This window comes from Mchenga conophoros, linkage group LG3 (assembly GCF_057382185.1).
Source record: "Mchenga conophoros isolate Kocher_MC1m ecotype Shallow Benthic linkage group LG3, M_conophoros_male_GT1.1, whole genome shotgun sequence".
Lineage (NCBI taxonomy): Eukaryota > Metazoa > Chordata > Actinopteri > Cichliformes > Cichlidae > Mchenga > Mchenga conophoros.
The window spans coordinates 35,756,620-35,827,709 of record NC_140528.1 but is presented as its reverse complement, the minus strand read 5'-3'; the positions used below and the strand labels follow the sequence as shown (position 1 = coordinate 35,827,709).

Below are 71,090 nucleotides of genomic sequence, written 5' to 3'. Positions count from 1 at the left end.
TGTGTTTTCAACCCCTGTGTTAAGTCTTCCTTGTCCATTTCATAATGTTTCCTGTTTTATTTTGAAAGAGGTCCTGTGTTTATTGTGTTTAGCTTTACGTTTCCCTTGTGACGTTGTTGTATTCATTTGTTTCAGCTTTTCCCCATGTGTTGCCACTTCTCCTGATCATCTCATGTGTGTATTTCCTGTGTTCAGTTTCGCGTCCTCCCTGATAGCTGTGTGATTCTCCCTGTGTTTTTAATCTATGATTTATTATTAGTTTTCCCACTTTGGTTTTGCACCGTTTTGCCTTGTTTTTAGCAAATAAAGCTGCATTTTTGAGTTCACATTCCGTCTTGGTGACTTTTACATTTGGGTCCTCTCCTGCCTACACACAGCCGTTTTGTGACAGAATGGTTCTTTGTCTCTACGTGTTAGCCCTACGACAGACTGGTGACCTGTCCAGGTTGCACCCTACCTCTTGCCCTAAGAAGGCTGGAATAGGCTCCAAACCTCACAAGGATAAGCGAAAGAGAATAGATTGAATGTCTAAATAAGTAAAACAATCAAAAATAAAATTGTAAGTGAATTTACTGATGCATACTTTATTGCACAATTCATTATTAAAGCACAAAATGATTTATTTGGTGCATGTGAAAATTCTGGTCCTCTATAATGAATGATGATTAAGCTGTTTAGGCTTATGTTTTGTAGGTATTTTAAGGGTTACAAATATCAGAAAAGGTATGTATAACAATCACTATAAATAGCTGACTATAATATGAGCCACACCATATACAGGGTGGGACCATTTCCATGGTTAGTAAATACATTTGTTGCCTTTAAAATTCTCACTTTGATTTTGATCAAGGCCATGCAACAACTGCCTATATGGCAATCTTCATGCATGCGCAATCAACCATGTAAGCAGATCCCAAAAGGTTGATTCAGTTCATCTGGACGCAGCAGGTCAGCTGAGACTGAAGAAGTCACTTGTATGAGTGACGAAATTTTTCTCCCACTGAAAATGCCACATCCAGATCTTTCAATGTTCATGATGAATAAATACACAAAATTATCATTAATCATATTGGATCAATCAGTACATACTCGATAAGATCTCTTATAACAGTGTATAGTAATTACAATTGATTAACATTTTCTGAATATTTAAAATAAGTAAAATCAATTAAATTACTGTTGGAAAGACCATGATAATAGTTTACTCATTGTTAATTAGCAGATGTACTAAGTCTCCTCAGGCTGGTTGTGCTCAGAAATTCCATAAACAAAGACTAAAACTGTCAAAATTTATGACAAACCGCAGGAGGACAGCTGCAGTTTAACAGCTTCAATTCACTGACAGGAAACAACATTAGAAACATCATCATCCTCAACTCACCTGCTGCACGGACACTGACACCTTCAACGGACACACCTTCACTTCATTCCTTGTATTAATGTATGGAAACATCTTCTCAGTGAAAGTGTGTGTGAAGGTGTGTATGTGTGTGTTAGTATCAGGATCAGAGAACGACAGCTTTCCTCTGTTCCAGTCCAGATTCACTCTGATCCTCTGGAGCTTCTTCTGGACTGAGAGAGCAGTTTCTGGACCTGATAGAGAGCGTGCTGAATATTTTCCATTATAAAATCCTATTCTCCATGAACCAGACCGTATGGGACCCTTCCTGTGGTCAGACTCTGCTAACACACCGAGTCCCCACCGTTTACTGTCTCCAACATCAACATCCCAGCTGTGAGTCCCTGAGTTAAAGCCCTCAGAGCCCAGGACAGAGCAGTAGTAATCAAACCGGTCTGGATTATCAGGAAGCTGCTGCCTCTCTCCTCCTAGTCTCACACTGGTCAGATCTTCAGACAGGATGAGCTCTGGACTTGCAGTATTTGGGTCCAGAATGAGAGGAGTGTAGGCGACCATGTCCTTCTTATTATTCCAGATGTTGAAGGTCAGGTTGCCCAGGTGTTTGGCCTGGTCTATCAGAGCTCCTGAGGGCAGCTGTGGATCATCCAGCAGGGGGCAGCGCTGGACTCTTTCCACTGCAGCCTTGTAGTTGTGCAGGAATGAGACGTCTTCAGCTCTCAGCTCGTCCTCTGTGGCTCTGACTGTGTCTGAAAGAGCTGCTATCTCTCTGCTCAGAGCCTCCATCTTCTCCTTCATCATCCCACTCTTCTGCTCCTCTTCCTCCTTCAGTGCAGCCAGCCTGGCCTCCTCTTCCTCTGCTAGAAACTGGTGAAGCTTCTTAAACTGCTGCTTAATCTGCCTCTCTGTGTGTCGGGCCTGGACCTTAATGTGTTCTGCTGTTTGATCAAACTTCACTTGAACTTCTTCACAAACCTTTAACTTCTTCTTTAAGGGCTCCAGAGTTTCCTGAAGTTCCTTCTTGTGTTGTTGTGCAGCTTCATCGATGGGTCTGAATCTGTGATTGGTGTGTTTTTCTGAGTCTCTGCAGACGAGACACACTGGCTGCTGATGGTCCAGACAGAAGAGTTTGAGTTTCTCAGAGTGCAGACTGCAGAGAGCCTCTGAAGCTCTCTGATCTCTCTCCTGTAAGAACGACTCACACAGGTTCTTTAAAGCCCAGTTTAAAGGTGGTGCATCCATTGAAGATCTTCTCTTACAAACTGGACACTGGTGTGTTGGTCTCTCTCTCCACCATCTCTTCAGACAGTCTTTACAGAAGCTGTGGCTACATGACAGAATAACAGGATCTCTGAAGACCTCCTGACAGACCGGACAGCAGAGATCCTCCTCTGATCTGGAAGCCATTGAGTCTGTGAGTGAAGCTGAAAACAGCAGACAGGAAGTACAGTCAGTCCTGGCTCCCCTCCGACCTCTACTACCTTCACTGAAGCATTATCTCAGTTCTCAAGTGTGCGAGTCTGTATTCACATTCTCGCTTAGTCTGGACGTTGTAAGTCCACACGGGAGTCCAGACTTGGCGAGAATGCGAGTACGGAGTCGCGATTTGTACAATTGGAACACCAGCGTACTTGATGATGTCACAGCTCCGGAGTTTTTACTGCCATCCTCTTAATCTAACTGCGATTAATATGGTATGAAGCTTAACTTTAATCTCAGCCAAACTGATTTACTCAGGAACAAATAAAAGACTGAAATAAACCAAACAGATTTAGAAGATATTTAGGAGACTTACATATCATGTTTAACCTGAGCCTCAACCTCCCGGTCTGCTCCTCTCCGAAAACGTCAGAGCACTCTTGCAAATATGTGATATCTTGATAAATCGAGCAGATATTTGAAGCTTACACAGCTACAGTCTCACCTGAAAATATCTTCAAAGTTTATTTTGTGACCCAGAAAGAGTCTATTTAAAAGTCTTTAGCCACGCTCCTCTGCCATTGCCCATTTCAGTTTTGGACAAAATACATTCTGGGATATTTAGCTGTACCAAGTGCACACAAATCACCACCAACGCATGCTCGATAAAACGAGCAGAACGAGAAAGCATCTGGGAATTTTTCGCGTTCTCGGCTTGACGCGTACTTTAAATTGCAACAGAATGGCACGCCATTTCAGCCAAATATCGCGAGTTTTGTAACACGTCTGGTTATGAAATGGTGTAAAAAAAAGAATGCCGTTTAATAATTCAGGACGCTGTAAAAAACAACAACAAAAAAAACAAAAATAAAACGGCCTTATGCCGTATTTTATGCCAGAGAGTGGCGCCTTGAACACCCCTTCTGAGCAGCTGAAGAGAACGCAGTTTTTACCTGTCTTTGAAAGCCGCTTTTTACGTCACTCAGCAGAAAACAGTGTTCAAAGATGAAAGATAAAAATGGCATTTTTTCCAGTGTTCAGCGTCAATCAAAGAAGCGCAGACCACAATAATTCATCACAGATTGTTGCTGTTAAGTGACTGTTTATTCGGTACCAATGCGTGTCACAGTTTTTACTTGTATTATAATCCCACTGTGCATTTTGATGTGTTTAAAGCACGATCAAACAAGCAAACGACAGAATGCTTTTTCTGAAACAAGTGGAGGCCTTAACGGTGTCTTTTACAGCAGCTCTGCTCATTTCTGATCTTCTTTCTTATTTTCCCCTTCACTTCTCTTAACCTTTAACTTAAGTCTTAGTACATGATGGCAGAATCTAATTGCTGTGGTTTCATGTTAGTTCTGGTCATTCAAGTGGAGTGTCGTCGCCCAAGAAGGAGACGTTACAGACCATCTCCTCCTTCTGTAATCATTGGAAATGTGAGATCGCTCCTGTTGAGGATAATAGATTGCTTAATATACATAAGAGTTACAGGGGCTATAGTTTGTGATTGCTTGCCATATTATAATATGGCGGTTGCTAGGGGATAAGAAAACATATAGAATAATAGCTTTGGAATGTAAACAAAGAACTAGGGTGCAGGACAGGTAGCAACAGTTACTTAGGGTGATAGACAAATGGCAAATGGATATTACCTTAAAAGGAGATGGGGGTTAGTGGGTCACTGCGCATGTGTTTTTCCATTGTGGGGGTGTTTACTGTACAGGGAGGAGACCAGGACTGTTGTGTGGAATTCTTTAGATCAGCCATTAGAATAAGACTGGGCTCATCTCCAGATGCATCGCTGGACTCCACACTGCCGACCTTCACCCAGTATGTGACCTGCCCCGCCATAGGCATTAAAACATGATACTTACTGTACGCCAATGCAAAAGAGGCATACAGTCCATCACCTCTCCCTCCCCTGGGAAGATCCGATCACAACTGGTGCACCTTGTCCCTGTGTACGAGACCGTCATACGCAGGGAGCCACCAATCACCCACACAGTGCAGAGATGGTCGAAGGAGAGCATGATCAAGCAAATAAATGACAGAAACTTTTATCAAACCACTGTTTTGCTTAGTTTAAAGTAATACCACTGGATAATAACCTTCGATTTTAAAAATATTAACAGCATCTCAGGAATATTTTTGCCCTTTCAACATGCATTAAAAAAACGGATATGCAGTTTTAAAACAGACCTGTATGCACGTTTTCTGAACTGTGGTGTAAATAAGTAATCTCAAGAAGAAAAAAAATTGTTTTCCATGTAAACTGGAAATGTCCTTCTCAATGTCATCTGAGTACTCTGGAAGTCTTACACGAATTTTAAACTTAACACCAGAGAGTGGGACATCACACGTACTTCTCTAAAAGAGTGACTCAGGTGTGTAGCTCCAAAGGATACAGGAAATGCACTGATTTCCATGACAGAATCATGTTTGTTTAATGCAGTTTCCTCTGAGCGCTTGAAGATCACTGACATCATGACCCTTAGCCTCATTTTTTCTCCAGAGTCACTGAATCTTTTGATAAAATATATTTTGATGCTTCCAGAGGATGAAATATTTCAAGTCTTCACAACTTTACAGTGAGGAAAATTATTCTGAAATTGTTGCACAATTTGTTAATGGAGTTTTTTGCAGATTGATCAACCTCCCCCCATATTTCTTTCAGATCATCTCTGCTTCTCTAAGATGTTCTTTTAATATTCAATCATGTTACTGACCTGTTGCCAAGTAACCTAATTACTTTTAAAATGTCCCTCCAGCCTTTCCTTTTTAGAACCACTTATTTTTCCAGCCTTGCCCCATACCAACTGTTTTGAAACATCATATTGAAAAGGAGTTATTTTAACGACATAGTCTAGGTTTAAACATTTGACATGTTTTCCATGTTCCACTGTGAATAAATTACGGCTTTGAGATTTGCAAATCACTGCTTCCTTTTTTTAAATTTATATTTTTACACAGGAGTCCTGTCAGACAGATGTATCTGCCTGGGAAAAAGTAATCTGCTCTCTAATGTTAACACTTTTTTTGACCTGTGCACTGCCACAACACCGAACACTAAACCCCTCTATGTCCACTACACTACACTGAAACCTACTATACAGTTTTTTCTTCATTTAATAATTTGCTGTAAATGCTTTATAGCTGTGTTTATCAATATCCACTGCTGTAACGTTTAGATAAATTAAGTTACTTTATGTCAGATATATATATAGATATCTATATAATGTCCTCCATTTCTATGTGCAATATTTTAAATTAAGTATTCAGCTCATTCACCTAAATGACTCATAAACCAAAACAGGGCAGATTTAATAATAACATCGGAGGTATTTGTTCTTTATTTTTATTATTTAAAGGTTAGGAGAAGTAAAGAGGAAAATAAGAAAGAAGATCAGAAATGAGCGGAGCTGCTGTAACAGACACAGTTAAGGCCTCCACTTGTTTCAGAAAAAGCATTCTGTCGTTTGCTTGTTTGAGTGGGATTATAATACAAGTACAAACTGTGACACGCATTGGTACCGAATAGGCAGTGGTCTGCACTTCTTTGATTGAGTGAAAGGAGTTGAAAGTAATTGGATGAGAGAACCATGGGGAAGGCCGTGCATGATTTCAAGAAAAGGGCGTTTTAAACACCGCCACAGCTGACACGGAACACCAGAAAAAACACCGTTTTTATATTTGAACGCAGTTTTCTGCTGTGCGACGTAAAAAGCGGCGTTCAAAGACCGGTAAAAACTTTTTGCTCAAACTCACATTCAGTGTGTGGAGCGTCAGCAGCTTGAAGCAGTAGTGTTGGAGTTTTCCACTTTTCTCTCCTGTAGCTGGACTCACTCAGAGGAAGCTGCTAGTTTGGTCTGAGCTCAGTCTGATCGTCTGTGCGTCTCTCTGCACTGAGGAAGAGGAACAGCCTGTTTCCTGGTTTGTCGCGTTTGAATCACGTGAGGGGCGGAGCTTAATTCAACTGCCTTTTAGGTTTTGTTTCACCCAAAAACGAGAGTGTGTTTCATTGCAGAGTTCAGTCGTTTACCTCCCAGCAGCTGTGAAACCGCATGTTCAGGTAATAAATTGTGACTCAGTGGTGCAGCTGTTTGGTAGCTTTTCTTTTAGACTTTGTTCTGGTTATTTGTGGAATAAAATGATTAAATAAAGCTGTTTTATGATTTTTATATACACATTGCTATGTGTTCATTAAAGAGTTGGCACTACATTAAAGCACGGTCAAAAACTTCAGTGAGTGCTATTACTGAATTGAATTATCGTGATTAACATTTAGAAGTGCAGAGGGTTTTGCAAAACATGCTTACACATTATAAATGGTAAATAGCCTGCATTTTTAAAGCGCTTTACACATTCAGTCCTCCACCCATTCACACACACATTCACACACTGGTGATGGCAAGCTACATTGCCATCATAACTGGTTAAAGTCAGGGGGATATTTTCTGGGCCAAGGGAGTCTGAACATAATGTCCTGAACTTAGATAATAAATAGAACCAGTTAGTTAGTTTGGTTATCTGTTGAAGCTGGGTCTGTTTGTTGGTGTGAAGCCAAACGTACTTAAATTTTTTAGGATAAACCAAGCAGAAGCTTCACCAAACGTCTGGCCTGTGAAATGTGGTGAGGACACAGACTCAACCATGCTGTGCTGAAGTTTTGGTCTGTAAATGATGCAGCAGATAAGAGATCAGAGAGTTTTACCTGAGACTTACATCACTTGTGTCTCCATGCATTGAAAACCTGATATGATTCATACAGAAACTAAAGAGAAGTGAGTCTCGCCCCTCTGTTGTACAGGCACTGCTGATGTTCCTGGGCCTGGAGCAAATTTTCCCATAACAACCTCCCATCGTGTGTAGCTTTGCTCTCAGGTCCAGGACGTAAAAAGCAATGTTTTTCCTGGTCATTAAACGCCACTTTGTACATCTCGCCGCGCCGTTTATGAGCACCATAAAAAACAGCTTATCCTGTCTCCCTCGTACTATCAAGATTTAACGTGTTTATCATCATGCGTACCAAGAAAATAAAGCATTTCTCTGTACAATGAAATTCTTTCTCTGCTGTCCACATACAGATGTCAGGTAATATGTACAATAGATACAATAAAATAGTACTACAATTTTAAAGTTTGAATGTATTTAATAAAGTAGATCCGTTGTCTCTTTGGAACTACTTCCATGTCTATAAAAAGACTGGTTTGTATTAGCATTAAATCTTGTGAACTCACTGCATTCCTGCGGCTCGTTTCCTATTTAAACAGCGTCTTCCACAGGTCACATTTACATTAACAGTATTTCTCATGTGCTTCTTTCTTCTTCTTCTTCTTCTTATAGTGTGGACGCGGAGCGTTTTCAGACGAAAAGGCTGTTTCCAAATCTATCTGGGCTAGTGTGGACATAGCCTTAGTGACCAGCCAAAAATTATACTTTTTACAGCGCTCATTAAACAGAAACACTAGTCAAAGTTATATTGCCCTACAAAGGAAGTTCATTACATTGCATTAAGTCCTTATCTCTCTTTCAGTCTTACCCAGTAGATATTGGAGGGTTCTGGAGCTGATGTGGGTGAGGGGGCTTGTCCAGCCTGACTGCCTTGACAACCAGGTGTCTTCCCTGCGTCCCCTGATATAAAGAAACCCGAGAAGCCTTGCAGGTCAAATCTTATCATTCCCACCTATTATGGCAGCTCCCCTCTAAATTGTGGCAGTTGTTGATATGGGATGGTTAGAGCTAAAGACTAGACCAACGTATTAGAGCTATTTGGACTAACATAGATTTATACTTTTATTGTTTTACATGGGTTTAAAAGGGAATGTCCATAGTTTAGACTGTAATTGCAGAAGATTTTATTAAAACAAATTGGCAGGAGCCAAGCAAAATAAAATAAATAAAAGCAATAATAAATAATAATCAAATCACCTCAAAACTACCGATTGAAATTACCCACTCTGAGATAATTCTATGTTCTTATCTTTGGGGGTTGAGAAGTTGGTGTTCCATCCCAGTGCTCTGTGTTCATGGAAGTAATCAGGAAAGCAGGATCCCACTTCTCTCAGAGTTATAATAAGCAGTGAAAACCTTGGAAATCTTGGAAATCTTTAATCCACCTGGAAAATAATGGAGGTCCAAATCCTTCTCAAAATAACAGCACATTGCAAGCAAGTGCTGTTCAGAAAATAAGATAAACATAAAACTAAACAGCAAATAAATAAATAAAATAAAATGCATGATAAATTAATATTAAAAAACAGCCCTATATAAAAAAAAACAAAAAAAAAACATAAAACAACATACAATCCACTAAAAAAAGAACTGAAATAAAAATAAACTAAAAACCAACATCTCACAGGGTGTCAAAGGCCAGGGTGCAGAAATGGGTTTTCAGAAGTGATTTAAAAACAGGCAGAGAAGAGGTCTGTCTAATCTCTAAAGGCAGATCGTTCCACAGTTATGGAGCTGCTACAGCAAAAGTATGATCTCCTCTAAGTTTACGCTCACTCCTGGGCACACTTAGGAACAGCTGACCCAAGCAAGCGGGTGGGCAGGTGTATAAGGCCGTAGACGCTCAGAAAGATAATTAGTAATGTATGAAGCCCTGACCTGTATATAAAGTGCATTACAATAATCCAGCCATGTGCTAACAAAGGTGTGAATAACTGTCTCAAAGTGCTGCTGTGAACCAATTGGCTTTATTTTAGCCAGCTGCCTCAGCTGAAAGAAGCTTGATTTTATGACTACCTTAATCTGACTGTCAAGCTTCACTTCTGAGTCCACTTTGACCCCAGGTTTGTGACAGTTGGCTTATTATATTGGGCCAAGGTATCTAAATACACATGGGGTCTAAGTGGTAAAAAACCTAAAAACTTTTAAAAGGGCTGATTCAGTGCTGATTTTAAGGATTTAAAACCAGATTGAAAAACCTCTAAAACATTTTCCTTTCCAGAAAGGTCAGTAAATATAGCTGTGAACTATGTTTTCAAGAACAATACCTACGAAGCCTTAAAGCGAGACCCCACAAGCAGCAACAAAAAGAAAGTTATAGCTTGCCTTCAGGACCATGAAAATGACAAAATCATTGACCGCCTTACATATCATCGCCTTTATCCAGGGGATGCCATACCCTGCATTTACGGACTTCCTAAAATCCACAAGGAAGCTGTCCCACTCAGACACATAGTCAGTAGCATAAACTCAGCCACTTATAACACTGCAAAACACCTTGTTACCATCCTTGCTCCTCTCATGGGGAACACCCCACACCACATCAAAAACTCCACCGACTTCACCGAAAAGGTCCAGAAACTTACCCTGGATCCAGATGAAACCATGGTGTCCTTTGATGAGTCTCTCTCTTCACTTGCATACTGTGGAGACTGTCAGAAAACGACTACAAGAAGACAGCTCCTTGGAGGACAGGACCAACTTCACACCCGATCAGATTTGCACCCTGTTAGACCTCTGCCTCACCACTACATATTTCAAATACAACGAAGGCTTCTACAGACAAAAACATGGCTGTGCCATGGGCTCCCCCATGTCACCTATTGTAGCCAACCTTTACATGGAGGAAGTGGAAAGGAAGGCTCTTGGCTCTTTCAAAGGAAGAGTACCCAGCCACTGGTACAGATATGTAGACGACACCTGGGTCGAAATCGAGACACAAGAAGTGGAATCCTTCACTGCGCACATTAACGCTGTGGATAAAAACATCAAGTTCACCAGGGAAGACAAAGGACAACTGTTTGTCTTTCCTGGACTGCGCTGTGCACATTGAAGAGAATGGCAACCTCAACATCGAAGTTTACCGGAAGCCTACACACACGGACCAGTACCTCCTCATTGACTCCCATCACCCTCTGGAACACAAACTTGGAGTAATTAGGACCATACACCACTGGGCAGAACATGTTCCCTCTAAGCCTGAAGGAAAAAAGAAGGAACACACACATGTAAAGGAAGCACTCAAAACATGTGGTTATCCCAATTGGGTGTTCATAAAGTCAGCAAAGAGGCACAGAAAAGAAGATCTGACACCAGCGAGGGAGGATAAGAAGGACAGACGCAACAACATTGGCATCCCCTATGTAGCCGGTGTATCAGAAAAACTCAGGAGAGTTTTCTCCAAGCATGACATCCCGGTGCATTTCAGACCCAGCAATACGCTCAGACAAAAACTGGTTCACCCGAAAGACAAACTTAACAATGTGGTGTATGCTGTACAGTGTAGCGAGGAATGCCCAGACCTCTACATTGGAGAGACCAAACAGCCACTTCACAAGCGCATGGCACAACATAGAAGAGCCACCTCCACAGGACAAGACTCAGCAGTCCATCTGCATCTAAAGGTCAAAGGTCACTCTTTCGAGGATGCCAATGTTCACATTTTGGACAGAGAGGACAGATGGTTTGAAAGAGGAGTGAAAGAAGCCATCTATGTCCACTGTGAGCGACCATCTTTGAACAGAGGCGGGGGTTTACGACACCAACTCTCTGCCATCTATAATCCAGTTTTGAGATCCCTTCCCAGACGCCTTAACGCCCACTCACATCCTGGGCCATCTGACCTCAGAAATTCGCATGATAAGGTGGGGCCAGGTTTCACAATGAGCTCACCCGAAACCCTGGCTGATTGGGACCCACACCCATTTTCACACCTTGCCTCAGGGGATTGGAGGATTATCAGGGGGTCCTTTTGTCCCTCTTTGGGGGGATACTCCCACTGGGTTTAAATCTGGGACTCCCAACCATTTGACCTTAGAACTGAAGAAGCTTCTCGGATGAGAGGTGAAACGTCTTTAAGCAACTTAAAGAAGTCCAGACGCTGGATGACTGAGAACCTTCACAGACATCTTTTCAAGAAGTTTTGAAGGAAAATGTACTTTGGAGGAAGGGATTTATTTTGCAAGAAATGTGGGATCTTTACCAAACCTTTGGTGGCCCAGATCTGGTTTGCCAGAGGTGGCCCACACATGGGCCAGCACAAGGCCAGTTGCAGACACACTGCTGGCCCTGTGCTGGGCCAGATCAGTTTCAGCTCTGGCCCCAGATGTCAGCCTTATGTGTACCTTAATCAAGCCATGTAATAAGTAACATGACAAAACTCTGTTCAGACAGTGAATGTACTAATTCTTATATAATACTTTGCTACTCTCGCAGATTACTCAAAGTGCTCAATACAACATGCCACACTTTCTCTAAACTGAGTGCTTCCCAACTTCATTCATACACATTCACACTCTTGACATACGGACTGGTGGAGCCAGGGACCGAGCCAGGGACCGAGCCACTAACCTTCCAATCAATAGGTGACCTGCTCTACCGCTGAGCTACAGCCACCTGTGGTAAACATGAGTAAATCCTCACTAGGTTTTGGATAAAGTGTACACTCATAAACCTGTCAAACCTGCATTTGAAACATTGGTTACCATAGCAGTATAGTATTGCAACATGGCATTTGGGTCTTCTAACTAAAATAGGAAAATAGAAACATAAATAGTGCCATAATTGCCAGGCCTGGCCCACATCTTGTTGACATATACCCTGCCATGACACCAGTCAGTCAGAAGTGCCAGCTTGATGCCGGATCTGGGCCAGACCTGTTTTCTATGAGCCTGAGCCACATACACTAAACCACAATTGGGCCAGATGTGACATGCCATCACATAAACAGTGCTCTCTTTGCCAGGCCTGGCCAAATCTGGATGACATACCACTTATCATACCAGCAGTCAGCCAGCAGTGCCGACTTGACACCAGATCCAGGCCAGACCTGTCTGCTATGTGGGGCAGTGAATGAGTTAAAAAAAAAAAACCCGACAGTGCCGAGCAGCAGCACAAGGTTTAACTAAGGTACAGGCAAGAGAAACCTCAAACATCACAGGACTATGGTCAGAAAACAGCATCACAAATCTCAACGTTAAACAGAAAAAACATGAGATAAAAAAGATCAAGTGTGTCCACGTTCATGTGTGGGACTGGGCACACATTGCACCAGATGAAAAGAATCAATATGGTTTAAAAAGCCCTTTGCCATGGGCATATCAGGACAACACAATGAATATTACGATCCCCAACAATAAATTTTGTCACATTTTGACATGTATTCTGCCAAGAAGTCAGCGAAGTTATTCACAAAGTCCTTGTTGTATTTTAGAGGCCGTTAAGCCACCTCACGCAACACTGAGTGAGAGCAGCCCAGCTCAGATATCAGTCTGTAGTGTCCAGTTTCTGCTTACAGGATTCTGTACATTGGACAAAAAGAACAGCAGATAAAATCTTAAAAAAATGGTTGGATCAAATAAACTTGGACAGATCCCATACATGATTACCTCAATACCTTTCGATAGATTACATAATTTAACATCTGTGGAACAGGATGCCTTGAAAAATCTTATACAAGAAAAGCACATTGTTATAAAAAATGCAGATAAGGTTGGTCAAATCTGTATTCTGGATAAAAAGGATTATTTACAGGAAGTCTACTGACAATTACAAGACATAAAATATTAAAATGTTTACAAGCTCCATTAAAACCAGAGACTCAGAATCTTGTCAAAAGTATTGTGAGGGAGCTAAGAAAAGAGGGTTATATTTCAGGAAAAATATATGTCTGCTCCAATTTTTCCTCGTCCTCGCTTATTTTTTCTTTGACCAAAGATTCATAAATCTCCAGAGACTTCTCCAGGTCTGTTGCATTTAAAATCCCTGTAGGATGACCAATTGTTACTGACTGTGACTCTAAATCACAGAATCACAGCATATATAGGCTCTTTTCTAAATGCCAGTTATGTGAAAGATACTTAGAGACTTAGACTTACAGCTTTTTATTGTCATTGTGCAGTTTCTTGCACAGCGAAATTGGGTAGCTGGACCACAAAGGTGCTAAATTAAGAAGAAGAGAAACCAATATACAACGAAGGTGGAAAAATAAATAAATAAATAATTAATTAAATAAATAGAATAAAATAAAAAGCAGTGTATATGTATACATAGGTAATTGGAATTATATACATGGTGTATGTGTTGAAAACATTGAAGCAGACTGAGACCAAAATAATTGCACATGAGCCAAAAATATTGCACAGAACATGAAAACATATGACTTTATTGCCAAACTGAAAGATGTGAATGATCCATATGATGCCTTACTTTTTTCAATAAATGTGGAGTCCGTCTGTACCAACATAGACACAGGGATGGGCTTACTGGCAGTGGATAAAATCTTTAACCCTTTAAGACCTACCATAGAACCAAGTCCGCCAGAGCTTACTTTATATTTTTACATGCTGTAGTGCCATTTTTGGGAGCATTTCAAGTTGCTATACATCAAAACACCGTTATAGCCCATATTTTAATAATATGTATGCATTAAGTCCATAGTAACTATATTAATTGCAAAAAGTGCAATAAACTACAAAAGAATTGAAAATCGTTTTTGTTTGTTTCTTTTACAAATATTTCTAGTTAGAGGAATTTCAGAGGTTTATCCCTCAAAACTTTAAATACAAAAAAGTTGCAAAAAATAGTTTACAACAACAGGAAATTTATTTTGAGTGTCTTCGTAGTTTTATTTTTGAGATACAGCAATTTTTATATACTATAGGAAAAATGAAAAACAACCCCATCATGCAAATTTGCAAAGAAAACAGCATGTGCATCAAAATAAACTATTTCCAGCAGTGCAATTCGACTTCTAAGCATCCCAGAAACTATTCAGAAAAGCATAAAGTCAAACATGACTTATAAAAACACCAGTGTAGCCTGGTCTCAAATATCTATTTTAGACACTACAGGTTAAAAGGATATAAATATTGTCATGTAAAAACTTTATTGTAAATATTTCATATGTGTTTAAAAAAACAAAACAAGAGTTCAAATGCATTAAAAACGTGTTTAAAATCACAATAAATAGAAGTCAATTATAATTTAAGTGTTCATGGAGTTAAAGTTACAAGAAACCCAAAGGTTTGTTATCTAATGTAAAACAAGGAAAACTTTGTATTTGCTTCAAGTTGTTTTACAAGCTCATTTTGGGTTGTCAATCTTGTATTTGTTTTATCCCATTGGTTGATGTAAACCTATTGTCCAATCAGACGTAAGGAAGGCGGGATCTAAGTGAGGCGAAGAAAAGAAAAACTAAGCAAGTGAGGGTCGGCAGCAGCACGTTACCGGAGGAGGTTGTGTACCAGAGCTAACGGGAGAATAGTCAAAACAATAGCCGTGGATGCAGAGTCTATGTTCCTGTTATGGACTGTTTTGCCCTGTGATGATGGACCGAGAGGAATTCTCTGGACCCTTCTGCTGTGGATAGGATTTCCGTGGGTTTGTCCCAGTGTGCTCAGCAGCCCATGTATGCCGCTAATTCCGACCACGTTGCCGAGTGGAGGCCGCATGGTCACAAACCGAGCCTGCCCCTCAGCTTGTCCTCGCACTTAGCCCGAAGGATTTGTGAGTAGCCACGAGCACGTGCGTTTTGTTTTCTGCTTGTTTATCAAGCGAAGCGGCCATTTGTGTTTTTCTGGCCCAACGAGCCCGAGCAACGATCAGGCCTGCAACGGTTTCAGTAAATGAGCTCTAAAAGGTTACAAATTTGAACTGAACTAAAAAGGGGAATATCTTGGATAAATGTGTTGTTTCTAAAACATTGACTGTGAATAGAGGAAAAAACCATCCAATTGAATTGTAAGGAAACACTGCAGAACTTGGAATATTGTATTTTTTATTTTTATTTAAATCATACTTTGTTTTGACTAAATCTTACATGTTGAATTTAAAGTTTTGTGTTGTGTCATATTTATGATTTACAGAGTTTATAAGTGATAAGGGTTACTAAAGGTAAAAGAGAGGTTTAACATGTTAGATAAATTCATTATTCTTAGTGAAGATTAGACAGAACTCCTTATTTTCACTAAGTGGAGGCACCGCCAACATTAAGATTTCTAAGTACAAAGGTTAAAACTGGTTAGCTATCGTTTCTCCTGTTTACCAAGAAAATAAGTAACGTACCCAGGGCCCCGCTCAGAGTACTATCACCATCTTAACCGAGGGTTATTCCAGAGCTACTTGAGTTGGGTGCTACACATTGGAGGCACCGCTGGGATTTTTTTTGTTGTATTATATAAATTTTAAGTTACCACTAAATCTGCTGTAACCTTAAAGTAACTAAGAGTCACACTGGTCCTAAAAAGTAATTTCAATTCATTTCTTGTCTTCCCCCTACAAAGTAACTTGTTAAAACTATGGCCACTAAAAGTAATGTTTCACAACCAAATCTTGCAAATTGGTGCAGAGGTGAAGGGCTTGATCAGGCACATGCCATTCTAGTTCTTGGAGTGTCTGAAGAGGAGGAAATATCCACAGTAGAAGAAACCCTCGAACAAGTAAAAACCTTGGGCAAGGTAAGAGTGAGAGGAAAAATGTTTGATGCCAATAATCAAACCCTGACCATGTTATGTGAATGCCGTCAAGAAGTCGATCCTACCAAAGTTCCACCAGAGGTGATTTCAGTTAAAGAAGGAAGTAAATGGAAAATAGTTGTTGCAGAACAAGAAACAAACTCTGACCTATTCACAGAGAAGTTGGACAGATTTCTACATGATGAAGGGAAAACATTGGAGGATGTTAAAAGACTATGTGATCCTAGCACCTCATGGAACAGCAACCCCGAGTCAATCATTCGGGCGGTAGGTGATGTTTTGCAGTCCAAGCCAAATGAAAGAAATCCATACCGTCGTTTTAGAATCTTCTCTGGAGTCCACCCTACTCCACCTGGTGAAGACAATTTAGACAGCTGGTTAGAACAAGTAAAGTTCATGTCTGATGAGTATGAGTGCTCAGATAAGGAGAAACGCAGAAGGATTATTGAGAGTCTCAAAGGGCCAGCGCTGGAGATCATTCAAGCAGTGCGCATGTCTAATCCCATGGCAAACCATATGGATTACTTACAGGCATTGGAAAGTACCTTTGGAACCTCAGAATCCGGTGAGGAATTGTATCTCACATTCAGAACTATGCATCAAAGACAAGGTGAGTGCTTGTCTAACTTCTTGCTGAGACTGGAAAGATTACTGAACAAAGTAGTGCAAAAGGGAGGCCTACAAGTAGATGAAGCCAACAAAGCAAGACTTGAGCAACTCATTAAAGGTGCCACTGAATCAGACTTCATGCTGCTTCAGCTAGGTCTAAGAGATAAGCGGAATGATCCCCCGACATTTTTTATCCTACTCAAAGAAATTCGAGAAGAAGAGGAGCGTGAAGCTGCAAGACAAAAACTCAAAAACCCAGCACAGAGACCGCATGTGCATGCAGTGCAAGTAGCAAGTGAAACAGACTCTAAAGGCTGTCAGCAACATGATTTTCAGTCCGAAATTCAAGAGCTAAAAGAAAAGCTGAAAGAGCTCAACAAGCAGTCTCATTCTACGGAGTCAAGCCACAAAAAGATGTCCAGAGAAAAGAAAAAAGAGAAATCAGACACAAGCAGCGAAGTGCAACAGTTAAGAAAAGAAGTCAAAGAGCTGAAAACACAGTTAAGTTCTGTTGGTCTTCCATGGTCTCTTGTGTTCTGGGGGCCTCTGGATGTCTGGAGTTTTGATCTCCTCCATACCCGCTTCACACCCTGGAGGACGGGGCTGTGGCCCCCCCACACTCCCTAGCAGATCATTACATGGAGAAACCTTTGGAATGCAAGCATGCTGATCCACACAGGTATGCACACATGGGTATTCACAGACACGGACTAAAGCTTTCTTGGCTGCTGCCTCAAAGCACACTGTGCGCTGTCTATCTTGCGTGCTGCACAATATCGTTTATTATTTAGTAAATATTGATATCTATGACTAGCTAGTTTATTGTGATGGTGCTTTGTTTTCTCTATTATTATGTTGCTCTTTGTTGTTTGCTGTCTCCTCTGTTTGTTTGGTTTTTTTTTTGTTTGTTTTTTTTTTTTCTCCATACAGGTGACCCAGGAGTTCTTTTTTTTTTTTCTCTCTCTTCCCCCCCCTTCTCACCGTCTCTTCTCCTCTTTGGTTTTCTTTCTTTCTCTCCCCCTCTCTCTCTCATTCATTCCCCCTGTCCTATTTATTTAAAAAAAGGGAGAAAAAAAATGACAAAGGATGAACTGAAGCTCTGCCATCACGTAATGTCGCATACTGCTGTTTCTGATGTCATTTAAAAAAAAAAAAGAAAGAAAAAAAAAAAAAAAAGAAAACACAGTTAAGTGTAATGTCAGTAAAGCCACAACATTATGCAAAAGAGAGAGGCCATTATTCTAAGTCCAAAGGAGACTTTAGTCCAAAGTCATCTACCTTTAAGCCAAAGAGTAGTAAAGAGTCAGATAATTTCTGCTACAGATGTGGAGAAAATGGCCATTTTGCAAACAAATGTACAGCTCCGGAGAATGCTCAAAAGGTAATCAAAAAGCTTATTCATCAAGTGCATGGAAGCCCACATGGACAAAGTCAAAGTACAGACGCTCAAGATCAGTGTGTTGCCCGAGTTAATACTACCAATGTTCCAACTCAAAGTGTCAACATACCGGACGGTCTTATCGGTCCATCATCCATAGCTCCTATTAAGGTCAATAACATCTCATGCCATGGTCTTATGGATTCAGGGTCAACAGTGACCATTATCTTTGAGGATTGGTATAGAGCCAACATACCAACAGTCCCTATACAGCCCATTTCCAATCTAGCCATCTGGGGCCTATCAGCTGAGTCCTATCCCTACCATGGGTATGTAGTAGTAGAGATAGAGTTCCCTGAGGATGTAGCAGGTGTCAAGGGTCCCCTTAACGTCCTCGCTCTCATCTGTCCTGAGCCCCCACAAGGTCATGAAACCCCTGTAGTGGTTGGTACAAACGCTTTTCTGTTCAGCCGCCTATTTCAGCTGTGCAGAGATAGCGGTAGTGAGAACAAAGTCAGCTCCATGAGGGTACAGGCAGTTTATGATAAAATCCAAACTCAGTCCCTAGGATCCCATGCAGCCGACGATCCCATAGGGCAAGTGAAATGGCAAGGTCCAGGGCCACTTACCATTGCTCCCGGAAAAAAATGTTATGCCACGTGTAAAGTAGAGCAGAAAAGAACTAAACCCCAAGATGTTGTTTTGGTTGAAGCACCTGCCATGCCCCAACTCCCATCCGGCGTGTTGGTCCAGCCAGGTGTTCTCCGTGAAAGTGACATGGATGAGAACAGTTTCATCGTTCTATTACAGAATGAGTCAGAAAAGCCTACCTCTATCCAAGTCGGCACAGTTATTGCCGAGATGCATGCAGTGGACGTAGTCACTGACCCTAAAGTTTTAGAACCTGAAGCTAGTACCGTAGCTCCCGAACTCTTTGATTTTGGTGACTCTCCTGTCCCTACAGAGTGGAAGAAAAGACTACAGCAAAGGCTAGCGCAGAGACGTAATGTTTTCTCTCTTGATGAATGGGATGTGGGGTTAGCTAAAAACGTAGAACATAACATCCGCCTTAGCAACTCTACCCCCTTCAGAGAGCGTTCACGTCGTTTAGCTCCGGCCGATATTAATGATGTACGACAACACCTACAGCAGTTGTTAGCTGCAGGCATTATCAAAGAGTCTCGAAGCCCATTCGCATCACCTATTGTTGTAGTGCGAAAAAAGAATGGCTCCATCAGAATCTGCATCGACTACAGAACTTTGAACAGTCGTACTATCCCCGACCAGTATACCATCCCTCGTATTGATGACGCCTTAGATTGTCTTACAGGCAGCAAATGGTTCTCAGTCCTCGATCTTAGGAGTGGGTACTACCAAATTGCCATGTCCGAGCAAGATAAGGAAAAGACTGCATTTATCTGCCCCCTGGGGTTCTATCAATTTGAACGAATGCCACAAGGCATCACAGGAGCCCCAGCCACTTTTCAGCGGCTCATGGAGAAGGCAGTGGGTGATATGCACCTTCTTCAAGTCCTAGTGTACCTTGACGACATAATCGTCTTTGGTAGAACACTCGAAGAGCATGAGCAACGTCTCCTCAAAGTCTTAGATCGCCTTGAGGAGTTTGGTCTGAAATTGTCACTTGACAAATGTCAGTTCTGTCAGTCCCAAGTCAAATATGTTGGTCATATTGTCTCAAAAGATGGTATAGCCACGGATCCAGAAAAAGTAGAGGTTGTCAGGAACTGGCCAGAGCCAACAGATCTGAAAACTCTTCGCTCATTCCTTGGTTTCTGTGGGTATTATCGCAGATTTATTGCAAATTATTCAAGCATAGTCCGCCCATTAACTGAGCTTACCAAAGGTTATCCACCTACTCAGAAAAACAAGCGAGCTCAAACCAAATACCCAACCAAAACGTACCTCAAACCTTCTGAGCCATTCAAAGAGCGATGGGACCACTCCTGTCAAGCCGCATTCAGAAAAATCATTGAATGTCTGACCAATGCCCCTGTTTTGGCATTTGCAGACTCCACTAAACCTTATGTCTTACATGTGGATGCTAGCCTGAACGGGTTAGGTGCCGTGCTCAATCAAGAGTACCCTGAGGGCCTTAAGCCTGTTGCTTTTGCTAGCCGAAAGATCAGTGACTCAGAACGAAACTATCCGGTCCATCAACTGGAGTTCTTAGCACTTAAGTGGGCGGTCGTGGATAAATTTCATGACTATCTTTATGGAGCTAAGTTCACGGTTAGAACCGACAACAATCCCCTAACCTACGTGTTGACCACCGCAAAGCTAAATGCTGTTGGACATCGTTGGCTTGCAGCTTTAGCCACGTACGATTTCAACATCCAATATCGTCCTGGTCGTCATAACATAGACGCAGATCTATTGTCCCGACAACACACCAATGACACTGAATGGACAGATGTACCACAGTCTGCAATAAAAGCCATCTGTAAAAAGGAATCTATCTATGAAGCTACTAAGTCCCCTGTCAGGCTAGTAGACCAACTGGGAGTTCCTACATCCGTGATTCCAGAAACTTATGTCCTTCCAGTAAGCCTAAAAGCAACTTTGGAAGATCAATTGACTCCTACAGACTTACAAGTTGCTCAAGATCTGGACCCAGTCATTGGACCAGTCAAACAAGCCATCCAGACTGGAAAGCAACTTATCACATCCAAAAATTCACCACCTGACATGTCTTTGTTAAGTCGTGAGAGCAGGAAACTTGAACTGAGAGACAAAATACTATATCGACAGAGAAAACTGGACAATGGCACAGTTCACAAACAACTGGTTTTACCAGATCGATACAGAACAAGTGTAATGAGATCACTACATGATGAATGTGGACATCTAGGAGTCGAGAAGACAACAGAACTCCTCAAAGACCGTTTCTATTGGCCACGCATGAATGCTGATGTGGACCAGTACATCAAAACATGTGGACGTTGTGTCTCTCGCAAAACTCTCCCACAACGGTCGTCGCCACTCAGTCAAATCACTAGCAAAGGTCCTTTAGTCTGTATTGACTTTCTCCAGATTGAACCAGATAACAAAGGAGTTGCTAATGTATTAGTAGTGACTGATCATTACACAAGGTACGCCCAGGCATTCCCTACAAAAGACCAAAAGTCAGTCACAGTTGCAAAAGTATTATGGGAGAAGTACTTTGTGCATTACGGATTACCTGCCCGGATACACTCAGATCAAGGTCGAGACTTTGAAAGTCGCCTTATCAAAGAGCTCTTGTCTATGCTAGGTATCCGAAAATCACGTACCTCACCATATCATCCGCAAGGAGATGCTCAGCCAGAACGTTTCAACAGAACCTTGCTATCAATGCTTGGAACTCTTGAAAATGTACAGAAACAAAACTGGAGTCAGCACATCAGCCAGTTAGTACATGCCTATAACTGCTCAAAGAATGAGTCTACTGGATATTCTCCATACTATCTAATGTTTGGACGTAATGCCAGATTACCCATTGACATTTGCTTTGGTGCTGTTCTTGAAGATGACGCGGAGATGACTCACCTGCAGTACGTCGACAAAATGAGGAAAGAACTCAAACAAGCATACCATCTAGCTACCGAGAATGCAACAAAGAACCATTTGAGGAACAAGTCACGTTATGACCAAAGAGTAAGAGACCAACCTTTACAAGAGGGAGACAGAGTTCTGATAAGAAACGTTGGCCTTACTGGTAAACACAAACTGCAAGACCGATGGAAGTCAATACCTTACATTGTCATCACACAGCTGCCAAACCTACCTGTGTACAAGGTAAAACCGGAACAAGGATCTGGAGGTGTCAAAACTCTACACAGAGACCATCTGCTACCAATCGGTTATCTTGTCAGAATCGCAGATAACTCAGTTTCACCTGAAAGAGTAAGAACACCAGTTACTAGAAGACGTCATGCCAACAGACGTCAGATACGGGACCAAGAAGATCGAATATCTGTTGTCTTGCCAGACTCCGAATCTGAGAATGAGTATGTCTACCAGTACCCCACCATTACCAGTGACCATATTCAGAGACATGAATTCAGGTCAGACAGACCTAACACAGAATCTCTTCCCTCTGATAATTCCCCCTCATCTGAGAGTGAACCGGAATTGGAGGAAGGACCTTCTGAAAGTTCTCATGAAGAGGAATGTCAGCCATCAAATGTGGAAGGAGATACCAGTGATACGGCTGCAGACACCGAAGTGGAGTTGAGGACTCCCGCAAGACCTAAAACCCGAAAGTCAAAGCGAGAGGTGAAACCAGTAATCCGTTTGACCTATGACAAACCTGGAACGCAGTCTGAGGAACCTGTGACTATTGTACACCAAGGCATGGTTATACAGTTGAACCTCAGTAGCACCAGAGATAAAAACCATCATGTAAAACACTCTAAACACCCAAGGCATTACTCTGAGCCCAAGTCTAAAATCCTGCGTTAGATGAGGACATCTAAATATTTTAGACGGGGAGGGTGTAGCCTGGTCTCAAATATCTATTTTAGACACTACAGGTTAAAAGGATATAAATATTGTCATGTAAAAACTTTATTGTAAATATTTCATATGTGTTTAAAAAAACAAAACAAGAGTTCAAATGCATTAAAAACGTGTTTAAAATCACAATAAATAGAAGTCAATTATAATTTAAGTGTTCATGGAGTTAAAGTTACAAGAAACCCAAAGGTTTGTTATCTAATGTAAAACAAGGAAAACTTTGTATTTGCTTCAAGTTGTTTTACAAGCTCATTTTGGGTTGTCAATCTTGTATTTGTTTTATCCCATTGGTTGATGTAAACCTATTGTCCAATCAGACGTAAGGAAGGCGGGATCTAAGTGAGGCGAAGAAAAGAAAAACTAAGCAAGTGAGGGTCGGCAGCAGCACGTTACCGGAGGAGGTTGTGTACCAGAGCTAACGGGAGAATAGTCAAAACAATAGCCGTGGATGCAGAGTCTATGTTCCTGTTATGGACTGTTTTGCCCTGTGATGATGGACCGAGAGGAATTCTCTGGACCCTTCTGCTGTGGATAGGATTTCCGTGGGTTTGTCCCAGTGTGCTCAGCAGCCCATGTATGCCGCTAATTCCGACCACGTTGCCGAGTGGAGGCCGCATGGTCACAAACCGAGCCTGCCCCTCAGCTTGTCCTCGCACTTAGCCCGAAGGATTTGTGAGTAGCCACGAGCACGTGCGTTTTGTTTTCTGCTTGTTTATCAAGCGAAGCGGCCATTTGTGTTTTTCTGGCCCAACGAGCCCGAGCAACGATCAGGCCTGCAACGGTTTCAGTAAATGAGCTCTAAAAGGTTACAAATTTGAACTGAACTAAAAAGGGGAATATCTTGGATAAATGTGTTGTTTCTAAAACATTGACTGTGAATAGAGGAAAAAACCATCCAATTGAATTGTAAGGAAACACTGCAGAACTTGGAATATTGTATTTTTTATTTTTATTTAAATCATACTTTGTTTTGACTAAATCTTACATGTTGAATTTAAAGTTTTGTGTTGTGTCATATTTATGATTTACAGAGTTTATAAGTGATAAGGGTTACTAAAGGTAAAAGAGAGGTTTAACATGTTAGATAAATTCATTATTCTTAGTGAAGATTAGACAGAACTCCTTATTTTCACTAAGTGGAGGCACCGCCAACATTAAGATTTCTAAGTACAAAGGTTAAAACTGGTTAGCTATCGTTTCTCCTGTTTACCAAGAAAATAAGTAACGTACCCAGGGCCCCGCTCAGAGTACTATCACCATCTTAACCGAGGGTTATTCCAGAGCTACTTGAGTTGGGTGCTACACCAGTATAGGCTTTTAAGGCCTACAAGTAAAAAACGACATTTTCCGCAAAAATGACATCACTTCCGGTTTTGGACAGGAAATGGTGGACATGCGATCATTCGCACTGACTTTCTTTCAATGTGGGAAGTGTAATGAACAGCTGATCGGCTCGGCAAAGCGTGTTTCTGGAATATTATGTTTTTGTTCCTAGCGCTTTTATGCAATTTTTGCAAAGCTGTGGAAGGAAACCTTGACCGAGGACAAGCTGATGGCATAAGATTTAAGTACAACTCCTCCGGTTTCATATGCAAAAAAAAATAATGCGCTAGCTTACGTGGTTGCAGTGCTACCGGGATTTAAAAATAGTTACACAAAACGGAGCGTGCCCGCTCTGACTGGCTTTAAAGGGTTAATAAAATCTGAATTTTAAAGGCCCTGATGATCAAATTTTATTCAACTATGTACTAAGGTTTATTTGAAGGATACAAACAGACACATACTGTTAAATAAAAATAGTTATCCTAGACATTTTCCAGGGGCATTATTAAATCTTAGTCGATTAGAGTACATCATATCTGTCTCTTTAAGGAGCGTATGGAAGAAGCTACTTCAGTGTTGTTTAAGGCTTTAAGACCTTGAGGTTACTCAGCCTGCTTCTTACCACATATTAAAAGTGAAGTGAGAACACGCTTTACAGTTTTTTCTGATTGCTTAAGCACATTTTTTGTAACTATTGGCTAATTTTCCATCCATCCATCCATCCATTCACTTCCGCTTATCCTTTTTCAGGGTCGCTAGAGCCTATCCCAGCTGTCATAAGGCGAGAGGCGGGGTACACCCTGGACAGGTCGCCAGTCTGTCGCAGGGCCAACACAAAGGGACAGACAACCATTCGCACTCACATTCACACCTAATGGCAATTTGGATTTTCTGATTAACCTATCCCCACAAGCTGCATGTCTTTGGACGGTGGGAGGAAGCCGGAGTACCCGGAGGGAACCCACGCAAACACGGGGAGAACATGCAAACTCCACACAGAAAGACCCCGGCCTGATGGTGGAATTGAACTCAGGACCTTCTTGCTGTGCGGCAACAGTGCTAACCACTGTGCCACCGTGCTGCCTATTGGCTAATTTTGCAAAACTCTTCACACAAATAAGAAAACCTGTCACCCAATCATCAAAACATTGTAGTTCTCTTGCAAAAGCAAACACAGCTGGATTAACTCTTCACACCTTCGTAAAAATGGTGTTTCCGTATCAAACAGTACACACAAGCCATCATCTACTAAGCACACAATGCGCCAACTGCATACTGATGGTATGAATACAAAACACATCTGGCTTTTGCTTTCTCTGTGCCCAAGGTAGGCTATGTCAGTTTGAGCTCATACTTCTGTCATAGATCCATAAGCATAGAGGGATCCAAACTTCAAGTACTGGTGTTTATTCAAACACATCAAAACAAACACAAGTGTTTATTTCCAAGTATAGGATTATTTGCAATCGCCATAATGACTATATGGGTTACTTGGTCTGCAGTGAACATGCTTCCTCTGCCCCCAGCATCTGGTCATCTAGCAATTCTGTAAAGTAACAACTTCAGTATTTTTACATCAATGGTATTGGTGTGTTTCTCATTGGCATATGGCAGTGCTACAAATCTTTGTGCGAAGTGACTGTACTAACCGATTCTCATTTCAAAATGTCCTTATGATGCTTGCTACAGTGTAGCGGCTCGAGTTAGGCTGGACCCGTTGGCCAGCTACCCTCAGGGTCATTCCACGGTTGATTACATGGTCCACTATTGTAGCTCTGATGTCATCAGCAATTCTATTTCTTACTCTTTTTACCCTTCCCCCCCTCCTCATCTTCCTCTCCCCCCTCCTCATCTTCCTCTTGCTCCTCCTTGTCCTTGTCGTCCTCTTCATCCTACTTCTTCACCTCCACGTCCTCTTCCTCGGCCTCCTCTACTTCTCACTCTTTCTGCTCCCTCCATTATACTCCGCACACAGAGCTTACCTGTATTATAGTGCTTAGGCTGATTGCAAAGTGAACTAATTATCTAAAAAAGTTTTCACATGTGAAAGTGTGCCAGACAGTTGGCAAATTAGTGTTAATGATAGCCATACATGTGTATACTTTTGCTAGGAGTGTGTTGGAAATTTGGTAATTGAGTGTTGTGCAGTGAATTGTGCCTACAGTTTTGCAAAGTGTGTGTTACAAAATTGCAAACTGAGTGCAAAGCAGTTTTTGTGCTTTTAGTTTTGCAAACACAGTGAGTGGTTTTGGTATAAGTCTGAATGGTTTTAGGAATTGTGCTACAGGAATCACAGTTAGGGTTTAAGCATTCAGAAAAAACTGTAATACTTCTTTATTGATGACCCAACAAGCCCTTCCTCCTTTACAGCAATTGAAAAAGATTACAGCTTATAGAAGAAGTAGAAATCTAAAGGATATGCTGTTACGCAATAAATTGAATCCTGTGCCTTTAAATAATTTAGATGAGTTTTAAACAAGTACTCTCCTTTATTATTCTCTAAACTCAGCCACTTCCCTTTCTCCACCTTTTGGTATTTATCTTTTCTTTTCTTATTTCCTTCCAACCTTAACCTTTTTCCTGTTTCTTTCTTAAACCTTTTTTCCCTTCCCTTTTATTTTAGAGGTAAATTCATTCATTCCCTTATCCTTATCTTATTTCTTTCTCGAACCTTTCTTTCCCTGTTCCCTGATATTTTACAGCTAAATTAATTTTCTTATTCTGTGTTTGTACTTTTGTTTACTTTTCTTATTCCCACTTATGGTTTTTTTTTAGGTTATTTTTTTATTTGGTCTTTCCTGTGACATTTTATGACAAATTCTGGTTGTGGAGGTCAGGAGGAAAATAAATTAAAGTTCATTTTTTCACTTTCATCTTTTTTATCTTAAAGAATAATTTCTTCTCTTTTGGTGTGTTTTATTTGGGATTCAAAATGTGATAAGACATTTAATTTTGGTTTCGATGTAAAAATAAATTGTGTATAGGTTGATTTTTTTCTACATTTTTCATCACTGTATTATATTTTCTCTCCTGTCACCTGTATTAATGAACGGCCCTAACATTAGTTTGGATCATTTTTATTGCTCAAATTGATGGATCTTAGTTTCTGACCCTCCTCCAATTTTTACTTCCTGTATTTCTCCAGGTGATGGGAGCAAATATCCACAAATAAATACGATGAATGATGATGTAGTGCCCCAACTCTGAGTTTTCACTCATTTAATTCTCTAATCTAACCCTAAACAAAACTATACCCTAACTGTAACCCTGACACTAAAACCATATTTTGAGTCTCAAAAGTACTTTCAAACTCGTGAGGACGGCACTTTGTCCTCATAAGTAACTGTTGGTCCCCACAAGTACAGTAGCATGCCAATATTCTGAACTCACAAAGATGTCTAAACATGTATACACACACACACACAATCACACACACACATACACACTGTAACAGCCACTATGGTGTGGTGTCCCTTTAAGACACCCAAGTCGAGGGTTAAGGGTGTCATCAGTGTGTGCCACTGGTCTCTCTCTCTCTCACACTGGGATTATGAGGACACGTGCCTTCACGCTTGTGCTTAACGAGGGACGGATTTATGTTTTCTTCTCCAGACCTTTTTTTTGTTTTATTTGCAACGCTTGGGTTGTATGAACGCTGGGCGTTATGTTGTTGTCGTTCAACCGGGCTTTTATATGGTTGTTGAAGAAGGCGTATTAAAGAACCACCGTGGATTACCGATACCAGCGTGGGTGTGTGTTCTTCCGACTAGCCTGCTAGGTGTTTTGCCGCCTCCTCTCAACCACTAAACGCAACCCGACGTTACAACACACACTCAGATGTGTTTAGAAAGAGATGTTCCTTTGGTATAACTGAGATGCTCGCTTTGATCTTGCTAAACACACTGAATAATTGAAAATTATGGAGTCAACAATAATGATACTCTTCACACATAACATGTCAAATGAAAGGGGCCAAAGGTCAAAATAATAATTATTATGATACTTTCCACAAAAACAGACAGAAGTAGGTCAAAGGTCAAAGTGGATGTAGTCATAAAACAGTGAGCAGTGTGTTAGGTTTGCACCGATATCAGTGGAGGACTTTACCCTGAAAAATGCAGAGTGTAATGTAGAGTTTGATGGTTTTCCCAGAAAAGGAGGAAGAAGAGATGGCTGAGATTCTGTGGCTGGGATTTCATTGTAGATCGAGGTTTCTATCAAATCACTTTGAACGTCTATGTGGTGATAAGGTGTTCATAGCTGAAAATGACAAAGTGGGGTCTAGATCTTCTGACAGTGGTTGGGCAGCATGAAGGAAAATGGTGGAGCAAATTTATTTGTAAAGAGTTGCTTTGTTGGTGCTGTGAACGGACACTTTATTTCCTGCTTTGAACTGTTTGTTTTAATGACACTTTGAAATTGTTTATTCGACCTGACAGCGAGCGTTCTGTATCCACACACACACTTTCAGTTCTTTTTCTGCTGTAATGAAGGAAAAATTGATTAAATGAGCTCCGTCGAACTTCCTGCTGATGTTTCTATGTGAAGCAGTCGGAGACGTTCCTCCGGCTGGACGACACGCTCTGCTTTGATACTAAATAAAACTCCGATATTTTCCTCTACACTAGTTTATCTCATGACTTTGAATCCCCCTGAAGATACTGACAGTGAAGCACGTAAATAATACTCCAACCTTTCAACTCTGATCTTATTTAGTTCAACAATATATTTATTGTTGTCATAAACAGCCAAGAAGACAACAACAAACTGCTCCTCCCATTCAACACATGTCAGTCCATATCCCAGCAAACTAAATCATCTCCATTTACACATCAAATAGAAACATGAATCACTTGTAATGATTAGAAACGTGATAGAATTTCAAATCTAGTTTGGGGAGTCATTCAGTGAGAAACAGTGAAATGATTTTCCATGTGAAAAGGTGGACAGCAGAAACAGAAAGAAACAGTGAGAACTAAAAGAGAAACAAAGAGCTTTGGAACAACGAGGCAGCAGGAGGACAGCTGCAGTTTAACAGCTTCAACTCACTGACAGGAAACAACATTAGAAACATCATCATCCTCAACTCATCTGCTGCACTGACACTGACACCTTCAACGGACACACCTTCACTTTACCACCAGTGTTAATGTATGGAAACATCCTGTGAGGGAAAGTGTGTGTGAAGGTGTGTATGTGTGTGTTAGTATCAGGATCAGAGAACGACAGCTTTCCTCTGTTCCAGTCCAGATTCACTCTGATCATCTCGGGCCTTTTCTTTACTGAGAGATCAGTATAAGTGGATGGTGACCATGCTGAATATTTGCCTTCATCAAACCCTATTGTCCATAACCCTGACGGTTTGACTCCCTTCCTCTGCACAGACTCTGCCAACACACCCAGTTCCCACCATGTACTATCTTCAACCTCGATATCCCAGCTGTGAGTCCCTGAGTTAAAGCCCTCAGAGCCCAGGACAGAGCAGAACAAATCAAACCTCTCTGGATTATCAGGAAGCTGCTGCCTCTCTCCTCCATATCTCACACTGGTCAGATCTTCAGACAGGATGAGGCTTGGATGAGCAGTGTTTGGATCCAGAATGAGAGGAGTGTAGGAGACCATGTCCTTCATGTTGTTCCAGATGTTGAAGGTCAGGTTGCCCAGGTGTTTGGCCTGGTCTATCAGAGCTCCTGAGGGCAGCTGTGGATCATCCAGCAGGGGGCAGCGCTGGACTCTTTCCACTGCAGCCTTGTAGTTGTGCAGGAATGAGACGTCTTCAGCTCTCAGCTCCTCCTCTGTGGCTCTGACTGTGTCTGAAAGAGCTGCTATCTCTCTGCTCAGAGCCTCCATCTTCTCCTTCATCATCCCACTCTTCTGCTCCTCTTCCTCCCTCAGTGCAGCCAGCCTGGCCTCCTCTTCCTCTGCTAGAAACTGATGAAGCTTCTTAAACTGCTGCTTAATCTGCCTCTCTGTGTGTCGGGCCTGGACCTTAATGTGTTCTGCTGTTTGATCAAACTTCACTTGAACTTCTTCACAAACCTTTAACTTCTCCTTTAAGGGCTCCAGAGTTTCCTGAAGTTCCTTTTTGTGTTGTTGTGCAGCTTCATCGATGGGTCTGAATCTGTGATTGGTGTGATTTTCTGAGTCTCTGCAGACGAGACACGCTGGCTGCTGATGGTCCAGACAGAAGAGTTTGAGTTTCTCAGAGTGCAGACTGCAGAGAGCCTCTGAAGCTCTCTGATCTCTCTCCTGTAAGAACGACTCACACAGGTTCTTTAAAGCCAGGTTTAAAGGTGGATCATCCTTTGAAGATATGTTCTTACAAACTGGACACTCACGTATCTGTTTTTTGATCCACCATCTATTCAGACAGTCTTTACAGAAGCTGTGGCTACATGACAGAAGAACAGGATCTCTGAAGACCTCCTGACAGACCGGACAGCAGAGATCCTCCTCTGATCTTGAAGCCATTGAGTCTGTGAGTGAAGCTGAAAACAGCAGACAGGAAGTACAGTCAGTCCTGGCTCCCCTCCCTCCTCTACGACCTTCACTGAAACTTCCTTTGAGTCGTGTTTTTGCTCAAACTCACATTCAGTGAGTCAGCGTCAGCAGCTTGAAGCAGCAGTGTTGGAGTTTTCCACTTTTCTCTCCTGTAGTTGGACTCACTCAGAGGAAGCTGCTAATTTGGTCCGAGCTCAGTCTGATCGTCTGCGCATCTCTCTTTACTGACGGAAGAGGAACAGCCTGTTTCCTGGTTTCTCTCAGGTGAGTGACGTGAGGGGAGGAGAAAAATGTTGCTTTACCTGTAACATAGTTTAGTTTCATTCCAGAGTTAACCTGTCATCCTGCCTCTTGCTCACAATCTATAAAACAGACTTTTCATGTCCACAGATCACAGCATGAAGCTCAGATCATGAAGTGTGACTCAGTGGTGCAGCTTTTTGGCAGATTTATCTCAGACTTTGTTCTGGTTATTTGTCAGATTCCACAGCAGTGGGGGTGTAATGCAGTCACACAAACACAGGTGGTGTTAAGGTGGATTTACTTTGTTACAGACCTGTAAAAGTTAAATGGATTGCATGGGTGGGCAACTCCAGCTCTCAAGGGCTGCTGTCCTGCAGGTTTTAGATCTCACCCTGGGTCAACACACAAATCAAATGATTAGTTCATTACCAGGCCTCTGGAGAACTATAAGACATTTAGCAATTTAGCCATTTAAATTAGCTGTGTTGAATCAAGGATATGTCTAAAACCTTCAGGACATCGGTTCTTGAGGCCGGGAGTTGCCCACCCCTGAGTTACTTTAACTGCAGCTACTTTTCAGACCAACATCAAATTCTGTCTGACACAAACAACAGCTCTAGATGAACCTTTGTCCTCCTTTTTACTTTCTGAAGTTTAATCAATTTGAGCTTTTTAATTAATGTTGTTTAAAACTTTCTGCTGGAATTCTTTCAGGAAGATACCCACATAGCAAAATTGGTATGGCCACGATCTAGTCCCATATACCGCAAAGAATGATGGCCCTCCGGTGGCCCAGATATGGTTTGCCAGAGGTGGCCCACACATGGGCCAGCACAAGACCAGTTGCAGACACACTGCTGGTCCTGTGCTGGCCCAGAACTGTTTCAGCTATGTGGGAAATACCTGCTAAGAAACCACTACCAGGGAAAAGCAACAAGCAGAAGAGATTTGTTTAGGCCAAGAAACACAAGGAATGGATATTAGACTAGTGGAAACTGTGCTCTGGTCCAAATTTGAGATCTTTGGTGGAACCAAAGTTCTTTGTGTCTTTGTGCAAAACAGAAAAGGTGAAAGGTGTGATCGTGTGGGGGTCCTTTGCTGGTGACTCTCTATGGGATTATGATTGAAATCACTTTATTTTATGTATTTATCACATTTTAGTAATAATAATAATGGATTGGATTTATATAGCGCTTTTCAAGGCACCCAAAGCGCTTTACAATACCACTATTCCTTCACTCTCACATTCATACACTGGTGGAGGTATGGGCAGAAATCTGTGCCATCAGAAACTGAATTTGAATAAGTTAAATTTGAATTTGAATTGCTCAGATTGAATCTGAATTGTAACTTGAATAAATGCTTTTGAAAACTGAATTTGAATTAGTCTAATTTGAAATTGAATTTATGGTTTGAAAATGATCATCACTAAATAGAAATTGAAATTTTATATTTTGAAAATGAATTGATTTGCTTTGAAACTGCATTTTATCCTTTAAAAATTCAGCTCTTGAATAATTTCAGTTTCACTTCTCACCATTCAATTTCAGTTCTACAATTCAATTTCAGTTCTACAATTCAATTTCAGTTCCAAAATTCAGTTTTTTGGGACTTACATCCGGTTCCGGTTCAAGCGCAGATTAATAGAACTACGTTTTACTAGCGGACCGAAAGTGTTACCGACGGGAATCTACAGCATCTTGAGCTGAATTAAGACTTCAGAAGTCATTCGTCATGTCGAATGACCAGCGGATAAACTCTCAAGTTGGTAATAAATGTATTACATGTATAAGAACAAGCGTCATGTTAACAAATCATAGCCGTACGATAACTTTCATGCTTATTGTAGCTGCTAGCTAAAAACGCTAATTTAGCGTAGTTTGCCCTGAATTCAGCTTTGACAACAAATATGATCGATTGTTTCTAGTAGAATTCCAAAGTTGTCATCTTGGACCCTCTCAGAGTACCCCCTCTGTATGCTTGCAGAGACCCCTACAGTAGGGAAACATGCAAAACGGTGTCCAAACCTTTGTATTTTAGCTTTATTTATGTCTTACACAGCATCCCAACTCTTTAGCTAACTTAATAGGCGACCGTGGCTCAGGGGGTTGGGAAGCGTATCTGTAACCGGAAGGTCGCCGGTTCGATCCCCGGGCTCTCTGTCCTGGTCGTTGTGTCCTTGGGCAAGACACTGGTGTTGGCCAGAGGGGCCGATGGCGCGATATGGCAGCCTCGCTTCTGTCAGTCTGCCCCAGGGCAGCTATGGCTACAACCGTAGCTGCCTCCACCAGTGTGTGAATGTGAGAGTGAATGAATAGTGGTATTGTAAAGCGCTTTGGGTGCCTTGAAAAGCGCTATATCAATCCATTATTATTATCATTAATAACTTTAGCTAAAGTGAATAGTTAGTCTAATTCATTAGTGCAGCATTACTGGATCACCTCTGTTTGAAGTGATATAATATGATATACAACTATCACTGAAACAGCAAACTTTGTAAATAAGCAAACAACACTTCTCATTCTCTAAACGTTTGGCCACAGCTGTAGATTACACTATCAGTGCTTGTTCACTCTTGGCAATAATTACATTTCTAAATTTACTTTGTGCATTTACAGGTAAACAATATTTAATATTTTATCTAAATGACAGGTCTGGCCCGGATCCAGCATCAAGCTGGCACTTCTGACTGACTGTGTCATGGCAGAGTATATGTCAACCAGATGCAGGCCAAATCTGGCAATGAGGCACTATTTATGTTCCTATTTTACTATTTTAGTTAGAAGACCCAAATGCCATGTTGTAATACTATACTGCTATGGTTGCCAAAATTTCAAATACAGGTTTGACAGGTTTGTGAGTGTACTTTATCCAAAACCTAGAGAGGATTTACTCATCCTTAGAGCAGGTCACCTATTGAATGGAAGGTTAGTGGTTTGATCCATGGCTTCTCCAGTCTGCATGTCGACAGTGTGAGTGTGTATGAATGTAGTTAGGAAGCACTCAGATAAAAGAGTGTGTGGTTGGGTGAATGTGGCATGTTGTATAGAGCACTTTGAGTAATCTGGGAGAGTTGAAAAATACTATATAAGAATCAGACCATTCACTGTTCAAACAGAGTTTTGTCATGTGCTTTTGCACTATTATGCACATGTGTTTATTACATGGCTTAATTAAGGTACACATTAGGCTGACATCTGGGGCCAGGGCTTAAACTGTTCTGGGCCAGCACAGGGCCAGCAGTGTGTCTGCAACTGGCCCGTGGCTGCACACAACTTACACATGGCCCACATAGAGCAAAGAATGATGGCCCTTTGGTGGCCCAGACCGGGTTTGCCAGAGGTAATCTACACATGAGCCAGCAAAGGGCCACTAGTGTGTCTGCAGCTAGCCTTGTGCTGGCCCACATGTAGGCCACCTTTGGCAAACCAGATCTGGGCCACCAAAGGGTCGTCATTCTTTGCAGTATGTGGTCCATGTGTAAGCACATTATGTGGGCCAGATCCAGACCATACCAATTTTGCTATGTGGGTATCATATATCTCTACATCTTCAGTCTAGCTCATCCTTGCCCCTCTGCCACTTTAAAAGAGTTTGACCATCCGTCACCTCCCTAAAAACAGGCTTTCTGGAAATCTTCAAATCTATAATACACCCTCTGTGCAGGTGCAATAAAACCTCAGCCCCACATGTGATGACATTCGACATGCATGCACACACTTGGTGTCAGGAGAGATCTTGCTATACTAAAGCGATATGATTAAAATATGTGATTAATACATGAGAAAAGATATCGGCTACCACACCACTCTTTCAAAGATGAGGATGTACACATGCTGGACAGGGAGGAACACTGGTTTGAGTGGTAAGTCAAGGACACCATTTACGTGAAAAGGGTGTATTGGAATTTCTTTCATTTATGTATTGGTCAAAATGTTTTATTGTATAATGCTTTGGTGCCACTGGGGTGTCTACCTCACACCCTATTCAAGCAGTCAGATAGATGGTGGGGTTCTGGTAAGGAAATGGGGACATTCACACAGGAAGCCTGGCACCAATGTTTGGAGAGAGAGAGTCTGCCGGTCACGCTCCCTGCTATGGCTGCTCTCTCACCAAACTTGGTTTTTTTCTTTATTAAAGGATGTTAGCTACCGCTCACAGTTTGTCTGCAGGCTTTATTAAATGAAAACTTCAATAACAAAGGAATCGAGGAGGGGGCCTAAGGGTACATCTTTCACCATCTTACAATACTGTGATGACAGCGATTCCCCAAATGGTAATCATGGCCTTTGATCAATAATCATTTTTTTCTTTCCTTTTTTTTACTTGTCCCATTTGAGTCTTTAGCCGTTAGAATTGTTGTCTGAAGGCCAACAAAGATACCCAATGGATTTACTTTACCAAGTGGATCGACCTTTGTTGTTATTATTTATTTATTTTATTGTTAGTTGTTACAGATGGGAAAGACATAGCTGAGGGATAGGAAAGGGGGGAAAGAAAAGGGGGAAGGAAAAGAAAAACAGGGTGGGTTGTGCGAAATCCCAGAAATAAAGTCTAGACAAAGCATATCTGTGAACTAAGGTGTAGGTCTATTAGTTTATGTTCTGGTAATCCTTGGGTTGGGGGATGGGTGTTCATACTGGAGTGCAAATTAAAACCAATGGAATATGGACAAGAAAAGTTCATAGCCATCAGGTGCTCAGTTTAGAACAAACAGAAAAGAAGAGGAGGAGAAACGAGCAAAAGATACAGGACAGCAGATGTGTCATTGGATAATTGGATACAGATCACTCAATTATAAATATCAAGGATTAGCAGAAGTGATTATAAATAAATATCAAGAAAATTGACAAGAATATTACAGAATAGAAAAGAGCATGTGTAAAAAGGGTGTAACTATTGCAGTGTTTGCAGTGTATTAGATGGATTTTTTGTACAGGAGATTGCCACGGGAAGGAATGATTTCCTGTGTCTTTCAGTGGTGCTTTTGGGTAATCTCAGTCTCTCACTGAACGTTTTCCTGTGACTAACGAGTACATCATGGAGTGGGTGGGAGGTATTAGCCATGATTGTCCTTATTTTGGACAACATCTGCCTCTCAGACACCACCCTAACAGTCCAGCTCCATCCCCACAACATTACTGGCCTTGTGTATCAGTTTATTTAGTCTGCTGGCATCTGTGACCCTAAACCTGCTGCCCCAGCATACAACAGCATGGAGGATAGCACTGTGTATTTTTTTTTACTCTGATTATATTCAGTATGGTTCCGACAACTGTTTTTACAATGTGCTTTGAGGTAACAGCCAAGAAAGGTTTAGTTTGTGCCTATGAACAGTGAACATCTGTGTGGATTAGCGGGCTTGTATTCAAAAGGTTTCTCCTTGTAATGATCTTCAAGAGGGTGCGGGGAGCCATAGCCCCATCCCCCAGGGCATGAAGGAGATCCAGGCCCCAGGCATCCAGAGGCCCCAAGAGTGTGAGAGAGGGGGCACTGCAGAGGGGGCTGCAGTGATGTGCCCATGGGCTCTGATGCCAGTCAGCTGTGCCAGAGTGAACCGAGCCGCATTGTATAGTATACCCCATAGTAATAGATACAGAGAAAAACCCAAAAATCATATGACCCTCTATGAGCAAGCATTTTGGCGACAGTGGGAAGGAAAAACTCCCTTTTAACAGGAAGAAACCTCTGGCAGAACCAGGCTCAGGGAGGGGCGGGGCCATCTGCTGCGACCGGTTGGGGTGAAAGAAGGAAAACAGGATAAAGACATGCTGTGGAAGAGAGACAGAGATGAATAACAGATATGATTCAGTGCGGAGAGGGCATCATGGGAATCCCCCGGCAGCCTACGCCTATTGCAGCATAACTAAGGGAGGATTCAGGGTCACCTGGTCCAGCCCTAACTATATGCTTTAGCAAAAAGGAAAGTTTTAAGCCTAATCTTAAAAGTAGAGATAGTGTCTGTCTCCCGAATCCAAACTGGAAGCTGGTTCCACAGAAGAGGGGCCTGAAAACTGAAGGCTCTCCCTCCCATTCTACTTTTAAATACTCTAGGAACAACAAGTAGGCCTGCAGTGTGAGAGCGAAGTCCTCTAATAGGGTGATATGGTACTACAAGGTCATTAAGATAAGATGGGGCCTGATTATTTAAGACCTTGTATGTGAGGAGCAGGGTTTTGAATTCAATTCTGGATTTAACAGGAAGCCAATGAAGGGAAGCTAAAACAGGAGAAATATGCTCTCTCTTTCTAGTCCCTGTCAGGACTCTTGCTGCAGCATTTTGGATTAGCTGAAGGCTTTTCAGCGAGTTTTGTGGACATCCTGATAATAATGAATTTCAGTCGTCCAACCTGGAAGTAATAAATGCATGAACTAGTTTTCATCGTCACTCTGAGACAGGATATTTCTATTTTTAGAGATGTTGCGCAAACGGAAGAAAGCGGTCTTGCATATTTGTCTAATATGTGCATTGAAGCACATTTCTTGTTCAAAAATAACTTCAAGGTTCCTCACCGCATTACTGGAGGCCAAGGTAATGCTATCCAGAGTAAGAATCTGGTTAGATACCATATTTCTAAGATTTTCAGGGCCGAGTACAATAACCTCAGTTTGATCTGAATTAAGAAGCAGAAAGTTAGCGGCCATCCAGCTCTTTATGTCTTTAAGACATTCCTGCAGTTTAACTAAATGGTGTGTGTTATCTGGCTTCATGGACAGATAGAGCTGCGTGCCATCTGCATAGCAGTGAAAGTTGCAGTGACAAGTTAGCTCTTCTGTGTTGTGCCATCAGCACATCTGACAATTTGCATATTAATGATCAAGAAACTGACCTTACAGCCTATTATTTGCCAGTGAATCACATCAGGTTGACATACACCCTGCCATGACGCCAGTCAGTCAGCAGTGCCGGCTCGACACCAGATCCGGGCCAGAGCTGTCTGCTATGTGGGTATGTGGCTAGTAAAGTTTAAATAAGCTGCTAATGTGTTAGGAAAATAATAATTAAATAAAGCTTTTTTTTATATATATATATATATATACACATTTTGATGTGCTATTAAAGTGTTGGCATCCCATGTTTTGAGGGTTAAAAGCTTCATTCAGTGCTATGAATGAATTGAAATATTGCGATTAACCTAGAATGACAGTTTTTGCAACATGCTTACACATCAAACTGGTCATGATGATATTTTCTGGACCAAGAGAGTTTGAACAGAATATACCAAACTTAGAAAATAAATGGAATCAGTAAGATAATATTAATAATCAAGGCTAGGCAAGGGAGGTGTTATCTTTTTCTGTTTCTTATAGGGAAAAGAGAAGATACATGTACAAGGCAAGGTCGGACGTGAACGGAGAGAAGACCTGTAGGGAGACTGCCATGTCGCTTCTGGAAGAAGATAGTCATAATAATACTTGCTGTTGCTCGGGTATAAAACTGTACAACCTGATCCAGTGTCATCCTTCGTGTGAATATGGTTGATTTCACTAATTTATCTCATGACTTCAAATCCCCCTGAAGATCCTGACAGTGAAGCACGTACATAATACTCCAGCCTTTCAACTCTGAGCTTATTTAGTTCTATTAATACACTGAAATCTCATTTGTGTCATGAAGAAAGTCTTTAATCAAACAGAATTCAAAGATCAGAAACATTTCATATATGGAGTTAAACATGAATCATTGTTTCAACAACATATTTATTGTTGTCATAAACAGACAAGAAGACAACAACAAACTGCTCCTCCCATTCAACACATGTCAGTCCATATCCCAGCAAACTAAATCATCTCCATTTACACATCAAATAGAAACATGAATCACTTGTAATGATTAGAAACTTGATAGAATTTCAAATCTAGTTTGGGGAGTCATTCAGTGAGAAACAGTGAAATGATTTTCCATGTGAAAAGGTGGACAGCAGAAACAGAAAGAAAGAGTGAAACTAAAAGAGAAACAAAGAGCTTTGGAACAACGAGGCAGCAGGAGGACAGCTGCAGTTTAACAGCTTCAACTCACTGACAGGAAACAACATTAGAAACATCATCATCCTCAACTCATCTGCTGCACTGACACTGACACCTTCAACGGACACACCTTCAGTTTATCATCAGTGCTGATGTATGGAAACATCCTGTGAGTGAAAGTGTGTGTGAAGGTGTGTATGTGTGTGTTAGTATCAGGATCAGAGAACGACAGCTTTCCTCTGTTCCAGTCCAGATTCACTCTGATCCTCTGGAGCTTCTTCTGTACTGACAGAGTCGTGGATCCAGCTGATGATGACCATGCAAAGTATTTACCTTTATACAACCATATTATCCATAATCCAGACAGTTTGTCTCCCTTCCTCTGCACAGACTCTGCTAACACACCCAGATCCCACCCTGAACTCTCTCCAACTTCAACATCCCAGCTGTGAGTCCCTGAGTTAAAGCCCTCAGAGCCCAGGACAGAGCAGAACAAATCAAACCTCTCTGGATTGTCAGGAAGCTGCTGCTTCTCTCCTCCTCGTCTCACACTGGTCAGATCTTCAGACAGGATGAGTTTTGGATGAGCAGTGTTTGGGTCCAGAATGAGAGGAGTGTAGGAGACCATGTCCTTCATGTTGTTCCAGATGTTGAAGGTCAGGTTGCCCAGGTGTTTGGCCTGGTCTATCAGAGCTCCTGAGGGCAGCTGTGGATCATCCAGCAGGGGGCAGCGCTGGACTCTTTCCACTGCAGCCTTGTAGTTGTGCGGGAATGAGACGTCTTCAGCTCTCAGCTCCTCCTCTGTGGCTCTGACTGTGTCTGAAAGAGCTGCTATCTCTCTGCTCAGAGCCTCCATCTTCTCCTTCATCATCCCACTCTTCTGCTCCTCTTCCTCCCTCAGTGCAGCCAGCCTGGCCTCCTCTTCCTCTGCTAGAAACTGGTGAAGCTTCTTAAACTGCTCCTTAATCTGCCTCTCTGTGTGTCGGGCCTGGACCTTAATGTGTTCTGCTGTTTGATCAAACTTCACTTGAACTTCTTCACAAACCTTTAACTTCTTCTTTAAGGGCTCCAGAGTTTCCTGAAGTTCCTTCTTGTGTTGTTGTGCAGCTTCAGCAATGGGTCTGAATCTGTGGTTGGTGTGTTTTTCTGAGTCTCTGCAGACGACACACACTGGCTGCTGATGGTCCAGACAGAAGAGTTTGAGTTTCTCAGAGTGCAGACTGCAGAGATCCTCTGAAGCTCTCTGATCTCTCTCCTGTAAGAACGACTCACACAGGTTCTTTAAAGCTCGATTTAAAGGTGGTTCTTCCATTGAAGATCTTCTCTTACAAACTGGACACTCGTGTGTTGGTCTCTCTCTCCACCATCTCTTCAGACAGTCTTTACAGAAGCTGTGGCTACATGACAGAATAACAGGATCTCTGAAGACCTCCTGACAGACCGGACAGCAGAGATCCTCCTCTGATCTGGAAGCCATTGAGTCTGTGAGTGAAGCTGAAAACAGCAGACAGGAAGTACAGTCAGTCCTGGCTCCCCTCCCTCCTCTACGACCTTCACTGAAACTTGCTTTGAGTCGTGTTTTTGCTCAAACTCACATTCAGTGTGTGGAGCGTCAGCAGCTTGAAGCAGCAGTGTTGGAGTTTTCCACTTTTCTCTCCTGTAGCTGGACTCACTCAGAGGAAGCTGCTAGTTTGGTCTGAGCTCAGTCTGATCGTCTGTGCGTCTCTCTTTACTGAGGTTGAATAACATCCTGTTTACTGGTTTTTCCCAGGTGTGTCAGGTGATGGGTGGATCTTCATGGCACCTTTCTGTTAAATGTTTCTTTTCACCTGAATCTCAGGTATGTTAATTCCAGTGTTTAACTGTCATCCTTCTTTTACATCAAAGGTATAAAACAGGTTTTGCTCCATTTCAGTTTCACATGTCACAACATAAAGCCTTTTCTGAAGCTCAGAAAATTTTGACTCAGTCGTGCAGCTGTTTGGCAGATTTTCTTCCAGACTTTTATCTGGTTATTAGTCAGGTTCCAGCAATGGTTGTGTAATGTGTGGTGTATTCATAATCGTCTCTGGTACATTTGTTGTATGGGCAGTATGTGTTCATTGTTTGATTGTGTAATTACGTGTTACACACTGGCAATGCATGCCGGGAGATGGTAATACAATGAGTAAAGAGTTGGTCTTACCGCACTCAGTGTTCCCGCGTACTTATTCAGATTCAGTGTAAGAATCACACATGGTGTCAGACGTGCTGTGTGACTTGTAAGACTCCATACATCTGCCGAGTGTGAGGAGAAGGGGAAGGTGGAAACGAAATGCCGAATGACGACGTAGACGATCGTCCGAGAGCAGGAGTTAGCACCGCGGCTAGCACCCCCAGTGCTACGTTGAGCATCCAACTACCGAAGCCCTTTGATTTTTCCAAACCACATGAATGGACAAGATGGGTCCATCGCTTCGAGAGATTCCATCAGGAAAGTAATCTGTCTGCGAGCTCGGAGCAAAATCTAGTGAACACTCTCATATATTGTATGGGAGACGAAGCGGATGACGTCCTGAGCGGACTCGAGTTATGTAGTGATGTAGACCAGCGGGACTATGCTAAAGTGAGAGATAGCTTCCACAACTTTTTCATTGTCAGGAAAAATGTTGTTTATGAGCGCGCACGTTTTAATATGCGCAAACAAGAGCCAAATGAGACTGCATTCGTGACTGCCTTGCATTCATTAGCAGAGCACTGTAACTACGGACCGCTCCACGATGAGCTGATAAGAGACAGAATAGTAGTGGGCTTGGTCGACACGAGGCTGTCTGAGCACATGCAGATGGAAAAAGACTTGGTTAAAGCTATAAATATGGCCAGGCAGTCAGAAGAAATCAAAAAGCAACAGTCAGCTTTGAGAAGTGAAACAAATGTAATGCAAATAAATGCGAAAACAGTTGACAGAGTGATACAAAAGCACGACAAAACAAAGTTCAACATGTTCAAAAATAAAACTGTCAAAACACAACAGCAGTATAGCAAGAGACAAAGTAATAAATGCTACAAGTGCGGAGGCTCTCCACAGCCGAAACCTGAGTGCCCAGCGAATGATGCAAAATGTCATTTATGTGGAAAAAAAGGTCACTACCAGCGCATCTGCAGACAAAGCAAGACAGTGCAAAGTATTGAGGAGGAAGAGGAGCAAGGTTTCTTCCTAGGCTCAGTTTCCAGTGACGGCCAGGCGTGGACAGCCATCATACAAGTGAAAGATGCAAAAATCACTTTCAAACTGGATACTGGAGCGGATGTGACTGTAATAGCTCACTCGGACTTATCAAAGATTTTTGCTAACGAACACAGACCAGTTCTCCAGCAGCCAGAAAAACCTTTGTCAGGGCCTGGAAAAACACCACTGGACGTTGTTGGTTTTACAAAGCTACAGCTCAACTACGGAGCAAAACAGACAACAGAGAAGGTCTATGTTGTAAGAAACCTGAGCACTCCACTGCTAGGCCTGCCCGCCATTACAGTTCTTGGCCTGCTGGTGCGAGTTGACGCGGTTTCAATGGACACTCTGAAGACTACTTACTTGCAATGGTCTAGGGAAAGTGCAGCGGGCCTATCACATTAAACTCAAACCGAACGCTGTGCAATACTCGCTCAAAACTCCGTGAAGGCTTCCTCTGCCTCTAATGGGAAGGGTAAAGGAGGAACTCCAACGAATGGAAGAGCTTGGTGTCATTACCCGAGTTGAGGAACCAACAGATTGGTGTGCCGGCATGGTTGTTGTTCCAAAGAAAAACCAACAGATTGGTGTGCCGGCATGGTTGTTGTTCCAAAGAAAAACAGCCCTAGGCTGAGACTTTGCATAGACTTTACCGGACTAAATGAGTATGTGTGCAGGGAAAAATATGTGCTGCCATCGGTTGAACAAAGTCTCGGAATGCTCGCAGGAGCCAAAGTGTTTAGCAAACTGGATGCCAAAATGGGCTTCTGGCAGATTCCCCTGTCCGATGAGTCTGCCAAACTCACCACCTTCATCACATCCTTTGGGCGGTTCCACTTTAACCGCCTACCGTTTGGGATCAACTAATCGCCCGAACACTTTGAGCGCATGATGGCAGAGGTCATCGAGGTTATCAAAGGAGTGGTGTGTCACATTGATGATGTGTTGGTGTGGGGACATCAGGAGCATGATTCCCATCTCCGTGCTACACTGCAAAGATTGGAAAAAGCAGGCACAACGCTGAATGCTGAAAAATGCGAGCTCTCCCACAGCAAGGTTGCTTTCTTGGGTCACATCACAGCGGATATAGGAATCAGTCCTGACCCAAAGAAAACAGAGGCGATTATAGAAATGACAGAGCCAACTAATGTGTCAGAGTTGCACAGTTTTCTGGGTATGGTGAATCAAGTGGGCAAGTTCATCCCCCATTTAGCCGAAAAAGACAAAGCCCTGCGAGATCTTCTTTCCAAAAAGAACGCATGGTATTGGGGAACTGACCAAGCGAGAGCTTTCAAAACATTGCGAGATGCCCTGACCTCACCCCAAGCACTCCCAATGTATGACCCCAACAGAGACATTAAAGTATCAGCAGATGCTTCATCCTATGGTCTCGGAGGTGTTCTTTTGAAGCTGTGGAAAGAAGGATGGTGACCAGTGGCGTATGCATTGAGGTCCCTTTCTCCTACAGAACAACGATATGCACAAGTGAAAAAAGAGGCACTGGTGTCTAGATGGGCGTGTGAGCGTTTTCGTGATTTCCTGATTGGTAAACATTTTTGTCTTGAAACGGACCACAAACCTCTCGTTTCCTTACTGAGAAGTCAAGCTCTGGATCTCTTGCCACCCAGGATCCAGCGATTCAGAATGAGACTCATGCGTTACTCGTACACTGTGCAGTACGCCCCAGGGAAATGCTGGATGTGGGGGTCCTTGGCTGGTGTGGTTACATGTGGTCTGCGGTTGTGAGGCCGGTTGGATGTACTGTCAAATTGTCTGAAACGCCTTTGAAGATGGCGTATAGAGAAATGAACATTCATTTCACAGGCAACAGCTCTGGTATACATTCCTGCAGTCAATTGCACTGACAAAAGCTGTGACATCTGTAGCATTGTGCTGTTTGATCAAACTGCATATTTCAGAGAGATCTTTTATTTTGGGCAGTCTAAGGCACACCTGTGCAATATTCATACTTTCTAATCAGCACATGCCACACCTGTGAGGTTGGATGGATTATCTCAAAAACGAGAAGTTTCCACTAACACAGATTTAGACAGATTTGTGAAGAATATTTAATAGTAAGAGGTCCTTGTGTATGTAGAAAATGTTTCAGATCTTTAAGTTCAGCTCATGAAAAATGGGAGCAAAAACAAAAGTGTTGAGTTTATATTTTTGTTGATTGTATAATGTAAACAGAATTAGTCCTGCTGGGCAGTTAATTATATAATTACTTCTTCAAAAAAGTTACTGAGTTTGGCAAACAACAAAGTTTTTTGCAGCTATTTTTTATGAATGCAGCCAAGGCGTTTTTAAATAAACATTTCAAACTATTTACAGAATAATCAGCTGCTCTGCATCAAATTTGATGCCACACAAATTATTTGTGTCACTCCGCCGTCACTCCTAAAACTTCCCCCCGTTTCTTAACAACTAGATGCCACGTTGCCATATTATTTTTTGATTGGTCGACATGGTACTTTTTTGGACGAAGGGAGAGGGAGTTTGTTTTTGCTCACAGGCTTTCAAGCCTTTTTTCTTATAAAACGCTGTTTTTACCGTTTCTTCCCGCAGTAAATATAAACAACGATAGTATTCAGGAAGAAAACCAAACATTGCAGATATTTTTATCATAACTCTGGTTTTACGTGGCCGATCAACACAATTTAAAAACTGGTATAAAGTCCACACTTTTCCGTCAATTGTTCTGTCTGTCCTGCTCACATCTCCAATGGTTGTATACGTTGTCATTAACGTGGCTTCACTCCACATCAGCCGCTTTGCTAAAACACCGGTGTCGGCACATAAGGACGCTGTCATAACCTGTCAACGACGTTGATTAGCTGCGTATATACGAATATGAATCACATCATTGGCTGGACTATGGGATAAGGTGGCATCGTTCTAATCCCATACGGGAGCAGCCAGTCACTTACTGACTAACACTGCAAAACAGAATTGTTAAAGTATTCATTTTAATTTCAATTCAGGTTAATGTTTTTTTTTTGTGCGCAATGCAGATTTTCTGTGCGCAGAGACCGTGGCAGCAGTGCGCAATTGCGCACGCGCGCAGCTTAGAGGGAACGTTGATTATGAGTATTTCTTTCTCTAATGGTTACATTTTATTTGTAAAGAAGTTTATGAAGTCATTACAAGTTAACGTTAAAGGGATGGTTGGGTCAACAGAGCTCTGACTTTTTGTCAGCCTGGCTACAGTGCTGAAGAGAAACCTGGGGTTGTTCTTATTTTCTTCAATCAGTGACGAATAATAAGATGTTCTGGGCCTTTTTTTTTTTTTTTTTTTTTTTATAAAGCAGCAAACGGTGTTTCCAGGCTTAGTGATGATCTTCCAAATTTGTAATACACCATTTCTTCTCCAGCTTATGAGTTATCTGCTTTAAGCTTTTGTTTGAGAGTTATACCAGCGAAACAAGGTTCTCTTGATCTAAGGCTCTCTTTTTCAGAGGAGCTACAGTATACAGTGTAGAGTGTGATTAAAGTGGTGGGTGGGTTCTTATAGATTTTGAGATTGAGTTTAATAACGGATAATAACTGTTATTGACGGTTAATAACTGTTATTAATAACAAATTATATGGTGTGGTTTTTTTAGTATCTACATGGCTGTTAAAATCATGCACAACAATTGTTTTATCTGACCCCCTGCAGATGTGTCAGCGAGTGGGACAATTTGGTGTGTGAAAGTTAACATGGCCTACGCTACCTGCGGTTCACTGGCTATAGGCGCCTGGCTAAGTACCCATTTTTCAAAGGTGCAAATCCCCAGTTCAATTATCCTGGCCCCCCGCAAATAGCCTGAGAGATGATGAGATGAGATGGCCTTTATTTGTCAGTTGCAGGTCTTTTGCCCACAACCGAGATGACAGACCTTGCCGACCGTACATACAACACACAAACATCACATTGGGGAGACAAGTCAGGCTAGGTAGCAAGGAAAAAAACATCGAAATGTGTAACACAGAAGGATAATACAGGAATGCACAGATATTAACACACCATAGCACAATAAACACAGACAAGCAACATGGGAAAGAGTTCCAGTGTGTACATCTGATCTGGGATCGCTGCAATCTTCGACTGCGCCTCCAGCTGACCCGATGTCCACATCATGGGGGAGGTAAGCGTTGGAGGTGGCGTTGGATCCGGGGTAGGGAGGGTGATGCATCAGTGAGTGCTTATCAGTATCAGTATATGTATGTGTGTGCGTGTCCATAGTTCAGCTGAGACAGTGTCCTTCGCCCTGCCAGGCTAAGTAAACAGTCTTCCAGCCAACCCAGGTGGCCTTGCATGGAATGGGAAGGAACAGACTCAACACAGTCGTTATCAGGGAGTTTTTGTTCGGCTCCGGCCTTGAGCCCACAGTTGGCGCCAAAGGGGTATCCGCATAAGTGATGTTATTTTTTTACTTTAGTGTGAACAGCTCATATGAATTTCAAAGCAGTTCTACCGTCCAACACTGGTCTCTCAATCTCCCGTTGGAGATCCGCGAGCTTCGCCATACTTTCGTTCTTTGATGTTGTCATTTCTTGTGCTCAAGGAGCCAAATTCTGAGAACTCATGGCAGTGTGCCTCCCCGAGATGTCATCCAATTTTGCACCCAGAGATGTTATTCCGGGCTAGCCCTTCCAAGATGTATCCAGTCTGCAGTCAGAGATCTTATTCTGAGTATTCACAGCAGCCGTAGCCTGTCCAAGATCTTATCCGTGCTGACTCAATGAGCCCATTTTGACAAACTCACGCCTCTTCCCATCATTTCAATCCCAGCGGGCAGCCTTGTGGGGGTTTGAACAGCCGGTTCCGCTTTCTTAATTCTTCGATAAGCCAGGGCCAAGCCAGCTCCAATCAGCCAGAACCCTGTTACCATGGTTCCGAATAGGTAGATATCTTCAGCACTCAGGCTCACCCAAGCCCAAACTTCTCGTTGAGAAAGGGGTGTCAATTGCATTTAGGGACCAGTTGATCCAATCCATAATTCCTCTTTTAGGTTTTAGAGAACAGACTGTGAGAGAGTGTTCCAGGGAGAATACAAAAAAAAAAACATGAGACAAGACAAGGACATAAGCAGGGAAGATAAGGGAGAGGAGAAAAAGTGCCTCCTCCGAGAGCCAAAGAAGATAAAAACAAATAAACATTTATTACTATATTTATTACACTAAAGGAGGCCAAGGAGTAACTAAACATCTGAAATAAAAGAGCAGGAAAGTGCAGAGAAAGAGACAGGTGAAAAGCATGCTGTTAGCAAGTCGGCTATAAGCTATGCTAAACTAGAAAATCCCAAAAGACACAGTGAGTGAATGCTGTGACTATAATTAGTGAGTGAATCAACAGAGAGTGTGCTTTGGATAAAACAAGCCAAAATGACACTATGAAATAAGATGTTATCTAAACGCCTAGTATTCCAGATTACCAGTTCTGCCCTGATTGTTTGTATTATTATGCCTGCTTGTTTTTCGATTGTCTTAATTGTAGCAAAATAACCAAATTTTACCAAATATAAAGGTCCTGCAGTGTCAAAGAGAAGAGTCACACAGAACACTCTAAATAAATGTCTTGATGCTCTGCTCAATCATCCAAATAAGGAAATCCCCAAAATTTGATTCTGTTCATCTGGACGTAGTGTTTTCAGTGGGAGAAACTTTTTAATCACTCATCCAAGTGACGAGGTTTCCCCAACCTTATAAAGAGTACATTTGCATAATGACTGAAACTAGTATCACTGGCAAATAATAGGCTGTAAGGTCAGTTTCTTGATCATTGATATGCGAATTGTCGGATGTGCTGATGGCACAACACAGAAGAGCTAACTCGTCAGGCCAGAACTCTGTGGTCTTTTTAGACCTACAGGCCAGTGGACACTCTTTCAATGATGATAATGTACACATCCTGGAAAGGGAGGAACGCTGGTTTAAGCGTGGATGTGTGCGGTCCAAATCATTCACACTTTGTTTTATGTTATACAGAAAATGTATAACAAAAAGTTAATCTAATCTCCTACTGAACTGAAAAGTAGTAGATTGAAATGTCTCAGATGTCTGCAGACTCAGATGGTATCAGCCATCAGCCACTTAACTGTTAGTTTGCTTTTGGGTTCTCTCAGCTTCAAGCTGCAGCTTTTCTATTGTATAACAGAGGTGTCCTTCGCTGCTAATTTGGGGAGCATACCAGAGGCGATAAATATTGCAATAAGTTAGAAAAGCAAGTTTAAAGAGTGAAGCAATGCTGAAGGTGACCTAGTAGCAGGTGGAAGAGACCAGCTGCAGGTAATGTGGGTAGAGATGACTCAGTTAACTGAAAATACTGGAAACAGGAAAAAATCTAGTTCACTAGAAACTCACAGCATTACAAGGAATTCATGGAATAAAATATAATGTTCCTCATATAACTCTACAGGAGCGCACAGACCTCAGACCTCACTCTAGACTAATCCTCTTTTATATACTGCCATGAGGTTTTACTTGGACACAAAGATGTTTATAAATGTGTCTTTTTAAACTTTCTGTAGGAGCTTCTCTGTATATGTATTGTTTGATTATGTTTTGAATGTGTTTTAATATGTAAGTGTGAAACAAATATTTAAAACAGCTCTTTTGCCAATAACAACACTGGTCGATAGCATGTTCAAACTAAGTACTACGGTCAGACTAATTGAACTGTGAGAATTAAAAGCTTTTGTTTTCATTGTCCAAAGGTTGATTCTGTTCATCTGGACGTAGCGTTTTGTGGTTTACAGTTTATAAAACTGTTTATAAGATTTGGGGAAACCTGCAGTCAGCTGAGACTGAAGAAGTCACTTGGATGAGTGACGAAACTTTTCTCCCACAAAACGCTACGTTATGCTATGTCCAGATGAACCGAATCAACCTTTGGAGATTTACTTACCTGGATGATTGAGAATGCATCAAGATGTTTGTTTTCATTGCTTTTCAGTGTCTGTTGGTTATTTATTTGAAGCACACATAACAGTTGGTCCACATGCATGAAAATCCTTCAGTGAATGATTTTAGAATTTTGGCTTCCACCACGTTCACCTAAAATCACCTCTGGTGATGTTCATAGCATGTGTGATTAAATCATGGTTTATTTACACAGAAATGCATATAATGTTCGTTGTTGTATAGCAGCCTTCAGTATTATCATGAGTTATTATTATTTACTTCAGGTACACTGGGATAAGTAATCCATGGAGAGGATTTTATTTTGTTCATTGAAATCCTAAACAAGGAGGACAAAATGAGTGATCGTATCACTATTTTTCAGGAAAATATGAGAAAATAAAAAGTAATTAATTTTATAGGCTATTGATTGAGTGGGGCAAATGACTGCTTCTGAAGTTTCAATCCCAGGGTGATCTTCTACAGTCAACAATAATTTATTCACAAAGAATCAAAATTCTGGCAAGAGAAGCAAACTAACAGCTCAACAGCAGATTAACAGCAGAACTGAGGAAGGAGCGAGTGTCAGGTCTGACATGTTCACACGTGTTCCTCTCTGTAAACTGTGAGGCAATTCAAATCAGTGAAAGGAGCCTGAAGGAGGAAATTCGTATGATGTAAGGTACAACACATACACTGATAGAATTTACTATCAGTTTACTGCGCACGGGGTTCTGAGGATTAAAACTCAGGTGGCGTGCCAGATTTATCTAGAGGAGAGCTGCATGTTCCACCCTAGATACTTGAATGACACTAACATGGGTTGATCAATAGCTGCGTTTTTACAGTGGTATTCATGTTGGTCATTACAGATTCAATATCCAATCCAACTTTATTTATAAAGCACCTAATAAAACACAATGGAAAGAAATGTGATGATGAGATAATTTTCACATCTGTTCTTATTTAAATGACACACATGAAACAATAGGGTGAGAAAAAGTGGTGAAGTAAGATGCACATCTTCTCAACATTTTAGTTTTAACATGTCAAACATCTGGCATCACACTTTGAAGAGACTAGTGCAATGGTGTGTTGAGCCTTAGTGCACCACATTTCTCTTTTCATTGTTCGTTATCACTTCTCCTGCCCACCTTTCCTTGGCACCAGGGCCCCATACAAGACAAACTGATTATTTTAAACTGTACATCATGCAAAGATAGAGGATTTCTAAAATAAGATGGCAGAGCTGGAAATAATATGGAAAAAACAGTAAGTGAAACTTCCATGGATGCATGACATTTAAGGTAATGTGAGAGTTGAAAAGTCAAGTTTCTGTACTTTGATGTATACTTAATCACTGTTATTGAATAACTATGGCACTGGTTAGTTTTTTTTTCTTAATTTCAGTTCAGCTTCCTTTCAGTTTATGTTTAAAGTTGTTTCACTTACTTTCACTTTTTTTCTTACCATGGTATGTGAAAAGGTGGACAGCAGAAACAGAAAGAAACAGTGAAACTAAAAGAGAAACAAAGAGCTTTGGAACAACGAGGCAGCAGGAGGACAGCTGCAGTTTAACAGCTTCAACTCACTGACAGGAAACAACATTAGAAACATCATCATCCTCAACTCATCTGCTGCACTGACACTGACACCTTCAACGGCAACACCTTCACTTTACCACCAGTTTCAATAAATGGAAACATCCTGTGAGTGAAAGTGTGTGTGAAGGTGTGTATGTGTGTGTTAGTATCAGGATCAGAGAACGACAGCTTTCCTCTGTTCCAGTCCAGATTCACTCTGATCCTCTGGAGCTTCTTCTCTACTGAGAGAGCAGTAAACGATGATGGTGACCATGCTGAATATTTACCTGAACCAAGCCCCATTTCCCATAATCCAGCCCATATGTGCTGCTTCCTTTGCACAGACTCTGCTGACACACCCAGTCCCCATCCTTTACAGTCTCCAACTTCAACATCCCAGCTGTGAGTCCCTGAGTTAAAGCCCTCAGAGCCCAGGACAGAGCAATAACTCTCAAACCTCTCTGGATTATCAGGAAGCTGCTGCTTCTCTCCTCCTCGTCTCACACTGGTCAGATCTTCAGACAGGATGAGGTTTGGATTTGCAGTGTTTGGGTCCAGAATGAGAGGAGTGTAGGAGACCATGTCCTTCATGTTGTTCCAGATGTTGAAGGTCAGGTTGCCCAGGTGTTTGGCCTGGTCTATCAGAGCTCCTGAGGGCAGCTGTGGATCATCCAGCAGGGGGCAGCGCTGGACTCTTTCCACTGCAGCCTTGTAGTTGTGCAGGAATGAGACGTCTTCAGCTTTCAGCTCCTCCTCTGTGGCTCTGACTGTGTCTGAAAGAGCTGCTATCTCTCTGCTCAGAGCCTCCATCTTCTCCTTCATCATCCCACTCTTCTGCTCCTCTTCCTCCCTCAGTGCAGCCAGCCTGGCCTCCTCTTCCTCTGCTAGAAACTGGTGAAGCTTCTTAAACTGCTCCTTAATCTGCCTCTCTGTGTGTCGGGCCTGGACCTTAATGTGTTCTGCTGTTTGATCAAACTTCACTTGAACTTCTTCACAAACCTTTAACTTCTCCTTTAAGGGCTCCAGAGTTTCCTGAAGTTCCTTCTTGTGTTGTTGTGCAGCTTCATCGATGGGTCTGACTCTGTGATTAGTGTGTTTTTCTGAGTCTCTGCAGACGACACACACTGGCTGCTGATGGTCCAGACAGAAGAGTTTGAGTTTCTCAGAGTGCAGACTGCAGAGAGCCTCTGAAGCTCTCTGATCTCTCTCCTGTAAGAACGACTCACACAGGTTCTTCAAAGCTCGGTTTAAAGGTGGATCATAAACTGATAATTCCTTACAAACTGGACACTCGTGTGTTGGTCTCTCTCTCCACCATCTCTTCAGACAGTCTTTACAGAAGCTGTGGCTACATGACAGAAGAACAGGATCTCTGAAGACCTGCTGACAGACCGGACAGCAGAGATCCTCCTCTGATCTGGAAGCCATTGAGTCTGTGAGTGAAGCTGAAAACAGCAGACAGGAAGTACAGTCAGTCCTGGCTCCCCTCCCTCCTCTACCACCTTCACTGAAACTTCCTTTGAGTCGTGTTTTGCTCAAACTCACATTCAGTGTGTGGAGCGTCAGCAGCTTGAAGCAGCAGTGTTGGAGTTTTACACGTTTCTCTCCTGTAGCTGGACTCACTCAGAGGAAGCTGCTAGTTTGGTCTGAGCTCAGTCTGATCGTCTGTGCGTCTCTCTTTACTGAGGACGAAGAACTTCCTGTTTCCTGGTTTGTCGCATTTGAATCATGTAAGAGGTGGAGCTTCTTTCCTTTGACTAATGTTGCTTCATTCATATTTCAGGCTACTGTAAAATTCACCATTTTTTTACATTAAACTTTCACAAAGCTCTTTTTTTAACTTTTAAAAACAGCTGTTTCAGTCAACTCAACTTTCACTTTGTAGCAACAACTGTGTTGAACTATATACTATACAGATTTTTTGACACACGTATTTTTCCACCATTTCTACCATTCATATTTGCAGAACCTCATCAGGTTGGATCAGACTGTCAGTCCACAGCTCCTTCCAGAGATGCCCATTTGGGTTAAAGCCTGGTTGGCTCTGGTTGGGCCACTGAAGAACATTCACAGAGTGGTCCTAAAGTCATTCCTTTATTATCTTGATTGTATATGTGAGTTTGTCGTCCTGTTGGAAAATGAATTATGACATTATGACTCCAGGTGTGCCGTCATGTTCTCCTTACTGAGAAGTGCATTCCGTCTGGCCAATCTAGCGAGCCACACACATCAAAATAAAGAATTCTGTGCATAAATAATGACTTGTACAATAAATAATGCATTTGTAAATTCATGTATGTAATATTTTTTAAATCATTTTAATGTATTCAAACATTACTAAAGTAACTTATATTTTAATAATTTAATTTTAAATGAAAACATTTTTAAATCTATTTTTTTAGATGAATTTTTAATACAGTCTCATGCAGGAGGTGGGAGCTGTTGTCCATGATGCATGTTAGCTTAGACAACATCCTCTCCTCCCCAACCTGCTTGGTGGACTGCAGCAGACAGTCCAGGATAGAGCTGGCCCTCCTGACCAGTTTATCAAGTATCCCCATCCCTCTCTGCCATTCCTTTTTTTCCTTTTTGCCTGTCCCGTTTGGATCTTGAGCCATCAGAATTGTTGTCTGACGGCCAAGAAAGATGCCAAGTGGATTTACTTTACCAAGTGGATCATCATGGTCCATATTGGTCCATTTGACAAACTGGCGACCTGTCCAGGGTGTACCTCGCCTTTCGCCCTATGACAGCTGGGATAGGCTCCAGCGCCCCCCGCGACCCTGAAAAGGATAAGCGGAAGCGAATGGATGGATGGATGACCTTTATTATAATTATGTATTTATTTTATTTTCGTTTTTTTAAAGACGAGACAGACATGACTGGGGGATAGGACAGGGAGAAAGGATGAAAGACAGAGAGGGAGAGAAGGAAAGATAGAGGGGAGAAGAGATGGTGAGAAACGGGGGAAGAAAAAAAAGAAAGACAAACAAAACACCTGGATCACCTGTATGGAGATAAAAAACCAGAAGAGAAAACAAACAACAAAGATCAGCATAATAAAAACAACACCATCACAATAAACTAGCTAACAATAGATAACAGGCAGAAGAAAAGGAGAGCAATAGAGTAAACAACATCACAATGATACAGTGGGGCAAAAAAGTATTTAGTCAGCCACCGATTGTGCAAGTTCCCCCACTTAAAATGATGACAGAGGTCAGTAATTTGCACCAGAGGTACACTTCAACTGTGAGAGACAGAATGTGAAAAAAAAAAATCCATGAATCCACATGGTAGGATTTGTAAAGAATTTATTCGTAAATCAGGGTGGAAAATAAGTATTTGGTCACCTCAAACAAGGAAAATCTCTGGCTCTCACAGACCTGTAACGTCTTCTGTAAGAAGCTTTTCTGTCCCCCACTCGTTACCTGTATGAATGGCACCTGTTTGAACTCATCATCTGTATAAAAGACACCTGTCCACAGCCTCAAACAGTCAGACTCCAAACTCCGCCATGGCCAAGACCAAAGAGCTTTCGAAGGACACCAGGAAAAGTATTGTAGACCTGCACCAGACTGGGAAGAGTGAATCTACAATAGGCAAGCAGCTTGGTGTGAAAAAATCAACTGTGGGAGCAATCATCAGAAAATGGAAGACATACAAGACCACTGATAATCTCCCTCGATCTGGGGCTCCACGCAAGATCTCATCCCGTGGGGTCAAAATGATCATGAGAACGGTGAGCAAAGATCCCAGAACCACACGGGGGGAGCTGGTGAATGACCTGCAGAGAGCTGGGACCAAAGTAACAAAGGTCACCATCAGTAACACACTACAACGGCAGGGAATCAAATCCCGCAGTGCCAGACGTGTTCCGCTGCTGAAGCCAGTGCATGTCCAGGCCCGTCTGAAGTTTGCCAGAGAGCACATGGATGATACAGCAGAGGATTGGGAGAATGTCATGTGGTCAGATGAAACCAAAGTAGAACTTTTTGGTATAAACTCAACTCGTCGTGTTTGGAGGACGAAGAATACTGAGTTGGCCACAGCCCTGTCATCCAGGGCATGAAGCAGGAATGGAGGAGATCAAGGCTCCAGGCATCCAGAGGCCCCCAGAACACAAGAGACCAAGGAAGACCAACAGAGGGGCAGCCGCGCCACTGTCCCAGAAAGAGCTGAGGAGAGTCCCAGATGAGGGGTCACTCAGCAGCCGCGGAGCAGAAGCCAGGGGGAGTTGCAGTGACGCGCCCGGGAGCTCCGCCGGCAAACAGCTCTGCCAGAATGACCGAGCCCCAGGCTCCAGGCCACGATAAGCAGCCACCAAGGAGTGAGCCGGTGTGTACCTGGACGCCCACCCCCAGACACAAAGAACCACCAACGCACCGACACCTGAGGGAGTCCGCCACTGGCAGGGAAGTGGTGGTGGGGGGAGATAGGCTTCCAAACCTTGGAGGGCCTGAGGTGTCCCCAGAGAGGTGGCGTCTGATACCCAACCTGACATATAGACACAGACATACAGGCACACACAGATACAAACATCCATTCCCACCCTCATGCTCTCATATGCAATTACTCCACACTCAACCAACGTGGAGACAGACATAGAGACGCTGTACGCACAATCACACTCCCCAAGCGTACTCTACGAACCGGGTCTAGGTACCGTTGCCCCTGGAGGGGGGAACTGCACCCAGACCCAGGTGGTGTTACCCTTTTCCCTGCGGTGGGGGGAGGCAGACCGCCCCGACTCCACAGCAGCAGGGAGGCCCCACATTCGAGACCCCAGTCGGATGGCCAACTCCTCCTCCCCCCCCCGCTCCAAAAGGCCGCAGAGAATGGGGGTGTGAGAAGACTCCAAACCTCCCTCCACCTGCTCATTGTAGTGTTGATGCATGTGTGTTCTAAGGTGCATTTAAAACCCAGGAGGGCATGGAGCTACCTGCCAGAGAGCAGCAGGTAAGCGCATAGTCCCTCCTGCTAGCCCTCAATGTCTACGTGTATTTAAAATTGAGAGGTGGGCAACGACACCAGGGGTGAGGTGTACACCCTGATGGTCTTCTGGATGCCGTGTAGCGTGCCCACCCCCAAGATCCTATATGTATGTGTAATGAGAGTGTGAGTAATGTGAATGTCTAAGTTGTGGGATAAAATTGAGGCAGAGGCAGCCAGAAGGGGACAGAGGGGGGGATGCCTCCCCTGCACCCCGGTGACACACCTTTACCCCAAGGCCTTGCATGTGTGGGTGATTGTGGTGGAACGGGAAGAGGGAGGCAGCGGGAGATTGGGAGGGAAGGAAGGGAGGGGCAAGTGACCCCTCCCTGGGGCCAGCTCCCCTGCTGACCCCAGTAGGCACCCCCATACTCTGCAACCCGCCAGGGAAAGGGGGCCCAGGCCCATCCGGACCGGGGCCCAGTGCAGCAGCGTCGCCCGGCCCCACAGAGCCCGGGACAGCCCACCTGACCCCACCACAGAGAAAACTGCACCCACCCCACCATCCACTCATCTTCCAGACTACATAAGACAATAGACGCCCAGGCTGAGATCTTCCTTCACCTCTCCTGTATCTCCCCCTCCTGCAGAGAGTTCCTGAAGAGCGGAAAGCTCCTGCAAGATGTAACAGCCTCCCTGTAACCCCGGCAGCACACCAACCAGTACCCAAGCCCCCAAGACCCAGCCAGGGCCCCAACCCAGAGACGGAGTGCCCAAGAACCTCATGCCCATCCCGAACCCACCCAGGGGCAGCTAGGCTACCAGGTCAGTAACCCACGTCCATCAGCACAGACTCTCCCCTAGCCCCGCTGCACGCAGCCGCGAGGAGACCGTCACCTAAGAGCCAACAGAGCCCCTTATTGGACATGACCGCTACCCTGGGTTGAGCCTTCCAAGGAAGATGCTCCTGGGGAATCCCCCGATGCCCTAAGCCTGTCCCTCTCTGCCATTCTACCACTCCAGCAGACCATAGCATAGAAAATAGCAGACACCACCACAGTGTCGTAAATTGTCCTTCGGAGAGTCCTGTTCACCCCGAAAGATCTCAGCCGTCGTAGCAGGTGGAGACAGCTTAGACCCTTTTTTCAGAATGCATTTGTGTTTGTGGACCAGTCCAGTTTGTTATAGAGGTGAACATCCAGGTATTTGTTGTACTCCACTGTTTCAATGTCCAAACCCTGGATGTTCACTGGTGTGATAGTACTAATAAACCTGAGATAGTAATTTCTGTAGGATGAGTCATTTTACTCTCTGTGACAGTGCGTAGCCCACCGCAACAAGCGGCTGTGCCTCCACTAAAGGAAAATCAACCCCTTTTAAAAGCATGATTAAAATATAACAAACAATTAAGAGTAAAAAAAAAAAAAAAGACCATAAAACAAGGAACAATGCCAGTCCATAAATGATTGAAAAGCAACAACAAGGCTACAACAAGATAGTGCAGTGTGTAGGCCTGTAACACAAGAGGGAAAATAGTCATCCAGCGTCCACCCTACTATACACCAAATTGTAGATAATACATGAGGATCCTACTTACCACCCCCTAACAGATATACATAGTAAGCGATTGCCAGGGGAAATGAATTCAGTCTGCAATACTTAACAGCCTGTGATCTTTGCCACCTTGAACAGGGATGAGTGAAAGAGTGGACCACAGCTGTTCCTTATTTTATCATCATGTCAATAAAGCACAAGGTTCAGTTAGCTTTGCACAAAAATAGAAACGTCCTCTAAAGAGCTACTTTTTGAGTACATTTCAGAGCTGTACTTTTGTACTTTTACTTGAGTAAAGAAGTTGAACCAGTACTACAACTTTTACTAGAGTATTTTTTAACAGTGTTTTTTTTTTTTTTTTTACCTTAATTCAAGTACAGAACATCTATTCTTTTGCCAACTGCGGTTTAACTAATAGATTAAATAGATCATTCATTTTCTCTAAATTCGAGATGCAGTTTATTTTGTGTTTTGTTAATTTTTTTTCTGAATAATGTGAAAATTCTTAATTTTGTGACACACCACTGGCAGGAGGTCCTCTTGTAGCTGCAGAGAACCAGTGTTTTTGCAGTAACTACAGAGGGTGACTTTTTTCATGTTTTGGATGTTTTCCTTATTAAGAAGCTGAAAGCCCAAAGTGGGCATGACTGGGAACCCTGGTGATGGGACCTTCTGTGTGCGGTGGTTATCCACGTACGCCTGGTTTGACTGCACCTTAGTGAAAGTGTGTAGAGGTGAGACGCTCTGAACCACGTGTGTCTGAAGTATAACGGACCTGGGTGCCTCCTTGGTAATCATTGTAGTTTTGAACTAGATATGGGTGAAATTCCCAGGATGGCAATGTCGGGTTTTCCTTGTAAAGCTTTTGAGCTTGCAGTCACCACACCACCATCCTAGTATGTGTGCATCGTGCTTTTTTCCCCCTCACCATCGCCACTCATGCACAGTAGCATGTTAAAAATAATTATGGGAATCATAAGAGGACAGGTGATTACTTTTTGATCTAGACTTATTTAAGTGAGAGGAGTCTGAGCCCAAAGCCTGACTCACTGCCATTATTTCACCGTGGACTTTTGGAGATAAGCATCAACTCTCCCCTGAACATTTTTACACTTGGAAAACAAAAACTGTCACATCTGTAGACCAATCGCTTTAAATATTCATGAATTTAAAAGTAGGCGGTTTAAATTTTAAATTTTTCCGTTTCCAGCCTGTCACAGAAGACTGTTCGTGTTCGTAGAGCCGTGTACACACATATTTGACTTTGTAAACCACTTTGATCTACACAAGATTACACTGTGACTGTATTGTTTAATCAATAATACTGAGTTTGTTTACTGGACCGTTTATGCCTCAGTTATACCAAAATAATTAAGCATTCAACTTATCACAACTGTATAATAAATAAACTACATACTAGAATATCACAACCAGTGACTGTAGAAAACATTGATCACAGCAGATTAGCACCACTTCGTTTTAGCTCTCAATTAACGCCTCACCTCTCCATTTCATACAGGGTGCTCTGAGCACATAATCTATATGTTGTGCTTATGCAACTGCACTAGTGGAGAGTGCGCTGTTGGTCACCGTGTGTGGACATCATCCATGTATTGCACCTTGTCCAGTGACCTAGGACAACACAAGAGCACACAGGCACTTCAAAGGGTTTGAAACGTAACATCGCAACAGAGAGAAACTTCACGAATTCTCACTTATTAAGTTTGTGTGTTTACATCTTCACTTTTAAGCCACTGAAGCTACATCAGCCTGTCTGCTGTGGAAACATCCAAATAAGATTTCAAAGGGTGCAGCTCCTCTCACAGCAGCACACGAGCCTTCATCAGTCCTTCAGTACTGGTCTTTATTGGAAAAGTGGCACGCATCATCATCATCATCATCACTAATGACTGACAGTAACACTGGTCCTGCTGACACACACCCACGCACACACACACCCACACACACAGCTCTACAGTTTGTCCTATGTAGGAAAAAAGATAATGGTATGAGGAAGAGGAACGGCATCATGGGAAACGTAGGAATAAAAAAGTGTTTTATTTAAAAAAAAAAAAAAAACAATCTTGGGGCTTCTGGTGCTTAAAAGAAGTCGAGGTCGTCCGGAGCGTCGAGGTCTCTGTACTCGATGATGGAGCGAGGGTCGCCTCGCATGCCCCTGCAAACAAACACACACACAGTGAGATAACTGATGTGATTCATACACTCCACTGTGTTGTCGTCACGGCGCATGTTCTTTACCTGCTGTTTCGCTGTTTCCCAGAAAACCCCCCGCCGCCTCCTAAATGACCTCTGAAGTTGTCATAGTTACCCCGCCCAGCTCCAAACTGGTTTGGTGGATGGTGGAGTGCACCGCCTAAAACACCCACACACACATACACCTTAAAAGACTGCATCACTGCACTGAAAAAGCAAAGCTGAATTTTTTCATTTTAAATACTTAATTAAATTCTATTATGTTTGTGTTTATATACACCTGGGAAACCGGGCATGGGTGGTCTGACTCCAGGCGGATATCCCAGAAGGCTCTGCTGCTGCGGCGACTGTCCGGGAAATCCTGGTAAACCCGGAGGAGCGGCTAAAGGCGGAGAGAAGGAAACGCATCAGAAAAGAAAAAACAGTAACGTGAATAGAAGGCAAAACAGAGTCCCAGGGGCACAACCTGGTGAAGGCGGTGGGAGGGGCTTGTTCTCAGGCAGGGCAGGTCTTTTAGCGTCCAACAAGAAGTTGTTGAAGAACTCAACCTCCTGCCGGACACCGGTGACCTTCTCGCCGTGCTTGTTGAGAATGTGTTTGCGCACAAACTCGGGAGCCTTGAACTTCTTCCCGCTCAGAGGACACAGCCACTTGTCTTTGCTGAGCTCCTGAGTGTTGGAGGACAGGAACTTCTCCACCTGCACAGGTGAGACACACAGAGGAGGGAGGAGAGCTCGTCATTGGGACAACTGTTTACACTCACATGTACACACTGTGTTTATGGTGGTTTCTATGAAAAGGTCGTACGCTGTTAAAAGGTCATTCCTTCTATAGCTGCAAATCTCTATTGTTTTTTTTAATTTCTGAAATGCCAAATGAATTATGAATACAATCCTGAATTAACGACACTTAAAGTGGAGATATACACACCGACAATACAATGTTTAATTTTATTTTGACAGCAAAAAAATAAATAATAATAATAATAAAAAGGTAACATTGCATGTGTTTTTCTTGTTTTAATGAGTAATTATGAGAATTTACTTCCTTCTTCCAAAACATTTTCTTGTAGTTGATGAGGAATAATTAAGAAAACAAAATTAGAACTTGTAAAATCAAAGACAAGACTTGATCTGAATCGTTTTGTGATAAGCTGCAGCTCAGGAGGTCGTCTAATAATCTCAAAGTCAGTAGTTGGATAATATGAAGGGCTTTTATTGTGAAAGGAACAGGAAGTAGCACTTTTTTCTTTTTCTTTTGCACATGTGGGACACATCTGTTGGCGGGCGGTGTGTCGTACCTCTTGTTCCGGGTCTTTCTTCCCCAGCCTGGTCGCTTCTTCCTCACTCAGAGTCTCAGAGGGCGAGAGCAGCGGAGCCAGGCGCTCCTCGCACATCCGCTGGTGTTCACTCACTGTCCAATCAGAGCACAGCAACACTAACGTCAACTTTGCAGCCGTGTATTTGGAGCTGTAGTTCGAAGTGTTTTGAGATTAAATAAACTAAAAACACGTTGTGATGTGTTCGAGTTACAGATCATCATACCGCGAAATTTTCCATAAAGGTTCAAAGGCTGCTGTGACACACCCCAGGTAAGTGTGTCTTATTCACAGGTCAGAAGGACTTTATGCGTCTCTGGTTTCTAGGAAACCACGTCCTGTTTTCCTAGAAATATACCAGGCTGATCTGCAGTGTATGCGCGTGCGTACCCTCAGTTGCGGTGATCTTGCCCACAGGCAGGGGTCCTCGAACGTGGATCAGCCCGCAGCGGTGTGGCATCTCATCCTCGGCGGGATACTCACAGAAATTATAATAATCAACAGAGTGAACCAGACGCAGGTAGAGCAGCAGGCGGTCCAGCACCTGTACACACACACGCACGTGTAAATACACGCTTACATGAAGCAGGCAGCGCCTGATCTACATGAAGCTCCTCCCACCTTCAGTAGCTTATCATCTGTCTCCAAGGTGACGTCAGAGGAGGCAGGGTCCTTGGCGTCACCGGCGTCATCGGTGTTGCACCCAGAGGCGCCGATGAGCTCCTCCTCCTCTGCGCTGACTTCCTCTATCAGGTAATCTGTGATGTTCTTCAGGATGGGGTTGGTCTCCATCTACACACACACACAGAGGAATGATGTCAGTCGTGAGGGGGTTATGGGTAACGCAGTGCCCAGATAGTGTTTGACTGACTGGTGCTTCTGACTCTGAACCCTTGAGCCTGAGCACATTTAAAGACCGCACCTGTCCGGTCCACAGCTCCCCTCTCTGGTCCAGGCTGTGGACGAGTCGGGCCGACAGTCGGATGTCGTTCCTCACCACCGGTTTGTGGTGCGTCAGACCGTTGACGCTGCGAACCCGCCGGCACAGATCTCTGTTCACCACCGGAGCGAGTTCACAGTCTCTGAGCTGCAGAAAGCATAGAGGAGGTTATAATCACCCATGACACACCAGTGTGTGTGTGTGTGTGTGTGTGTGTGTGTGTGTGTGTGTACCCGGATGTTCTGCAGGTTCCAGCACGTCTCCTTGATGTTCACGCTGCGGTCAAAGGTCACCCAGCAGCGCCTGAAGAACCTGAAGCACAAATATTTACTGAAGCTCAGTTTAAAGAGCAACGCTTCCAAATCCATGCTTTTAAAACCGCTCGATAACAAAAAGAAGCGTGGTGCGGGGCAGTTCTTAGATAAAGCGCCTTAAACACGTGAATACGTCTCGATCCATAGGCAACGCAGTGTTGAGTGGTGAAACTGTATTGTTGTTCATATTCATGCTAGAAAATGCTAATTTTACTGGAGAAATAATTAAAATTGGTGCTTTCAGGACAAAACTTCATGTGATTCCTGAACTATAGTAACAGCGTCGTCCTGCTTAGAGAAGAATATCGTTTTTCTTTGGAGGACGCCGCTAAAGACCTGACTTCCTGTATAAATGCAAACGGCAAGTGAAATGACGCTTTCAAGGAACGTTTTACTGAAGGACAACAGATTATAAACTTGCATGTTTCATGCATTGATAAGAATACACGGTGTTTGATGTCCTATCTTATATACATATATATATATGTCTGGTTTATTTATAAACAACTAAACAATCTGCTACACTTTACATATCAGTCCTTTAATGGCAGATGAAGCTGGGAGGAGCTGATGCAGGTGTCGCGACTGCACTTTTTTGTTCTCACCTCCTCTCGGGCTGAGGGTCCGACAGCGCCACCCGCAGGAAGCCTGAGTATCTGTGACACAGCTGCAAACACATGAAGGAGGTTAGCAGAGAGCCAGGTGATGTGCACAGGTGTGTTCTAACTTGAACCTCCTAAGACCCGAACTCTTCCATGACATGCATTTTTAATTCCTCTTTGATATCTGGGCACATTGGGACCTGATGAATGTAAAAACAAAGAATTACCAGATTTTCTTTTTACCTGATTTTTGTTTCTAAGAACAATAAGAGCCACGTATGAGGATATACGTTTAAAATTTCAATAGAACAGTTGCAGTATAATGTCCTCGTAAGTGGATATCAGGCCCTTGTAGAGCAAAATTGAGTATTTTAGTCTAAATAACCCAAAATGTGATGTTCACATATGTGTAAGTCAAAATCACAGCTTTCAGCTTCAACACCACAAACAAAGAAAGTTTCTGAGCTAAAAAAAATGTTCTGGGTAAAAATGATATTTTACTTCGAACTATTTATAAGTTAAATAATAAATAAACCAGTTCATGGTGCAGTATTTCATAGTTCTGCACAGTTTTGTTTTAAATGGTCAGATTTCTCCCAGGGAGCATGAACACATAGCAGAGCTGGTTCATTAAAAACAGCCTAATTTTTCTTGCTGAATTCCGACTATAATTAAAAACCTTCCTCCTTTGTTGGTTTGTCATTATTTACTTGTCCAAACTTATTTTAATAACGTCCTACTCTCTGGAGGGAGGAGCCTAAACAGTGCCAACCTATAGGTTTGAAAAATGAGCTGCAGTTCCTCAAATGTTAGTCTGAGTTTAGCAACAACTGCTTCACCCTGTAAAGGCATGTTTTCTTACAGCTGTGATCTCATCCTTGGACACCTCTGGCGGGATGCTCCTGATGAATAGGGAGGTGGTGAGGTGGAGGGGGCGGGGCTTGGGTGGAGCCTCCTTCTCCCTCTCTTTCCCTCGCTCTTTACGACGCTCTGAAACAAACCAGCAAAACACTTCAGACTGAAGTCTGAGAAGTGTTTCAACATTTCAGAGTTCAAAAAAAGAGTTTAAAATAAATACCATCCTCTCCGTCATCCTCCTCTTCCTCCTTCTCCTCGTCCTCATCCTTCTCTCCATCAGAGTGGGAGGAGTCAGAGTCGGAGGCACTGCCCTCGCCGCTGTCAGCAGAGAGGCTGCGTTTCCTCTTCCTGCCCTGAGAGAAAGAGGAGGGATTAACAATGCGATGTAACATTAAGGAACATCAGCGACAAAAGACAAACGACTCACTTTCTTGGTCTTCTTGTCTTCTTCCTCATCTTCTTCTTCTTTCTTCTCCTCTTCCTCCTCCTCCTCCTCCTCGTCGTCGTCCTTCTCCTTCTTCCCGTTACGCTTGGCGTCGGCTGAGCCCTGAGAGAGGAAAGAAAATAGGATGGTTAAGGTCAGTCTGAACGCCGTTGTGTGTCAGGATGTGATTATTTAACGTAACACTGAACAGACTGTCACTCAACCCGTGACCTGTTTCTTCTCTACAGTAGTTAATAATTCAATAATTCAAAGTCATGTGACCCAGACAGGAAGAGACTGGGTCCAGTTCAGTAAACTGAGGATCAATGTTCCCTCTAATTTTTCACGTGTCTGAGCGAACACACAAACTCCCTGAGCGTCCCTTGGACCACTGTGAGCAACAGCAGACGTGTGCAATGTGGTCACGCCAGCATCGAATCCATCCAAGTTACATGGTTTATTAAAATAATCAAATTACAACATTTACATTTATGATAGACTACTTTTAATTAACTGCTTTAGCCCACTTACAATGAAAATTTAAAAAGATCTTGTTCATGACCTGTAGCATGTTAACACTATTGGAAGTAAAAATAACTTGAACTCCAATTTTGAAAACACAACTTTTACAGCTCTAACTTGTATCATGAGTCTGAGTCTGGGAGAGAGTCTGTAACTCTGTCTGCAAAATACAGTAAATAAAGACCAATGTTGAGCAATTAATTATATAGTTACTTCTTCAAAAAAGTAGCTGAGTTTTGCAAATAACAACAATAACAATAAGTTTTTTGCAGGTGTTTACCTAAAAATGCAGCCAAGGCGTTTTTTAAATAAACATTTCAAACTATTTACAGAACAATCAGGTGTTCTGCATCAGATCTGATGCCACACAAATTATTTGTGCCGCTCCAAAAAATAATTTCTGTCCACTATGAGATGAAGGAGAACAACAGCCTGATACCTGCAGGCCTGACAACAGCAGATGTATCACTGCTGTAACACCTGTAACATTCAGCAGTCGCCTCATTGTTCTGACACACACAACAAAACTATTGACTACACTACACACTAACTACACACTGACTACACACTAACTACACAAGATTTGTGCTAAACGTCTCAAATCTCTCACATCTCAAAGCACCGCCGTCACTCCTAAAACTTCCCCCCGTTTCTTAACAACTAGATGCCACGTTGCCATATCAATTTTTGATTGGTCGACATGGTACATTTTTCCACCAATAGGAAAGGGTGGGTTTTGTTTTTGTTTTTGCTCACACGCTTTCCAGCGTTTTCCTTATAAAACGCTGTTTTTACCGTTTCTTCCAGCAGTAAATATAAACAACGACAGTATTCAGGAAGAAAAACAAACATTGCATATTTTTATCATAACTCTGGTTTTACGTGGCCGATCAACACAATTTAAAAACTGGTATAAAGTCCACACTGTTTCCGTCTATTGTTCGTCTGTCCTGCTCACATCTCCAACGGTTGTACACGTTGTCATTAACGTGGCTTCACTCCACATCAGCCGCTTTGCTAAAACACCGGTGTTGGCACATAAGGACGCTGTCATAGCCTGTCGACCACGTTGATTAGCTGCGTATATACGAATGTAAATCGCATTATTGGCTGGACTATGGGATAAGGTGGCATCGTTCTAATCCCATACAGGAGCAGCCAGTCACTCACTGACTAACACTGCAAAACAGAATTGTTAACGTTTTAATTTTAATTTCAATTCAGGTTAGATTTTTTTTGTGCGCAGAGACCGTGCCAGCAGTGCGCACGCGCGCAGCTTAGAGGGAACAATGCTGAGGATATTCGAAGACGTCACCTTCTCTGTGTCTTTGTTATCGCCCGCGTCACCGCTCGCCGTCTCCTTCGTCTGAGTTACAGTCGCCTCTGAGCTGGTCTGACCACCCACGCTGCCTCCGCTGGGATCTGCCTGACTCTTCTCGCCTACACCACCTCCTCCGCTCGCATCTCCACCGGCTCCTGCTGCATTCACCTGAACCTCGAGGACCTGCAGGTCAAAATCGGTTCCTCCCTCCATCTTTATCACAGCTGCACAGAGACACACAGGTTAAAGACTTTATTACACACAAACCCCGTTTCACTTCACTTCCTGTCCAGTTTACCTGCATCGAGGAGTTTAATGATGGCAGGGGCGTGGTCCATGTCGAGCGATACGTTGTCCAGCCAGTTGTTGTCCATGAGGAAGAGGAAGACGCCGAGTCGGGTTTTGAGGGCGGCCAGAGACTCTGCCTTCCTCGTGGCGATGTCATCGGGGTGGTACTTGGAGCGGAACCACTCCTGCTCTTTGTGCTGGAGGAAGAAGTCCTGCAGCTGCTGCCGCCTGAAGTCCAGCTTGTACTGGTTGTAGCGCTTCACGGACTCCGTCTCGTCCACGCTGTCCTCCATGTTCAACAGGAACTCCTGCAAACGCATCACAGACGTGATGTCATAACCTCGCCAAACAGACACTTTGATGCCTCCTTATTTTTTTAAATCAGAGACCCACCTTAAAGCTCCTCATGGTAGGAGGACCGGGAGGAGGGAGGTCTGGATCCACCATCCCCAACCTGAGACACAAAACTCAGGTAATAAATAATCCAGGTGAAAACTGTTGGAGCCACTAGGGGGCAGAAATGATTCTGACTGAGCTCACCTGCCCTGCAGAGGGTGGCCTCCATGATGTGGGTGAAGGTGAGGAAAATCTGGGTGCCAGCCCTGAGGCCCCGCCCCTGGAAATGGAGCCCCGCCGCCTCCGTATGGCAGGTCGTAGCGGTACGGCTCCCCCCTGTGGTCGTCCCTGAGGGTGAAACGAGAATTATTAACCACAGCAGGAACACGGAGCAGAACCTGAAGTCTGCAGCTGCTTCTCTCACACAGGCCTCACCATTCTCTCCTCATGCGTTTGTGCTGAGGGCTGATGTGTCTGGGCGGAGAAAACCTCTCTCTGCGGCCGCGGTCATAGTCCCGCCTCCGCTCGCGGCCACGGTCCCAGTCCCTGAAACAAACAGAGAGCTGACATCACACAGTGGACAAACCTGTCGGGATGAAGTCGGCGACTTTCTTCAGCCATAATAAATCCTGACGACTCAGTTTCCAATAACATGTCTCATTCATACGCTGATGTTAGGACAGATGTTTACAGCTGGATAACAAACTGTATGAACTCTGAAACAAATGTGTCAGATGTGATTAGGGATAAGTACGGCGTGCATAAAGAATACAGCTGTGTGGGAAACTTTTCAATGTTAAACAAAGGACCACATCACTGCACTATTACATCTAGGCCACTAGATGGCAGCAGCTGCCTCTCTGTGACAGCAGCTCTGCAGCAGTTTGATGCAGTAAATGAGCCTCTGTAGGTTTAGGCTGAACTCTGACTGTCAGATGTGTCGGCTCGTCAGATCTTTCTCTCCGGATTAAAAACGAATAACTTAACGATCGGAATGGTCACCAGCTCCCACCTGTCGGGCCAGTCGTCTCTCCTCCTCTCCTCGCGCTCTCGTGACCTTTCCATGTCGCTGCGTTCCCGCCTGAACTTGTCCCGCCTCCTCCGATCCAAATCGTCATCGCTGTCTCCCATCGGTCTAAAGGAGCAAACAGATATTGACATCAGGGATTCTTTCTGCATCATTCAGCAACTTTAAATCACCAAGTATGAAGGTGTTTAAATAAATAATTGTTCAAACTGTCAAAATAAACCTTAAATAAATTCAGAGAATTATGAGAGTTTAGTTAATTAATGCACATTAAGAGGCTCTGTGAGGCTGAAGGTGGCGACTGAAAAACCTGTAAATTCAATAAATTTACACCAACGCAGGACCAAGAGAAGCACAAATCTCCCACACTAGATTGACTCCCATCACCTCCTGCCTGCAGGTTTAACGCTCTAAGCGCCTAAACCCACACTGACTCCTTAAGGTGTGTGAAATCCTCTCAGGGGTGTAGCCTAATACCTTCTGCTGCAGGTAATAAACGCACTTAATGTCCTAAACCATCGCCACTCAGAGGAACTGTGTTTTATTTTTCACATCAGGAATGAAGATTTTTGATCTACTTTAATGTCATCTGCTGTGACGGTTCCTGACTGTGTTTATCAGCGAGGAAAGTCTGTCCAGAAGCCGGAAATTAGGGGAAAAATAACTATAGGTGATGGGAAGTGGGCGGGACCCATGGTAAACTTTCAGGTGAGTGAGTGAAAAGTGAGCTCTACCAATAACGGTAAAGAATCCAGCTGATTGTCATGTAACATAGTAGTGAGTGTAATTATAACCACGTTATATGTCAATCAACAGTTCTTCACTCGGATTGGTGGTCACCTCAGTCTCTCACAGCTATTCCTTTAAAGTCGAATGAGGTTGTTGAATGTCACTTTGTGTTTCCAATATTTGCATTAATTTTCTTTCACACCAGATGTGAACGCTGCATTGAAGCAGAAAATATTTTGATTCTATTTTGCTTAATTGTATTTAATGATCCAGTTTAGTCTCTTGACTTTGGCCACCACTCATCGACTCTGTATTAGACCCTCAACCATATTCTGAATCTCCAGCAAAGCACTGGACAGACTCCATCATATCCACAACTCCGCTGTCATAAGAAGACAAGACGCTTCACCCGTTGCCTGCTGGTGGTGGTCAGAGGGCCCGGTGGCGCCAGTGTTTGGCAGCCTCGCCTCTGTCAATGTGCCCCAGGGCGGCTGTGGCTACAATGTAGCTTACCATGAATGGGTGTACACTAGATGTGTAAAGCGCTTTGGGGTCCTTAGGGACTAAATAAAGCGCTATACAAATACAGGCCATTTTCCATTTATAAATATTAATTCAAACTCCGCTTCTGCGCTGATATGTTTACTTCACTCACTGACGTGCTTTTCATGCAATTCACGTTGTGTAGAATTCTAAGAGGTTCAATGTTTAATGTTCTTACTTTAGCTTCAGGTTTTACAAATTTTCCTGAGACGTGCAGGAGATCTTGAATGAGAAACCACAGAGCCTGACCGGTCTGTTGCTCTCACAGAAAGACTGAGATAGGAAAATCAACATTACTGAGGAAATAAACATCCTTAGCTGAAACGCCCCTCTGCTTAACAATCATTCTTATGCCCTCTTCCACTTCTGCTAATATAAAAGCACATAAGCAGCAGTGTGTATCAGCTTAAACATCGCTGCTCTTTCACAGTTTATCTTGAAATATTTATTATAAACTCTGTTTGTTTATGTGACTCCTCACTGATACATTGGCTGCTAATTAGCCTGCTAGCTCCTGTCCTTGAGTTCTTTAAAAGCTTTTAATTTAAGGACAGGCTCGTCGCAAACTCCCGGCAGCCCCAGATCGTTAGGAGACGCAAATATTAAGGGTTTAAAAGTTTTCACTAAGACAAATCAAACGCTACCATTAGCAGCATATAGCATTTCATAGCTAACGAAGCTAACAGCTGCTAATTAGCTCGTTAGCATGGAGCCAGATGAACCTGTTCACAGAGATGTATCCCTCCGCTTCGGCCCCGCTACTTTATCTGTGCGTATTTTTGAGTTTAAGGTGTTTTTCTTACCTGAGATTTGTTGTTTTAAACTCAGAAACAAGCCCGTCACAGCTACCAGCAGCCGCACAGTTATCCCGCCGCCAGCTCCAAGAGCACAATGATCCAACGACAATTCCGCTTCCTGTCACTACCGCTCGTCTGTCCAATGACAATGCGCCGCCTCGAGGTCAGACTGGGTAAATACACACACTCGTTGAAATAAAGGGGTCGTGGCGTTTTATCTTCACTTCTAGGAAGCTGAGAACTCTTCTTTGTTTTCCGCGAGAATTGTATTTGGCCAGCTGTGCCATTGAACTTCAGTTAAAATTTTAACAGCACAAAATTTAAAGTTTTTTAAATACTCCAACATTATGACATTTTCTGCTTTCCTGCAACATGTCACCCCTTTCTATCCAAATCTCCAAGAACCTCACTGAGATCAACTGAGTTTAAGAGATAATAAATATGTGAAAACATTTTCACCTCTTCTAATTCGTGAATGACGATCAGGTTAGGGTTGATTGTTTTACTTAGCAGAGTTTGTCAATTCCTCTCTATTGTCCCATCACAGCATGTTTTTTTTTTTAATTTCAAAATTAAAACAACAATCCTAATAATAATTAGAGACATCAGTATAAAAATCTAAGCTGCCAAACTACCAGATGTGTGTAAAACAAACCATCAGGCCTGATCGATGACATCCCAACCCAAGTTTGAGTCACGTGAACATTGACTGTGATGATAAAATGAAAAAACAGCTCGTCATTGTTTCCATCAGCGAGTAAAAGACACTCTGATGCCGGTCACGCTGCCATGATGTGAACTTATTTACAGCACACAGACAGATAGATCTGGTAAATAGATACACAAACATATGTGTACTAGAAACACATGTATACAATAGCACAGGAGACAATAAAGTGAAATAAAAGTCAACATTTTACTGCCACGTTGATCAAGCAGACAGAGCTCTGAAGTCTTTTTAAATGAGAAATCAAATATAATGCATAGTGAATGTGTAATGCAACTCATATACCTTTTCTCTGTCTTTAAAGTGATGATAAAAACATATTTAATGCAAAAAAAATATCATGAGCATCCAAACATCTTAGATCATAAATCCAGACATCACTTTTATAGTGTAGCTTTGAGCGGAGGATTTCTCAGTGTGATCAAAATCTGTTGTCTCTCCTTCCTGTTTCTTCCTCAGCTATTTAGCTCTCATCTCTAATGAGAGGGAGGAAGAGGAGTCGGGGATGTGCAAACTGAGAAATGAGGACTTATAAACAGGTCATAACAGCATTTCACTGTTCAGTCGACTCCTGTAGATGATGCCTCACATACTCTGCACTGTTGAACAAAAGCAACAATGGCTTCTGATCAGATCTATAAAGTTTTATTTTAGTCGTTCACATTGGGCAAATGTAGCCTTATGTCACTCTTTTGTGTTTTATTTAGCTTTTTACTCAGTTTTCAAAGTAATATTATTTAGAGTTCTACTTATTTATCTTCAGGTTCTTTTAAAGTGATTTCTATCATATTCTAATACTGATTCTCCACTAGTTTGTTTAAAGTTTCTCTGGAGTGTTTCTTCTCCAAAGTGACACAAATCCTTTTGGTTTGCCAAATCAAACATGTTTAGTTTCATGTGCTAAACACGTGTAGCTGTGGCGACCCCTTCTGACAGTAAAAGAGCTTCTTCTACTCTGGTTTTCTTTTTTAATAGTCTTTACTGTTGTTGCTTTGGGGAGTGATGAAGTATATCTTAGTGTATATGTGTTACACATAACAGAGCTCACTGATGGAGGTGCTGACATCTGAATGAGGAGACATCTGGGACAGTTTGTGTCCTTGCTCGGCAGGAGGCTTACTCCGTTCTCCTTTACAGTTTCTGTAGATTAAAAAACCACCAGGAGCAGCAGTGACAACAACAAGCAGCACAAGAAAAAGTGATAGTGCAGCAGATTTAGTATGGCCTC

At 42.7% G+C, this 71,090-nt stretch overlaps 5 protein-coding genes across 6 annotated transcripts in view; all 5 read right to left on the bottom strand.

Annotated features, from left to right (window-relative positions):
• LOC146578396 (nuclear factor 7, ovary-like) overlaps positions 1-2,767 on the bottom strand; it is a 2,968-nt gene extending 201 nt beyond the window's left edge. Inside the window, exons 1-2 of one of the 2 annotated variants that reach the window (XM_085259090.1) lie at positions 1,382-2,767; positions 1-1,000 (exon numbers count right to left, since the gene is read on the bottom strand). The exon at positions 1-1,000 is cut by the window's left edge and continues 201 nt beyond it. In XM_085259090.1, the coding sequence (XP_085115216.1) occupies positions 950-1,000; positions 1,382-2,764 (1,434 nt within the window). In that variant the 5' untranslated portion in view covers positions 2,765-2,767 and the 3' untranslated portion in view covers positions 1-949. The other variant, XM_085259082.1, reaches the window with a different exon arrangement.
• A 26,140-nt stretch (positions 2,768-28,907) lies between these two features.
• On the bottom strand, positions 28,908-30,499 carry LOC146578395 (nuclear factor 7, brain-like). The gene has a single exon (XM_085259103.1). It carries the CDS (start codon positions 30,497-30,499, stop codon positions 29,111-29,113), a length of 1,389 nt encoding a protein of 462 aa, XP_085115229.1. The 3' UTR covers positions 28,908-29,110.
• Positions 30,500-38,695: 8,196 nt separating this feature from the next.
• On the bottom strand, positions 38,696-40,220 carry LOC146578394 (nuclear factor 7, brain-like). The gene has a single exon (XM_085259414.1). It carries the CDS (start codon positions 40,215-40,217, stop codon positions 38,826-38,828), a length of 1,392 nt encoding a protein of 463 aa, XP_085115540.1. The 5' UTR covers positions 40,218-40,220; the 3' UTR covers positions 38,696-38,825.
• Positions 40,221-49,188: 8,968 nt separating this feature from the next.
• On the bottom strand, positions 49,189-51,844 carry LOC146578393 (nuclear factor 7, ovary-like). Its single transcript, XM_085259145.1, has one exon. It carries the CDS (start codon positions 51,842-51,844, stop codon positions 50,459-50,461), a length of 1,386 nt encoding a protein of 461 aa, XP_085115271.1. The 3' UTR covers positions 49,189-50,458.
• A 6,901-nt stretch (positions 51,845-58,745) lies between these two features.
• LOC146578392 (serrate RNA effector molecule homolog) lies at positions 58,746-69,288 on the bottom strand. Its single transcript, XM_085258930.1, has 20 exons — positions 69,142-69,288; positions 67,052-67,174; positions 66,475-66,585; positions 66,244-66,387; positions 66,097-66,157; positions 65,714-66,011; positions 65,410-65,639; positions 63,576-63,695; positions 63,369-63,501; positions 63,153-63,280; positions 62,294-62,355; positions 61,608-61,686; positions 61,357-61,521; positions 61,056-61,226; positions 60,825-60,978; positions 60,417-60,529; positions 59,583-59,814; positions 59,397-59,498; positions 59,162-59,276; positions 58,746-59,078 (listed from the first exon to the last, which is right to left on the bottom strand). The coding sequence occupies exons 2-20, from the start codon at positions 67,168-67,170 to the stop codon at positions 59,003-59,005; spliced, it is 2,613 nt and encodes an 870-aa protein (XP_085115056.1). The 5' UTR covers positions 67,171-67,174; positions 69,142-69,288; the 3' UTR covers positions 58,746-59,002.
• Positions 69,289-71,090: the final 1,802 nt, after the last annotated feature.

What these genes read in the sequence shown, in the direction of transcription:
- LOC146578395 (XM_085259103.1), bottom strand. Translation starts at nt 30,499, where the DNA reads ATGGCTTCAAGATCAGAGGAGGATCTCTGCTGTCCGGTCTGTCAGGAG.
- LOC146578394 (XM_085259414.1), bottom strand. Translation starts at nt 40,217, where the DNA reads ATGGCTTCCAGATCAGAGGAGGATCTCTGCTGTCCGGTCTGTCAGGAG.
- LOC146578393 (XM_085259145.1), bottom strand. Translation starts at nt 51,844, where the DNA reads ATGGCTTCCAGATCAGAGGAGGATCTCTGCTGTCCGGTCTGTCAGCAG.
- LOC146578392 (XM_085258930.1), bottom strand. Translation starts at nt 67,170, where the DNA reads ATGGGAGACAGCGATGACGATTTGGATCGGAGGAGGCGGGACAAGTTC. An exon ending in CATTAAACTCCTCGATGCAG is followed by an intron (nt 65,640 to 65,713) that starts GTAAACTGGACA and finishes GTCTCTGTGCAG; the next exon opens with CTGTGATAAAGATGGAGGGA. An exon ending in GACCCTCAGCCCGAGAGGAG is followed by an intron (nt 61,687 to 62,293) that starts GTGAGAACAAAA and finishes TTTGTGCTTCAG; the next exon opens with GTTCTTCAGGCGCTGCTGGG.